This window comes from Neoarius graeffei, chromosome 9, assembly GCF_027579695.1.
Source record: "Neoarius graeffei isolate fNeoGra1 chromosome 9, fNeoGra1.pri, whole genome shotgun sequence".
In the NCBI taxonomy this organism is placed as follows: Eukaryota; Metazoa; Chordata; class Actinopteri; order Siluriformes; family Ariidae; genus Neoarius; species Neoarius graeffei.
Genome location: NC_083577.1, coordinates 15,797,582 through 15,869,670, shown reverse-complemented (window position 1 = coordinate 15,869,670; position 72,089 = coordinate 15,797,582). Strand labels below are relative to the sequence as shown.

Genomic DNA, 72,089 nt, shown 5'->3' with positions numbered 1-72,089 from the left:
TAAAGAAACATTAAACATGAAACATGTATACTTCATTTCCTACGCATAACAAAACAAGAAAAGAGAAGAAATGAAGGAAGGAAAGAAGTATTAGTGTTTGGGTTGGTAAACCTAATCTTCTAGAAAGTTATTGGGTTGGTGAATGTGACTGGGCATGTCAATGTACGCTTATGGTGAGTGAGGCGTACAAGCTAGGTGGACAGGATGGGCCCAACTATCGTCACCTCCTTTTGGAGTGAGGACTGTTCAAAAGGCTTGATTTGATTGTTATGGAAATCGATATGAGAGCGTTTGATTGGGCCTGGATGTCCTAATGTGATACGTGACGGGGGACAGTTTTCCTATGATCGAAAGGTCCTGACCAGTGTGGTAGGAACTTTTTGAGACTTCTACTGGCTTGGTGAAGTTGAAATATAGGACTTTGTCGCCTATTTGATATTTGTGATGGGAGGCTTTTCGGTCGTAGTAGGCCTTTTGTCTTTTTACGCTCGCTTCTATTTATCTGTTGAGGGGTCTGACCTCTTTTGTAATAGTTCTTTAATCTCAGCCAACTGGGCTTTCAAAGAGTCCAGCTCTGAGCGGAACTCACCAGGTTGGTCTGAGTCACTGTGTCGGTCATCTCTACCCCTACGTTTAGAGTTACGGTCGGAATGCTCCTGCCGTCTCTGGCCAGAGTGGGGATGACAGTCTTGCTGCCAACCGCCTTGTTCCCTACGACCCTTTTCATGTGATGGGAGGTTGCCATAGTCACTGTGGACTTGCCTTCGGTCCCTCCTGGCCTTACCTTGCCGATTTCTCCGCTCACGCTGGTGATGGCTCGGCAAGGGGTGGTTCGGACCGGGATTTCTCCAGGGGGGTCCCCCTTTTGGAGCTTCGCCTCCTTCTAAGGCTAGCAGGGGCCCGTCTGCACTCTGGAGACTAAGGGCTCTGGGTTCACCATCGTTTCCGTTTGCGGTTTTGACAATGGTCTCCCAGGTCATTTGGGCTAGTTGCCTAATTTCCCTCATCGAGTGGAAACCCTGTCAACACGTCAGTGCGACTTGAGTCCGCACGCTTGGGTGGAGGTTATGTAAGAAGAGGGATTTGAAACCTCTATCTTCTTCCAAGCCTTGTGCGTTACTACCCTGGAAATAGGCAGTACGTAGCCGTCTATAATATTCATGAGGCGCCTCAGACCGTTTTTGTTTGATTTGTATAGCACACAATGTCATGGAGGTTTCATCCGTGTATGGTGCAAATTCTTCCCTCATGTAATTGCGAAGTTTCGAGTAACTATCGTGAACGTTTGGGGGTAGCATCTCTAAAAAGGCATGAACGCTGCTACTGGAGGTCTTCCAGATCAGTTTAAGTTTCCCTCGCGTTGTGGCTTTCGGTAGGTCCATCAGGCATCAGTCAATTTCTCGCAAATAATCATTCACATTTGTTCTTTTATTCTGAGGATCGAATCGCTCAACATCGTTGGCAAGTAGGTCAATTTGCCGTAAGTGAAGAGTTTGGTGCACGCCCTTGTGTGACCTTCTTGGCTCTCCTGAGTACTCACTATCTAAGCTACTCTGGTGTTGCTCCCGTTTCGCACTAGATTCATAGCCTCATTCATCCGAAGATGGATCAAGGATACTGTAGCACACTGACCTGGGTGTGCTAGGGTCCTGGGCTCGGGATGAGCACAGTACGGCTCCACCCTGGCTAAACGATAAAGTCGTGTAGCGAGTTGATGGAGTTTGGCGGGGTGTCTGGTCCTCGACCAGGTAATCTACAGTGTCTGGTTCGGACGCCTCTTCCCGCTCTGAGCTTCGGCGCATTGTTGGGGGTCTTTCACGCCCCTCGTGCTCTTCTTGGGGGGGTCTGCTCCTCGGGATCCCTCTTGGCAGCCTTTTTGGCTTTCTCTAGCCTTTTGGCGTGATCATCAAGGGAGGTTTTCAAGAGCTCACGCTCCCTATGTAAATCATTATTATCGGCTGCCAGCTCGGCGTTGCTGGTGGTCAGCCTTTCAACCTCTCCGTGGAGGCGTCTGATTTCTGAATCAGTTTCTTGGAAGTGTAACAGGAATAGCTTGCCTAGTGCCTCTTGGACACTAAAAGTTGTTCCTTTTGGATCTCGCATATGTTTGTTCGAGTTATCTATGTTGTTTTGGCATTCACTCTTACTCGTGTTCCTAATGTTTGCCTTTTCGGAGGCAGAGCAGTGAATGAGATCTGCGATGACCTCAAGGAGAGACACGTCTTGAGCCTTGTCTTCAATTTCTGAGACATGAGGGGATGCCATTTTACTTAGGTTGGATATTGGATAATTAATTAATCAATGACTTAATTTATTAATTAATTTTTATTAATTAATATTAACTATGTAATTAATTAATCAGTTGATAAAGTTTGTTTTGTTTGACAATGCTATCTCTTATCCTAAGTTATGAATAGGTTATTAGTATTTTGTGATATGGTTATCACGCTACTGTTAACCGTTTAACACACCTGGGGATATACCTTGGCAACTGCTGAATCAAACTGATAGTTTATTTGTTGTTGCAACAATATTCAAGAAGTCAACACCAATCTTCTCACACGGGGCACCAATTTAATATGTAGGTACAATTGGTAATTAAGTGATCAATCTCATTAAATCCGTCTCATTAAATATTAAATCAGTCTCATTAATTAATCTCATTAATTTTGGTGCTTAATAATAAATTACCAAACAGCTAAATTATGGTATATTCCAAATTATTATGATCACTTACCATATTACATAACTCATATGCACCTTGGAATTCTTTGAGGTTGGGTACTTCAAAAATATCAGAACAACAAATAAACACACAGTTTCAATAATAAATGAATTTATTATAAAGATAAAAATGAATAATGGCAGTTGGAATCATTATATACAAATATGATATGGCGTGTGTGTGTGAGAGAGGCCTTATGACCACGTGTTTCTAAGTACAGCAAGAGAGTTAGCTTTGGTTGCTAATTGAGATGTTTTGGCCACGTGTGGAGACACAGATTAGCCTTGTGTCGCTAGCTAAGACAAAGGAATGCTAGCCAAGATGTGTTTGTGAAGCCTGTGTGTGTGGCTAGAACAAAAGAGTTAGCATGGATTGCTAGCTAAGGTGTGTTTGTGTGTGGCCTGTGGCCTAAGCAAAAGGTTAGCCTAGCTTGCTAACGAGACAAAGGAATTAGCCGTGTGGCTAGCTAAGGCCCAAGAATCCTACCTTGTGGAGTTAAGAACAAAGGAATGTTATCTAAGGTGTGGGGGAGGATGACCACGTGTTGGAGACAAAAGATTAGCTCTGTGTAGCTAACCCACAAGCTTATAGCATTATTAAATCCCCTGAAATCTTGATGAGGTCAAAATATGTGTAAGAATGAAATTAAGAGTGTTAGGAAGGAATAGAAGAAAGCATGCAACCTGTCTATTAAGCAATTGAGAGAACATAGAACAATTATGGAACACAAAATCAGTGTGCACACTTAAACAGTTCCTGAGGGTAAATTCACACTTCTTCATAAAGCTAATTCCTAAGACTAGTTTTATGCCCAAAATTTGCCAGTCTTACTTCAGTATCTCGCCTCTACGCGAGATTATGAGATGTTCCGAGATTTTTGGAGTTTCACCGTTGTGAAGCATGTGAGTCACGTCCGTGAAGGCAGAGGATTTCTTGGTCCGACGCGTGGTCACTCGTGATGAAAAGAAAGTCTCTGATCAGACAATGTGCACAGCTTTTTTAATATTAGAAGGATCCGGTCGCTTCTAACTTTTAAATTAACTGCTTGGCGGCAGTTTGGTACGTACTTGATAATAGACAAACAAACCGGCTGTAGCTCAAGCTGAGTTTAAAATTGCACAATCCTAGAATCAACCGTGGCCAAAGGTGAAAGAAAAGCGCAAAACTCTGATTCTTGAGGAAAAGGAAAGAAAAGACGTCTTTATCTGGTTTTCTGGTGGAGCAAATCTCTTTGTGTCCAGATGGCTTGAAGTCCAGACGAGAGAGAGGGAGACGGAAGCATTGTTCCATTTCTTATGCCTTCCTGGAGGATGTGACGTAGGTGATCCCGCCCAGGCGTGACGTAGATCACCGCGGAAGTTGGCTGATAGGAAATGTAGTTTCTTAAAGGGACTGTGTGTTACCTACACCTGCCATGCACACCATTGTTGTTCAGTGTTCTCCTGATGGTGGACTCCTGAACATTAGCATTAGCCAATGTGAGAGAGGCCTTCAGTTGCTTAGAAGTTACCCTGGGGTCCTTTGTGACCTCGCCGATTATTACACGCCTTGCTCTTGGAGTGATCTTTGTTGGTTGACCACTCCTGGGGAGGGTAACAATGGTCTTGAATTTCCTCCATTGGTACGCAATCTGTCTCACTGTGTATTGGTGGAGTCCAAACTCTTTAGAGATGGTTTTGTAACCTTTTCCAGCCTGTTGAGCATCAACAACGCTTTTTCTGAGGTCCTCAGAACTCTCCTTTGTTCATGCCATGATACACTTCCACAAACATGTGTTGTGAAGATCAGACTTTGATAGATCCCTGTTCTTTAAATAAAACAGGGTGCCCACTCACACCTGATTGTCATCCCACTGATTTGAAAACACATGACTCTAATTTCACCTTCAAATTAATTGCTAATCCTAGAGGTTCACATACTTTTGCCACTCACAGATATGTAATATTAGATCATTTTCCTCATTAAATAAATGACCAAGTATACTATTTTTGTCTAATTTGTTTAACTGGGTTCTCTTTATATACAGTGGTGCTTGAAAGTTTGTGAACCCTTTAGAATTTTCCATATTTCTGCATAAATATGACCTAAAACATCATCAGATTTTCACACAAGTCCTAAAAGTAGATAAAGAGAACCCAGTTAAACAAATGAGACAAAAATATTACACTTGCTCATTTATTTATTGAGGAAAATGATCCAATATTACATATCTGTGAGTGGCAAAAGTATGTGAACCTCTAGGATTAGCAGTTAATATGAAGGTGAAATTAGAGTCAGGTGTTTTCAATCAATGGGACAACAATCAGGTGTGAGTGGGCACCCTGTTTTATTTAAAGAACAGGGATCTATCAAAGTCTGATCTTCACAACACATGTTTGTGGAAGTGTATCATGGCATGAACAAAGGAGATTTCTGAGGACCTCAGAAAAAGCGTTGTTGATGCTCATCAGGCTGGAAAAGGTTACAAAACCATCTCTAAAGAGTTTGGACTCCACCAATCCACAGTCAGACAGATTGTGTACAAATGGAGGAAATTCAAGACCATTGTTACCCTCCCCAGGAGTGGTCGACCAACAAAGATTACTCCAAGAGCAAGGCGTGTAATAGTCAGCGAGGTCACAAATGACCCCAGGGTAACTTCTAAGCAACTGAAGGCCTCTCTCACATTGGCTAATGTTAATGTTCATGAGTCCACTGTCAGGAGAGCACTGAACAGCAATGGTGTGCATGGCAGGGTTGCAAGGAGAAAGCCAATGCTCTCCAAAAAGAACATTGCTGCTTGTCTGCAGTTTGCTAAAGATCATGTGGACAAGCCAGAAGGCTATTGGAAAAATGTTTTGTGGATGGATGAGACCAAAATAGAACTTTTTCGTTTAAATGAGAAGCGTTATGTTTGGAGAAAGGAAAACACTGCATTCCAGCATAAGAACCTTATCCCATCTGTGAAACATGGTGGTGGTAGTATCATAGTTTGGGCCTGTTTTGCTGCATCTGGGCCAGGACGGCTTACCATCATTGATGGAACAATGAACTCTGAATTATACCAGCAAATTCTAAAGGAAAATATCAGGACATCTGTCCATGAACTTAATCTCAAGAGAAGGTGGGTCATGCAGCAAGACAATGACCCAAAGCACACAAGTTGTTCTACCAAAGAATGGTTAAAGAAGAATAAAGCTAATGTTTTGGAATGGCCAAGTCAAAGTCCTGACCTTAATCCAATAGAAATGTTATGGAAGGACCTGAAGTGAGCAGTTCATGTGAGGAAACCCACCAACATCCCAGAGTTGAAGCTGTTCTGTACAGAGGAATGGGCTAAAATTCCTCCAAGCCAGTGTGCAGGACTGATCAACAGTTACCAGAAACGTTTAGTTGCAGTTATTGCTGCACAAGGGGGTCACACCAGATACTGAAAGCAAAGGTTCACATACTTTTGCCACTCACAGATATGTAATATTGGATCATTTTCCTCAATAAATAAATGACCAAGTATAATATTTTTGTCTCATTTGTTTAACTGGGTTCTCTTTATCTATTTTTAGGACTTGTGTGAAAATCTGATGACGTTTTAGTTCATATTTATGCAGAAATCTAGAAAATTCTAAAGGGTTCACAAACTTTCAAGCACCACTGTATTTAGATTAGGGATAAAATTAGCTCATGTTTTAAGTTGTTCAAATTCTGTAAAGCTGCTTTGCGACAATGTTTATTGTTAAAAGCGCTATACAAATAAACTTGACTTAACTTCATCTACTTTTAGGACTTATGTGAAAATCTGATGTTGTTTTAGGTCATATTTATGCAGAAATATAGAAAATTCTAAAGGGTTCACAAACTTTCAAGCACCACTGTATGTGCAGTAAGCAGTTTGGCATTATCTTGCTGAAAGAAGGAAAGTCTTCCTTGAAAAATATTTTGTCTGGATGGCAGCATATTGCTCTAAAACATTTATATATCATTCAGCATTAATGATGCCTTCCCAGATGTACAAGCTTCCCATGTCATACGCACTAATGCACCCTCAAACCATCACAGATGTTGGCTTTTGAACTTTGCACTGTTAAAAAGCAGGATGGTCTCTCTTCTCTTTCGCCTGGAGGACATGGTGTCCATGATTTCTAAAAAGAATTTCTACTTTTGATTCATCAGACCTCGGAACAATTTTCCACTTTGCCTCAGTCCATCGTAAAAGAGTTCGGGCCCAGAGAAGGTGGTGGTGTTCCGGGATATTGTTTATATCTGGTTTGAACTTGCATTTGTGGATGCAGTAATTAATTGTTTTCACAGATGATGGTTTTCTGAAGTGTTCCTGAGCCCATCCAATGATTTCCACTACAGACACGTGCAGTGTCGCCTGAGGGCCTGAAGATCACAGGCATCCAATGTCAGTTTTCAGCCTTGTCTCTTGCATATAGAGATTTCTCCAGATTCTCTGAATCTTTTAATGATATTATGTACCATACATGATGTGATCCCCAAATTCTTTGCAATATTACATTGAGGAATATTAATCTTAAATTGGTGCATTGTTTGCAGACGCAGTCTTTCACAGAGCAGAGAACCCCTCCCCATCTTTACTTCTGAGAGACTCTGCCTCTCTGGGATGCTTATTTTATACCCAGTCATGTTACTGGCCTGTTGCTAATTAACCAAATTAGTTTTTTTGAGCATTACACAACTTTTTCAGTCTTTTGTTGCCCCGTCCCAACTTTTCTGAAATGTGTTGCTGACATCAAATTCAAAATGAGCATATATTAAAAAAAAAAAAATTCTCAGTTTCAACATTTGATATATTGTCTTTGTACTATTTTCAATGTTTTGAAAATAGGGTTTCCAAGATTTGCAAATCGTCCTATTCTTTATTTTTCTTTTCTTTTTAATTTATGTTTTACACAGTGTCCCAAATTTATGGAATTGGGGTTGTGTATATAAAATGAAATTACTGAATAGATAATAATCATCCCTACATTGTAATCATGCTTAAAGTAATGCACTCCAGGTGAATAGGGTAATTAAAAAAACAATAGCTATCACATTCAATCTTCACCAGTAAGTGAGATTCTTGAAGCATAATTTATGTTCGCAACCATTATGTATTGTTTGATCAAGGTAATACCTTGAACTCTTACAAATACAGCACATATTGTATGCAATTTGCAGACTAGAAATTGAATTTAAATCCAACAATTATAAATGTTTCCTTTGTAATATGTTTTATTATGAATGACAGTAAACATGTAAAATTTCAGGAATGCAAGTCATCTACAGACAGAGATTAGAAAATATCTATATCAAACAGTCCCCTGATTCTTTTCACCAAGTTTTATGTTTGCACCACTATCAGGCCAAATTTGGAGGTGTGGTTATGCAGGTAACTTTTGAACCGTATGCCTGATTTTCAAATATAATGTACTGTTTGATTCCTTGGCTCAAGCTGTGTTCGGTGCACCATGAACTCAATTTCCACCATATTGGATTTTGTGAAAAAGTTTTAAAATATTTCACATGCCACAAATTTTGTCCAGTTTTCACTAAATTTGCTGTAGGTGATCTTCAGATCAAGTCTCACAAACGTTATCATCATGATTTTTGATTTTCAAAACCATTTGTCCATTACAGCAAATTGAAATCAGCAATGAAGCCACTGAACCAAGTCATATCTCAGCAAGGGTTTGATGTATTGACGCCAAACCGTGCACAGGCTCAGTACCCTAGCCTGGGCCCGCCCATCCTAAGTGTGACGCAACACGAGGGCCTGTTGCGAGCTTACTCTGGCAAGGCAAGCTATCTACAGCTCTTCCAAGCTCCCGAAAAATCTCCAACGGCCCTGGGTAGAGGCGTGTTCAAGGCAGTGATGTAGTAGAACTGCGACCGGAAGCCATAGATTGTTTACAGAATCTATGCCGGAAGCGCTTCATTCACTAGAAACATTACGAACATGGAGCAAGTTCTCATTGAAAACGGAGCAAAGAGCAGCCCTGGAGGTATTTATTGAAAGGAAGGCTGTTTTCGCCTTGCTCCCGACCGGCTTCGGTAAGAGTTTAATCTACCAGTTAGCCCCTTCGCGTCACATACGTCAGAGGAAAGAGTGATGTGATTGGTTTAAGCTTCATCACAGCCTTTTCTGGCTTCGACCAGTAGCAAACTGAGGCATTTCAGGGAGGCGGGTCAACCATGCACTTTGGGAAATGGTTGGGCTTAATATCTTTGCCAGACCAAATGCTCGCAGAGCTTTGAAGTCGCGTTAGCCAGACTATCAGTACCCTGCTCTGAGGACATGAACAAAAACTTGAGTCATTTGACCACTGGGGGGCACTGCAATAAGTAAAAACCCATTTTGCCCAATAACTGTTGCTGTGTTTGCCTTAATAATGTGATTCTTGTATATGGTTGTAACTTGGGAGATCACCGGAGAATGCAGCAACAAGCAAAAACAACTTTTTTACCTCTTCCAAGCTCCCGAAAAATCGGGAGCCAATCAACTTTGAGCATCTCCAACGGCCCTGGGTAGAGGCGTGTTCAAGGCAGTGATGTAGTAGAACTGCGACCGGAAGCCATAGATTGTTTACAGAATCTATGCCTGAAGTGCTTCATTCACTAGAAACATTACGAACATTTAACAAAAGTGATTCTTGTGTCAGGTTGGAGAGGAAAGATCCGCTGTGGCGACCCCTAATTGGGAGCAGCCAAAAGAAGAAGATGATTCTTGTGTCAGGTGATACTTCGGGAGATTCCAAAGATGAGACATGACAAATTGTAATCTTAACTTAAATGACATGGCTGTATTTTTTTTTATGAAGAATTAAGGTAATTTTTCCAGGCCACAAATTATGTCCAATGTTCAGCAAATTTGGTGGAGATAATCTTCGAAAAAAGATTCACCAAATTTATCAAATGGATTTTTCCATTTTCAAAAGTGTTTGTCCATACAGTCCATTGGAATTGGCGGTGAATCCACCAAACAGGATGTGAGGTCATGTCTCAGTTACATCCAATCTTTGGTCAGTTGACATAAAACTTGGTATCAGTGCTTACAGCCATGCCTTTAACATGATTACATCAAGTTGCCATGGTGACTCTGTCCTGCTGGGAGGTTGGCCCCCTCATCGCTGCTTGCAGCTATACTGTCTAATGAGATTCTTTAAGTTTTCCTTTACATGCTATAATTCTTTTGCAAAAGAAATGTGTGAGGCAGCAATTGAGAGGGAATGAGAAAGAAAATGATCATTAAGTATTACAGTTGGGACGTTTTATTAGGTTTTTAGGATGTGTGCGCAGGAGTTTGTGACATTTCCGTCCCACTTCATTTAACACCAGAACAACACACATGACACCAATGTGCTTTGTTGCACTGACTAAGTGCCAACATTTTACCCAGCAGGCCAATCAAAGAAGCCATAGCTTGGTGCAGAAATGACCTCACAAATGAGTTGGTTAATCCATTAAAGAGAGAGGTACACTGTGAAAATGCAAGTGGGGAAATTTTGAAAGGTGTGAGGTGCATACCGGGAAACGTAATGGTGTCCTCTTTCTGATTAGGAGTAGATACCAAGTGTCCACTGGGAAGTGTGAGGCACAGTCTGTGGCTCACAGCAGCTGCTGATAATACAGGAAATTACTTCAAAGGGATTTACACACCTAATGGTCTTTATATCTGTGTGTGCGTGTGTGAGAGAGAGAGTTAGTAGTATTTCTTCCAGTTGAGTGCATGATGTCATTCATGAGGAAGACAGGGTTTACAGAAAGAGGACACCATAAACGATCCACCTCAGACCTTTTGCTGTAGCCTGTGGGTCCCACAGGGAAAGCCTACATTGCCCTGTGCCTATTAACTGCTGCTGTAGTCATAAAGACCATGATGCTCAAACTGAATACACTACAACATGCTTCAAATAATGCATTTTAATATAACGTTTGGTTACAAGCACACAGACTCAGAATATTAGCAGTAGCAGGGTTGTGAACCTGTGCTGTGGAGGATAGCTGATGAGATCATCAACACTATGAGAAATGTCAGGTGAACTCCTTGCCTCATAAAAGGTACTGTAATCCTTTTTGAAATAGCTGTGTGTGGGTGTGGATGTGTGTGTGACAGGGTGATACCAGCACAACACTGAGTTCTGCTGTCTGTCAACGGTGATGACAAAAAAAAAAAACAATTTGCTCAAAGAGTGGGCGTTAGTAGATATGACGCTAGAAGTCTGAGAAACAGACTGATTAATGGCATCATTGGGAGAGGGTCGCTTTTTTTCTGTTCTCTTTTTGTGATGGTAGAATTTCTGTTGGGAGCGGTACGGTGGTGTAGTGGTTAGCACTGTCGCCTCACAGCAAGAAGGTCCAGGCTCGAGCCCCGTGGCTGACGAGGGCCTTTCTGTGTGGAGTTTGCATGTTCTCCCCGTGTCCGCGTGGGTTTCCTCCAGGTGCTCTGGTTTCCCCCACAGTCCAAAGACATGCAGGTTAGGTTAACTGGTGACTCTAAATTGACCGTAGGTGTGAATGTGAGTGTGAATGGTTGTCTGTGTCTATGTGTCAGCCCTGTGATGACCTGGCGACTTGTCCAGGGTGCACCCCGCCTTTCGCCCGTAGTCAGGCTCCAGCTTGCCTGCAACCCTGTAGAACAGGATAAAGCGGCTAGAGATAATGAGATGAGAATTTCTGTGGTTTGTGTGGTTTGAATGTAAAATAGACAGTTAACTAATTGTGTTGTTCTGAGAGTCAGTACCCTAGGTGAAAAAATATAGTCTGATACAGTATATCGAGCAGCATATATATTTTACAATTTTTATTTGAAATACATTGGTGAAAAAAAATCTGATATATAGTACTGTACAAAAGTCTTAGGCACATGTAAAGAAATACTGTAGACCAAAAATGGTTTAAAAATAATGAAATTAAATGTTTAAACATAAAAAAAAATACTATAAACAGCAGTAACCATAAATTAAACAAAGTCAATATTTGGTGTGAGACGACCCTTTGCTTAAAAAAAAGTAGTCTCAGGTACAGTGAGTGCAGTTTTATTACAGGTTTTACTGAGCATCTTGCAGAACCAGCCACAGTTCTACTGGACACTTTGTCACACTTGCTTCTTAATTTTACAGCAAAACCCGGTAGCCTTCATTATGTTTTCTTTTTTAATCTGAAAAATGGTCTCTTATGCAATATGCTTCTCAGATACAAACTCCCCCCGTAGCATTTAATTTTGTGCTGGAAAACGAATGTTTGGAACTCTAAAATGTTTTTGTACTGACTTGATAATGTAGAAGTCATAAAATATAATCTATCACAAAGTTTGTATGAAAAAAATAGGGGGCCTAAGACTTTTGCACAATATTGTATGTTCGTAAATATACTGTAGTATTTTCTGATATATCGCAATATATATATATTTTTTTATTCTAGGATGTTTAAAATAGTATTTTATGAGGTTATCAATAATAATAATAATAATAATAATAATAATATGTTTAACGACTTTAGAGTGGTAAAAACTTTTTTAAGTGACAGATTTTAATTTTATGCATTTTCGATTTTTATACAAAAACTATTCAAAAATTGTGAAGATGTTTCATCTCACCTCATCTCATTATCTCTAGCCGCTTTATCCTGTTCTACAGGGTCGCAGGCAAGCTGGAGCCTATCCCAGCTGACTACGGGTGAAAGGGTGAAGATGTTGTGAAATTGTAAAATGTCGGACACTGCCGGTATTACTGGGCAGGCCTGATAAATATTTTTCACACCCGCATTCCGACAACTTCCGCCTTCTTTGGAGGCTTGTATTCCAGCCAATTGGAAAGTTTCACTGTCATGAGGAATTAGAGCCAATCAGAGAACAGGAGGCGGGATTTGCCAGGAGGTGAAAACGTAGTCCGTTGTTTGTTTACGTCTTGTTCCTAAGCGTGGCGGCGAGTTTGAAATCCGAAAATGAGCACCGAGTTATCTGGCAGTGATTTAGACCTAAAAGTTGAAATATTGAAGAAAAAGTATTTAGAGAGGAGAAATCGGGTATTCATTATATTTTATACAAACAAACAACCCTAAACAGTCTCAGGTCAGGAGCGAATTTAAACGCGTCACATTAGATAAAGCTAGCTGATAAACCTTAACTAAGTTTATGTGATATAAAAGTAATTTTTGGATGTAACTAGTAAACAGCGACAACATTTGTTTGTCTGTTATTCAAGTCAATCTAATGTGTGTTAACGTAAAGTCCATAACCGCTAGCACGATGGAAAAATACTGGGCCCAATATCAAATGTCTCCCCATGATTCTGTAGGGCACTGACGTAGAGAGCAGCTCGGCATTTAGCATTCGGCCCTAGTTTTCTCTTAAATATAGACGTCTATTTATTTATTAGTCATGAGCATTAACAGATTTTCATTTCTTTATAATAAAAACATTTCTGTTGACCAGGTTTCTGCCACCGAAGAGGCCCGAGTGAGTGAAAAAAGTGGAAGTGTACAAAAACCTGCAGAGTGTTGTAAGTGATTCAAATGGCTATTTCTGAGATACAGCAAGTGCACTAGATAGGGTGCGAATTATAGTGGTGTAACTGTAGTGCTCTACAAAGGGAGTTAAAGGAATATAAAATACAAAGTAAATACGTGCATGGGTTAGTAGCTTGTAATATTGAGAGCCCCTAAGAAAAGTTCCAGGCATGTTTGACCATTTATAAGAAAGTTGTGAGTGTTTTTGTATCACTCTACTAATGCCACCAGGAGGCCGCCATGTTGCCTGTTGGAAGGGCAGTGCGTGACGTCATTTGGGCGCAAGGCTGAGTGTATACTTCAGTACTGAAGGAGCAAAGCTAAAGGTCTACTAAGGTGACATTGTCGATTTTTTTTTTTCACTATACATCTGAAATAATGTATTAATGAGCTGCAACCCTGACTTATGGGCAAACCTGAACTCTTTACCTCTAGAATGAGGCTGAAACTGTTATACTACTCATTAGCATGCTCCTGACTTATTCATGAAAAACTTCAAGACTTCCCCAGGCTAGCCTACCGTAATTACTGTAGTAGGCAGTCCAACCCCTGAGGCAACGCAGAAAGAGGGTAAACAAACGCCAGGATTCATGTGAACATTAAAGCAGGATGTACTTGTACGGAAAAAGGCGGAAATATTGCCAGAAACACGCGAGTTGCTGGTATGGTATGGATTTATTTGGTAAAATTCATACATGTAAAAGATGCACGATAAATGGCACCAAGGACAATACAAAGTATAAAATGCAATTATTTCCAAAGTGGTCCTCTTGATGACAGCAAAATACAATAAAATATAAGAGACAATAATAAATTGACAAAATTGTATAAACAATGATGAAAGTCATAAACAAAAAAATATATGCTAACTAATAATCACAGAGTTCAACTAGATTACGGAAATGGCACCAAAATGATTAAAAATTAGTTATATACACACAAAACTGGGTTTAGAATTTACTCCATAAAAACTGTTTCACCTGTTTCTTAAAATTATCACGTGTTTGACTAGATTGCAGTGATCGAGGTCGGCTGTTCCACAAACAAATTCCTGTATACCTAAAAGAACTCCGAATGTTTTCCGTAAAGTTTGACATCACTTACAATACATGGCAAAATTTGACAAAATGGACCATTGTGCCAGTGACCGTTCTTCACCGATTTTCTCGAGTATTTTGAACAGTGACGCATAACGATAACGCAATAACGATGATTATCAGGAAAAACAAGCATTACCATATCAATTAGATACACACAAGTGAACAATATGTATAGATTTTTTTAGTTAATCATTACTGAGGCTTTTCTGACAACACTGAATCAAAGCAAGACACCCAACAAATATCAAGCCACTTAACTGCATCAGCAATTATTACATTTATGCCCAAAGGAACTCAGAATAACATATCACGCTTAATAAAAAGTTAGGGAAGCCATAAAAGTGTTTTCTTACCCTTTGAACTTCTCTTTTGCGGACTACTGACCGTGTTGTTTCATTTGTCTTGTCTGCTTTTTGGCCGAAGATTGAGGGAACCGCATCTGGATTCAGCTCTGGCTTGTACAGTGTTCCTAATGCCGGTGCATCCAAGTTGTTTGAGTGAAACAGTTTTCTTCAGAATGTTCCGAGCACACGAACTGCACGAAGCAGTGTTTGTTTACCCTCTTTCTGTGTTGCTGCGGGTGTTGGACACACTACTATGGTCTTGACAAGGAAATTTTTCATGAATGAGTTGAGAGCATATGCTTCCAGGAATGTGTTAAAAACTCGTGCACTTGCCTCGTCAACAGATTTAGGTAAGTCAGACTTTGTCTAGTGAGGTTACAGTCCGCAGAATGAGGCTGTCACGGTAGCACTACTTGTACCAGGGATATAAATATGAAAAGTTACCTCCCTGCATTCAGTCACATAGAAATACATCAGCTGTTCACTCTTCCCTCGCTGTTTATCAGTGACATCAGTATTATCTTCCCCCTCCTCTTTTTTTTGTTAGAGAAATGGAATTTCAATTTTTTTTTCCATATAAACTTTTAATGAAATAATCTCCAGCCAGGGGCAGCTTCAAGTCTTACTTGCTATGCTATGCGGAGCTTCTGTGTCTTGCGCTCAAATGACATCAGAGCGCTGCTGGAAACGATCGGGGGGATTTTTCTGATTGGTTAAAATATTTGCAATGGCAGCCTCCATGAAATCGTCCATTCTGCATAGAAACTTGACTTTTGGAGATGGATATCTTAGTTGTGTGAGCTCCTTATTTTCAGTTATTGCCATGAATTGTTAGTTTATATCATAATCTATCTTCATAACTATTTTAAAAATGGGTTTTCTTTTAAAGTTAGTGTCCAAGTGTAGGAGCAGCATTGCAGACTCTTTTCAGGCAATAGTAGTGAATACAAGATTTAAAAAAAAAAAAAAATCACCAGATGACATCGTCAGACAAATTTACACATTCATTTCATCGTCATGATTATTTGCATCTCAGATCACTTTAGATGAAGAAGGCAGGTTTTCTGAAGTTTAATAAATGTGCGTCGTTGTAATCTGGTATTTTATTTTAGCCTGGCAGTGAGCTTTGGGGCGCAATGTTTTTCTTTTTTACAGAGTACCGACTCTCCGTTTTAGATATAAATTTGAAGAACTCTTCATGTTAGTCACTGTCGATCTGTCAGGAAGCCTGTATAAAGCACCATTCTGATTAAAAGGCTGCCTTTCTAGTCTTTATTGGTAACATAGTCTTTATTGGTGACACTGAGGCACACCCTGTGTGGGGTCATTTTGGATTGAACCGTTATTTGGCACTACGGCTGCTTTTCTAAACCAACTGAAGTGTTGATGTTCTTTAATCTGAAGGCGCGGCCACAGGCAGAGAGGAAGTGAAAACATCATGCAGGGAGATGAGAAACTACAGCCGAGCACTTGAGGAGCTTTTCCATGCCGTCTCAGATCGATCTGAATGGTAAGAGAGCGGAATGCAACGATGACTGCTGATGATGTAATGGCTTTTCATTCGTTAAGTCATTTCTCATGATTCATGTGTTCATAGAGGCCTCATTACTTGACATGTATTTTGTACAGGAATGTGTTTGCTTGGGCTGAAGACAGTTTTACCTTTGCGCTGACCTTTGGTTAGTAAGAAGGGAAGTAAGATGATTTGAGAAAATTCTCCTCAGTAAGTGGGCAGATGAGGACTTAAATCTTGAAGAAACAACCCGTGTGTGTGTGTACATGAATGAAGCATCAATAAAAATCGGTCTTTTACAGGGCTTGACATTAACGGTAGTCTGACTGTCCAGGACAACCAAATGTTTGGTCCGGACAAGTCAAATCCGCATCTGCTTGTCCGATGGGACGAGTTAAACATTTGTTGAAAATCACCATTTTTTATAGTAATTATTCAAGAGTTACATCAATAAAATTCCAACAAAACCAGTTCAATCCCCTCAGTGATCCAGCTGTGTTGTTGTTTATGAAATTTCAGGGAAGCAGAGTACAGTAGGTGTGTGTGTGTGTGTGTGTGTGTGTAAAAATAACCACGTCATAATATCTAATTAATTATAGATTATTAGACTCTGAGTTCATAGAAATCAGAGAAGCGGTGATCAAATACCTCAATAAAATAAATATCTGTGGTGAATCTTCATTTCATTCTGACATTCATTGTATTTTTCTTTTGTATGGTTCACATTAATCATGACAAATGTAAAATATTTCGGGGGAATTTTATGACATTGCCGAACTAATTTACCGGTAGTTTGTTTTCATTCACAACGTGATTGTCACCCTTATGTCTAGCTTGTTTTCTTTCAGTTTCATTTCTTTAAATTAATTTATACTTTACGTTTTACTGGATTAATCAAGATTTAACTTTATTTCCTCCAGAAGCTTTGAATTTGGGTGAGTCTAAGGCTTAAAACTGCAGAGCAGATAATGGATTATAACATGCACCATAATGGGGTATTTGTATAGTTTTTGTTTATTGTTACAGTTAAAGGAATACTCCAGAGTGAAATGCTTTTTAGGGCTATTTTTGCATGATTGGGAGTGCATACGTTGAGTTGGTAGCACAATCGCGTCAATCGGTTGTGTTTTGAGAGTTTTTTTGTGATTTAAACCAAAAGTGCTAACACGGCAGTGCGAGGGGCATGTCATTTTGCTGATACAAAACGCTGTTTTTAAAACCATTGCCAAGGTCCAAACAACATTACAGTTCAGTGGAAATGAGTACAGGGTTCCTACACACAAACGGAAGTGTCCCTGGCTCTGTAAGTGTACGGACAGATCGTCTAGAAGACTGAATACAAAACATGTACCTTCCTGAAAGTAGTTGTTCTCCAGACACCATCTTCAGGGGACAGTCTGTAAAAGGCGAGTGCAGAGCTAAATCCTCTGGAAATGCACAATTTCGTAGCATCACATGACCTCCCATTCAAAATTCCAACCCGCTTGGACTATAATGTTGTTGCATGCAGTTTCCTTTTAATTTCGAACTAAACACTAGACTGTGTTTCCATAAAATGCTACGAAATTGTGCATTTCCAGAGGATTTAGCTTTGCACTCGACTTTTACGGACTGTCCCCTGAAGATGGTGTCTGGAGAACAACTACTTTCGGGAAGGTACATGTTTTGTATTCAGTCTTCTAGACGATCTGTCCGTACACTTACAGAGCCAGGGACACTTCCGTTTGTGTGTAGGAACCCTGTACTCACTTCCACTGAACTGTAATGTTGTTTGGACCTTGGCAATGGTTTTAAAAACAGCATTTTGTATCGGCGAAATGACATGCCCCTCGCACTGCCGTGTTAGTGCTTTCAGTTTAAATCACAAAAAAACAGCTTTCTCAAAACACAACCGATTGACGTTATTGTGCTACCAACTCAACATATGCACTCCCAATCATGCAAAAATAGCCCTAAAAATTATTTCACTCCAGAGTATTCCTTTAAAGTTTGAGTTTTATTGAAAAATTATAAATCATTAAAGCATAATGATTATCATAACTACACCTGCTTTATGATAAACTTTTTGTTAACTACTTTTCTTTCATTTATAGATGAAAGTCTTCTGGATTTACCCGGAAATCCGGATATTTGACAAAACTTTTAAAAATCTCCGGTTTCCCGAATGGAGAAATTTATTTTTCGGATTTTTCGCATTCCTAGACGCGGTTTAATACTTTGCATCGTCCTTGCATGGGCGCAGTCCTTAAATAGCCTAAACATAGTTCATTGATTAAAGACAGCTGTTCTTTGTTAATGGTGCGCGTGCCGGAGCTCGTTAGGCGCGCGCGCCTTCAGGTGCACGAGCTAAGGCACGCAGGACTGACACCATTCTGCGCAAGCGCAGCGCAAGCGCAGCGCAAGCGCAACACAATCGCACTAGAAAGCATGTTCAAGCTGCCAGTGTAGCTACAGTCTTTTTAGTTGTGAATTACGAGTATTCCCTCGTGTTAATAATTCGCTATGTCAAAACAAACAAAACTTTCCTCCTTCTTTCAACTTGAAGAGAGGTAAGCAATTTATTATATATTTTTTCCATTAAAGTTGCATTTTGTGGCTTCGAAGCTAAGTTTTAGTGCCGTTTCTAGAACGCATCATCAAGAAAACGTAGAAGAAACAGCAATAATGGAAGAGCCGGTTTCTAAGCTACCTAAAACTAGTAATGGTAATTTATTTTTTGTTACATAATGTACTCAGGCTGTCAGTCAGTGTGTGACACACACACACACACTGAAAAATCCTAGCTATGCCCCTGATTTACATGAGAAATTTGGTATTCATTGGTGTGTTTAAATTTAGACAATACGAACTAATGTAAACAATTGGCTTCAACTCGCATAAATATGAATTGGAAATTTTTAGTTCACTTTAGCTTATGCAAACGCACAACTCTACTAAAAGATTGATAAACGAGGCTCAGTGTCCCCAACATTGAAACCTGAAAGCTTTAGAAACTCTAACAGACTTTTACTTTTTAACAGTATTGTTTTGGGATTTTGCTGAGTTTACCTTCAACTGTCTGATATTTTTCAAAGTAATTAACTGTGTAGCCAGCAAAATCACCGCGTTTTCTAAATGCACTCCTGAAAATTACTCATTAACTAGGGGAATTAAATTAGATATTTTTGATGTTAATCATTAATGTACATGAAAGAAAAATGCTTAAAAGTTATAATTTGTTTTAGTGAAAATAAGTACTAAAATGCAGGGTTTTGCACGTTATGTTATAAAAAAATTTTCGGGGGATGTTGGGCCCCTCCCATCTTAGTTTCACTTTCAAAAGTTCAGGATTTTTTTTCTTTGCTCCACTTTCATCTCTATTTCATTGAACTAGTAAATACATACTGAAGGAATAAAAAGGTTATGGTCAGGACAAGTAAAGAAGCTTGCTGTTTGTATGACTGGACGGGTGGATTAAAAGGTTAATGTCGAGCCCTGCTTTACTCAAAGATTGCATCTGCTTGCGTCTTTATTAAGAAGAAAAAAGGGGAAAAGTCAAACTCTGCCCAGGCCTCAGTATGTGATTTGAGGAGCAGCTCAAATTTAGATGGTGCTCATTTACTGAAGTCATCTGGTTTTGAACTGAGCACACTGACTTCGTTAACTTGCTCCTGCTGTCATTTTCTGATACCAGGCTCTTCCGTGATGAGTGCGTTTTGAGCAGTGAAGATGAGCTCAGTGACCAAACAGATGCCCTGGGCCATACCAACATCCTGTGTACTGAGACTGGTGAGATTTCATCACTACATACCATAATATTCAACAGAAGCAATATTTAGAGGTCCAAGCAGCCATACTGGGTAAACCTTATTGTTTTTTTTCTAGCATTTTTCATCTATCCATCCCTCCATTATCTATACCACTTATCTGTCAGAGTCATGGGGAAGCTGGAGCTGATCCCAGCTGATTGCGGGGTGAGAGGCGAGGTTCACCCTGGGCAGGTCACCAGTCTGTTGCAGGGCTAGTTTCTGCAGAGAAGACAACGATTTGGGTGTTGCAGCTACGGATTTGAAGCACAATTACGGTGCTACACGTAGACCTGAAAATGATACGTTATTCAACTGGTTTTGCCCATGTATCAATCAGATCAACATATTTTCGGCGCTCGGACTGTTCCGTGTATTGTACAGTCGAAACTGGACAATCACCATGCCTACTGTACTGTGTAGGTGTGATTTCAGCATATAACATGGGGGGAGGAGCAATGTGTGTGTGGGTCAATCTGACACTAAAACAGACCTTGGTGGGTCCTTCAGACACTTCTCTGTTCAAAATACACATTTCATAAACAAAATGTTCCCAAACAATGTCCAGCCGAGACAGAAGGTCATTTTTAACTGAACCTTAAGTTAACGCTTAATTTTGTCACCATTTTAATAATAATACTTATAAGAATAATAAGAATAATACTTATATAAACCTAACAATGTGTAAGGTAATGCTGTCAGTACTATGTATATTCCACTCCAATGCAGAGTGCGAGTGAGTGTTCAGGCTTATAACCAAAAATGAGACTGAGTTCAAGCTAAACATTAAGACCGAGACTGTGAGCAGCTTAGTCATAGACAAGCAATTCATGATTGCCAAAGGTTCAGTGTGCCTCAATGAGTCATACGACAGAAGTACACTGAAGAAAGCAAAGTCAGCTACATACAACAAATTATCTAAGTAACTTCAACATGTTCAGTTTAATTAAATGTTGTATGGATGGGCATCTTTCAGTATTGACTTTATTAGTTAAGTCCAATATTAGACTGGTGCACAATTCATTAAGTACAACCCTGATTCCAAAAAAGTTGGGACAAAGTACAAATTGTAAATAAAAATGGAATGCAATAATTTACAAATCTCAAAAACTGATATTGTATTCACAATAGAACATAGACAACATATCAAATGTCGAAAGTGAGACATTTTGAAATTTCATGCCAAATATTGGCTCATTTGAAATTTCATGACAGCAACACATCTCAAAAAAGTTGGGACAAGGGCAATAAGAGGCTGGAAAAGTTAAAGGTACAAAAAGGAGCAGCTGGAGGACCAAATTGCAACTCATTAGGTCAATTGGCAATAGGTCATTAACATGACTGGGTATAAAAAGAGCATCTTGGAGTGGCAGCGGCTCTCAGAAGTAAAGATGGGAAGAGGATCACCAATCCCCCTAATTCTGTGCCAACAAATAGTGGAGCAATATCAGAAAGGAGTTCGACAGTGTAAAATTGCAAAGAGTTTGAACATATCATCTACAGTGCATAATATCATCAAAAGATTCAGAGAATCTGGAAGAATCTCTGTGTGTAAGGGTCAAGGCTGGAAAACCATACTGGGTGCCCGTGATCTTCGGGCCCTTAGACGGCACTGCATCACATACAGGCATGCTTCTGTATTGGAAATCACAAAATGGGCCCAGGAATATTTCCAGAGAACATTATCTGTGAACACAATTCACCGTGCCATCCGCCGTTGCCAGCTAAAACTCTATAGTTCAAAGAAGAAGCCGTATGTAAACATGATCCAGAAGCGCAGACGTCTTCTCTGGGCCAAGGCTCATTTAAAATGGGCTGTGGCAAACTGGAAAACTGTTCTGTGGTCAGACGAATCAAAATTTGAAGTTCTTTATGGAAATCAGGGACGCCGTGTCATTCAGACTAAAGAGGAGAAGGACGACCCAAGTTGTTATCAGCGCTCAGTTCAGAAGCCTGCATCTCCGATGGTATGGGGTTGCATTAGTGCATGTGGCATGGGCAGCTTACACATCTGGAAAGACACCATCAATGCTGAAAGGTATATCCAGGTTCGAGAGCAACGTATACTCCCATCCAGACGACGTCTCTTTCAGGGAAGACCTTGCATTTTCCAACATGCCAATGCCAAACCACATACTGCATCAATTACAGCATCATGGCTGCGTAGAAGAAGGGTCCGGGTACTGAACTGGCCAGCCTGCAGTCCAGATCTTTCACCCAGAGAAAACATTTGGCACATCATAAAACGGAAGATACAACAAAAAAGACCTAAGACAGTTGAGCAACTAGAATCCTACATTCGACAAGAATGGGTTAACATTCCTATCCCTAAACTTGAGCAACTTGTCTCCTCAGTCCCCAGACGTTTACAGACTGTTGTAAAGAGAAAAGGGGATGTCTCACAGTGGTAAACATGGCCTTGTCCCAACTTTTTTGAGATGTGTTGTTGTCATGAAATTTTAAATCACCTAATTTTTCTCTTTAAATGATACATTTTCTCAGGTTAAACATTTGATATGTCATCTATGTTCTATTCTGAATAACATATGGAATTTTGAAACTTCCACATCATTGCATTCCATTTTTTTTTTTTACAATTTGTACTTTGTCCCAACTTTTTTGGAATTGGGGTTGTAAATACAGTATTAATTTCGTTGTTATTGAAAGACCAATACATAAATCTTTTGTCTTTAACTCTGGCTTTTGTTGTTGATCATGATGAAACTACTGAAGCACGGTATTGCAGTACAAGCTCAGTTATCTGAACCCCTTTTATCTGAACATCCTCTTAGTTAGCCAAACTTTTCCCCCAGAGAGTTCAGATAATTGAGCTTTGTAGCAGTCCATGCAGGTGGGTGGAGCACAGAAGGACGGCAGGACAGAACTGATCTTACAAAACTCTCTTTTATTTGCACTTTGCAGTTGCAAACACACTCTCAGACACACGCGCGCACACATCAGCCGTCTGGTTGTCGAGAGCGCTCCCTCTGCTCTCACTCTCCTTAAATAGGGCGCGGTCACTGGGAAGACACACAAACACATTAATTAACAACAGGTGTAGTGATTCTGCCACTTAACTTCCCCGACTCCGCCCTCCTGTCACAGACCGATGCTAGACCACGCCCCCGCTGCCACATACCCCCACCGCCCGACTCAGGCCGGGCAGCCGTCCGGCCCGCAGCCGACTTCCCCCCCCCCCGACGGGAGAGGAAGTCCGCCGCGACCATCTGCGCCCCCGGCCTGTGGATCACCTTGAAGTTAAAGGGTTGGAGTGCCAGATACCAACGGGTGATCCGCGCATTGGCATCCTTCATGGAGCCACTGGAGGGGCGCGTGGTCCGAACAGAGGATGAAAGGGCGTCCCAGCAGGTAGTAACGGAGGGCGAGGACCGCCCACTTGATCGCCAGGCACTCCTTCTCGATGGTACTGTAGCGCCCCTCACGCACCGACAGCTTGCGACTAATGTACAAGATGGGGCGATCCTCCCCCTCCACCTGCTGGGACAAAACGGCCCCCAGCCCTCTGTCCAACGCATCCGTCTGCAACATAAAGGGGAGAGAAAAGTCAGGGGAGTGTAAAAGTGGCCCCCCACACAGTGCAGCCTTAACCTTAGAAAAAGCCTGCTGGCATTGCTCCATCCACTGGACCGGATCTGGTGCCCTCTTTTTAGTCAGATCAGTCAGCGGGCTGGTGACGTCCGAATAATTAGGTATAAACCTACGATAATAGCCAGCCAGCCCCAGGAACTGTCTCACTCCCTTTTTGGTCTTGGGCCTCGGGCAGGCCGCAATCGCTGCAGTCTTGTTAATTTGGGGACGCACCTGCCCGTTGCCCAAGTGGAAGCCCAGATACCGTACTTCCACCCGCCCAATCGCACACTTCTTCGGGTTGGCCGTGAGACCCGCCCGCCTCAGCGACCTAAGGACGGCCCTCAGGTGTTGTAGGTGCCGCGGCCAGTCATTACTATAAATAATGATATCGTCTAAGTACGCGGCCGCATAGGTGGCGTGGGGGCGGAGGACCCTGTCCATCAGCCGCTGAAACGTAGCGGGCGCCCCAAACAGCCCAAAAGGAAGTGTGACGAATTGGTAAGCCGAACGGTGTGGAAAAGGCCGTTTTTTCACGGGATAATGGAGTCAAGGGGATCTGCCAATAACCCTTTGTTAAATCCAGTGTCAAGTAAAAACGAGCCGTGCCTAGCCGATCGAGCAACTCATCAATACGAGGCATTGGGTACGCATTGAATTTAGACACCGCGTTGACTTTTCTATAGTCCACACAGAACCGGACCGACCCGTCGGCCTTGGGTACCAAGACCACCGGGCTGCTCCAGTCACTGTGGGACTCCTCGACGATGCCCATTTCGAGCATGGCCTCGAGTTCTTCCCGAACCACCTTTTTCTTGTGTTCAGGTAACCTGTAAGGGCGGCTACGCACTACCACCCCCGGGGGCGTCTCAATGTGGTGCTCTATGAGGTTAGTGCGGCCGGGCAGGGGTGAGAACACGTCCGAAAACTTGGTCTGCAACTGGGCAACCTCCGCGAGTTGGGTCGGGGAGAGGTGGTCTCCACAGGGGACCGGAGAGGGATGTGATGCTAATGTTCCTTTTTGAACCTCCGGCCCCAGCTCCGCCTTCTCCAGAACCACCGACACCAATGCCACGGGGACCTCCTCGTTCCAGAGTTTGAGTAGGTTGAGGTGGTAAATCTGTAGCGCCCCACCCCTGTCCGTTCACTTTACCTCATAGTCGACGTCCCCGACTCGCCGTGTGACCTCAAAGGGTCCTTGCCACTTGGCGACTAATTTAGAGCTCGATGTGGGCAACAGTACGAGTACTTTCTCTCCCGGTGCAAACTCTCTAAGGCGCGTACCCTTGTCGTACAGGCGGGTTTGCCGTTCTTGGGCCTGCCGCAAATTCTCCTGGGTTAGGTGGGTGAGTGTGTGGAGTTTTGCGCGCAGGTCAATAACGTATTGAATTTCATTTTTGCTTGGTGAAGGTCCCTCCTCCCAATTTTCTCGCAGCACGTCTAAAATGCTGCGCGGCTTACACCCATATAATAATTCAAATGGGGAGAACCCCGTGGAGGCTTGGGGGACCTCTCACACTGCAAAGAGCAAGGGTTCGAGCCATTTATCCCAGTTACGCGCGTCCTCACATTTTTTAATTATGTTTTTAAGGGTGCGATTAAACCGTTCCACTAAACCGTCCGTTTGTGGGTGATACACGCTGGTGCGGATCGGCTTAATACCTAATAACCCATACAGTTCGTTCAGTGTTCGTGACATAAACGAGGTGCCTTGATCAGTCAGAATCTCTTTCGGGATTCCAACTCGGGAGATGACGCGGAAGAGTGCCTCCGCAATACTGCGTGCTGAGATATTGCGAAGAGGCACTGCTTCCGGGTATCGCGTTGCATAGTCCACCAGAACTAATATAAAGCGGTACCCTCGTGTTGACCGATCTAATGGCCTGACGAGATCCATCCCAATTCTTTCGAACGGGGTCTCGATTAACGGTAGAGGGCGCAAAGGCGCTTTTGGAATGGCCGCTGGATTTACTAACTGGCATTCGCGGCATGCCGTACACCACCTACGGACATCGCCGCGAATCCCCGGCCAATAGAATCAGGCCATTATTCAGGCTAGTGTTTTATCCTGCCCTAAATGTCCAGCCATGGGATTAAAGTGAGCTGGAGCTTCGGAATTAAAAGCTGCGTGACTCGCTCTTTAGTTTGAGTGTCCTGCGTCACTCGGTATAATCTATCCTTCATAATCACGAAGTAGGGGAAGGACGGGGTGGCGTTCGGCTGGAGCGTTTGACCATCGATTACTCTCACTTGGTCAAACGCATGCCGCAGAGTCTCGTCTCGCGATTGCTGTAATGGGAAATCCGCGAGGGATTCCCCAATAGAGAGAGGAGGAGCCTGCGGCTCCTCATTCTGGCGCGAAGATGACTTAGACGGCTCTGTGACAGCTGCTCCCGCCAAAGCGACACCGGGACCTCCCCCTGTCAAATGGCAGGACCCACTCTGTACTAAGTGTGTCATTAAACCCCAAAATCCCGGCCAATCAGTCCCCAAAATTATAGTGGGTAAGGCGAGGATTAACCGCCGCCTTCACTATAAATTTTTCCCCTCTGAAAATAATGTGGACCGACACTAAAGGGTAGTTGTGAACATCCCCGTGCACACACAACACCTTCACCAATTGTGCTCCCCCCAAAGCCTCGTCTTGCACCAGGTTTTGGTGGATTGAGGTCTGATTACAGCCAGAATCCACCAACGCCTGATATGTATCCCCTTGGATACTCACCGGTATGCGATATGCTCCGGCCTGATCGAGGGCGGCTCCTGGCGCGTTGGGGATCCGAACCACCGCGCCCACCTCCATTATCGAGCACTGCTGTTGGAGGTGGCCCGGTTCCCCGCAGCGCCAGCAAACCGGCCCGGGCTTCCTCTCTGCACTAGTGCTCTGGGGCTCACTCACCTGAGGCGGGGGAGAGACAGACACAGAAGGGAGACACGGAAGGGTGCGGCGGGCCGGCTGAGGTGGCACCGGCCCCCGTCTCCGCGGTGGGGGGAATGGGGCGAGGAGAAGACACAGGAGGAGGGGAGAGAGAGGAGAGAAGAGAAGAGGTCGTCTGCTGTCCTGCTGTTGGGACAGCCGCCAGATGATCCTCCGCCAGCTCGATTGCCTGATCCAGTGACGCCGGGCGGTGGCACTGGACCCACTCTGCGGTTCCCGCTGGTAGACGCGCGATGAATTGTTCCAGTACCACCTGGTCGATGAGTCCCTCGGCGTCGCAGCTGTCAGCCCTCAACCACTGCCAGCAGGTGTCCCGGAGTTGCTGGCCAAACGCGAACGGCCGGCCGACTTCCTCCAAGCGCAGAGCGCGGAAACGCTGATGATGTTGCTCCGGGGTGCGTCCCACCCGCTGGAGGACGGCCCGGTGAAGGTCCGCGTAGGCCGGTCGGCGGGGAGCTGTAGCGCGGCCAGCTGCGCCTCTCCCGTTAGCAGGGGGAGGTGGCGCGCCGCGCGCTGTTCCACCGGCCACCCCGAGGTCTCTGCTACCTGCTCAAAGAGCGTGAAGAATGCCTCGGGGTCGTCCTGCGGGCCCATCTTTGTGAGGGGGGAAGGGCCCGCGGCGGTGGAGATGGTGGACCCCGCCGACGCGAGGAGGTGCCGGAACGCCCGACGATCTTCCTGTTGCGCCAGCACCAGGGCCTCGAACCGTTGTTCTTGCTCCTTTCGGAGGGCGAGCAGCGCCTGGTGCTGGCTCTGTTGGGCCATGGCGAGGGCGTGGATCAGGTCGGCAAAGGTGGAGGACTCCATGGGGATGTTGTCTTCTGTGCTCGGATCCAGAGTTTCGGCACCACTGTAGCAGTCCATGTAGGTGGGTGGAGCACAGAAGGATGGCAGGACAGAACTGATCTTACAAAACTCTTTTATTTGCACTTTGCAGTTGCAAACACACACTCAGACACACGCACACACATCAGCCGTCTGGTTGTCGAGAGCGCTCCCTCTGCTCTCACTCTCTCTCCTTAAATAGGGCGCGGTCACTGGGAAGACACACAAACACATTAATTAACAACAGGTGTAATGATTCTGCCACTTAACTTCCCCGACTCCGCCCTCCTGTCACAGACCGATGCTAGACTACGCCCCCGCTGCCACACTACGCCCCCGCTGCCACAAGCTTATACTGTACAGTAAACTCTGCATTTATTTTCTTCAGTAAGTAGCTCAAAATGGCCTAGATTGCATCTCTGAATTTCCCTGAAATTTGGTTTTTGGGGGCCTTGGTGGCCCCCAAACCCCCAGCCTAATAGGAAGCCCTTTTTCCACCCAGCTTCACCTCACTGTACTCGGAGATGCTACTCTTTTTCATTTGTCAATGTTGGTATCTCTGTTTCTGGTGTACTGCATCTTTGTGCTCTTCTGCAATTGGATTTCTAATGATTTAAAAATCATGACTGCCAGCCATCAGCCAGTAGATTTCAGCAGGCATTTCACATGGTTTACATTAAGCTACTGTAACAAAATGTGAACATTGTGTTAATATGTTGTCTTTTTTTTATGTAACTTTGTAAGAACTGGCCAACGACACTGCTGTTTGCGAAGGGTGCTTGAACCCCACAAATTGCTGCTTGTGGTTATATTGTGGGAAAGTCTGTCTCCTACAGAAGCTATATTTTTGGATTGAAAATGGCAGCATTGCATGAGGGCAGTCCCTTAATTCTGTTCACCAGAAATTGCCACAGCTGCATTTAGCTAGCTTATAAACACTAGCCTCCTCAAACTTGCGGACTAGAAGTGATGGTGTACGATGAAGCTGAATCCTGACTGATGCGGACATCATGCAGTTACGATGATACGAATGTTTAACATCAGGATATGCCCTCTGACCACTTAGCAATTCTGTTCTCATTTATTTCTAGATGTGACGCTGCCCTCGAACATAGTGTGCACTTCCAGTTCATTTGAGACTGAGCCAGTGGTGTTCAGCAGAGCAGAGGGGCTGAGGAGCTCGGCGCCTATTGAACAAGTGTACCACGAGATGATTCAGATTTATAAAAAACTGCAAGTACGTGAACCCAACATTTGGCGTAACACTTCAAGTGATTTGTAACACACTCCACTCATTCAGTGGTACTAAAAGCAGAACTTCAGCTCAGGAAACATTTCTGAACTGCAGCAACACAAGTAACAAGAAATACTGACCTGTACTACACCAGTAAGGAACTCTGTATATTTTCACCAAAAATGACTTTGAAATGTTTTTATTTACGTTTTATTTTTGTCTTGGCCATCTGCAAAGATTGCGTAAGGTTTAACTAACACAATGGTTAAAATCAGTCAGTTTCCCTTGAAACTCGCTAGTCCTCACACAGAATTTAAGTAATTGGACCAAAAGCCGGTTTTCCCATTTGTCCAGTTTGGGTGAGTCTGTCCCAACTGTAGCCTCTGATTCTTGTTCTTGGCTGTCAGGAGTGGAACCCGACTACAGCTGGTAGCTTCTCTGTGGAAACATATAAAAAGGGTTTTTGACACTCATTGAATTGACCAGTACAATGGAAAAGTCCAAGGAGCTCAGTGCAGATTTGAGAAAAAGGATCTTAGATTGACACATTGAAGAATGTCAAGTTTGTTTGTATAGTGCTTTTAACAATAGACATTGTCCCAAAGCAGCTTTACAGAATCTGAATGACCCAAGACAAGAGACAATTTTATCCCTAATCTATCCCCAATGAGCAAGCCCGTGGCGATGGTGGCAAGGAAAAACTCCCCCAGACAACACGAGGAGGAAACCTCAAGAGGAACCAGACCCAAAAGTGAACCCATCCTCACCTGGAAAACAACAGACAACATGACTATAACATTAACAGTTTTAACATGAAGTCAGTTTCGTTTGTTATTACTCTTCATTAATGGAAACTTGAGTGCAAAACTGTTCATGGCAACTGCAGTCCCAAAGTTAGCAAGCCAACTGTAGTCCTCAGCCACAAAAGCATTACTGTAAGTGTCCAGAGTGTCTTCCAAATGTGACTTTCAACTGTCCATATGGGGCCGTCCTCCACAGGAGCGATGTGATGAGACTCCAACCAGACATAGGGCATCAGAATGGATCAGGCAGGTTGGAGGAGCAGAAGAGGTCAGCACCTCAATCCCAGGATTGACATGTAACTCAGAGGGACAGATTCAGGGATGTCTCCTGGAGCTGTTTCTAAACAACTGCAGGTTTTAAGATCAGGAGTTCAAACAACTGTAGGTGAGTATAAGTTATAGAGGCTTTGCACTGTCACGTGACTCCATAGCAACGGAATTACTTTTGGTAAATCAAAAAAAAAAACCTCATGTCTTTGTTGCCTCCTGTCATGATGGCATAGTTACCATTGCTATGGGGTCACATGATGGTGCAAAGCCTCTATTGGGAGGTGAAGCCACTTTGCTGGAAGAAGACCCAAACTGTCCTCTTCAGCTGAGAGGGAATTGGTTCTGATGGTCAGGAATCACCAAGGCCATGAACTGGAACGGTACTGCTATGAACCGGAAGCTGTTGGAATACTGTTTATTAGTCAAGTGAGTTTTATATCACCATGGATTGAGAGGCTGCTGTTCAAGAAAGAAGCTCCTGCTCCAAAATCAAGACCTTCAAGTTCGACTAAACTTTGCAGCTGACCACACGGATAAAGGAAAAGCCTTCTGGAGGAAAGTTTTATGGTCGGATAAGATGAGGATGTTAAGGATGGTGGTGGTAGCATTATGCTGTGGGGCTGTTTGGCTGCCAATGGAACTGTTGAATTGCACGAAGTGGATGGAAAAATGAACCACCACAGAATTCTTCAGCTTAACTTCAAATGATCAGAAACTTGGATACAAGTGAGTGTTCCAACAGGACAGTGATCCCAAACGCACATCAGAGCTGGTTGTGGATAAAGCAGGTTAACTTTAAGCTGACCTCAACCCTATCGAAAATATGTGGACTGTGTTTAAAAGTCAGGTCTGTGCCATGAAACGCTAATTTAACTGAACTCAACTAATTCTGCCAAGAAGAGTGAACAAATATTCAACCAGAATTCTAACAGAAGCTTGCTGAAGCTGATCAAAAATGCTGGGTCAAGGTGAAACTTGCTAAGGGACATTTAACCAAATACTATGCGTGCTGTATGTATAAACTTGTGCACCAAATTCTTGTGTACTACACTTACTTTTTACTACATTTGTGATTTTCTCTGTAAACAGACAAAATAGTACAAAATAATGACTTATTCGCTGTAAAATATCAAAGTTTCAGTTAATTGATGGAATCTTCTGAACTTTTTTACTCTATCATGATGTACCTTTCTACTAGTGCATTGTAATACTCACCTTTATATTTTTATTACAATCATGCTTGTTTTTCTCAGTGTGTGTGTCCCCCGTCCCCAGGTGCAAGCGGCTGAGCTGTGTAAGGCTGAACATGCGCTCCAGCAGAGAGAGAAGTTTCTCCTGAAGCACCAGAGCACTGTAAACAGACTTCTCCATGTGGAGGAAGATGTATTAGATTGTATTAATGCCATGCAGCAGTTTAAACCTAATTTTACACACACAGTAGGACTGAGAAATGCCATGCTACAGTGTCAATATTATCCCCCGCTGGCTGAAAGCCCCGAAGGGGAATTATGTCGTGGCGATTTTCGTCCGTCCCGGGAAGGGTGCTCACCTTCTGAAATCAACTCCTCTCACAATTTTTGGAGGAATTTCATGGCAAGATTCTTTGTTATATGTCAGTACTACACAGATTGTAATTTCGTTAAATTCGGTCACATTTTACCAGAGTTACAGCCCTTGATTAACAATTATACTTTGACAATTTCATGAGTGTGTTTTTTCCTTCTGAACCTCTCAGTTGTTGAAGGAATTTTACGAAACTTGGCAAAAGCATTGTTATATGTCGGTAGTACGCATATTATTATTTTGTTCAATTCGGTCGCATTTTACCAGAGTTGTGGCCCTTGATTACCAACCTTGTACTTTGACAATTTCATGAAGGTGTGCTTGCCTTCTGATATCAACTCCTCTCTCAATTTTTGGAGGAATTTCTTGAAACTTGGCAGAAGACCTTGTTATATGACGGTAATACGCATATTGCGATTTAATTTCGTTTGTGAAAATTTTTACCAGAGTTTTGACCCTTGATTAAATATCTTGTACTTTGACAATTTCATGAGGGTGTATATTCTTCTGAAATCAACTCCTCTCACAATTTGTGGAGAAAGTGCACCAAACTTGGCAAAAGGCTTTGTTATATGACAGTTATACGCATATTGACACTTCATTTAATTTGGGAAAATTTCACCAGAGTTACGCCCTTGATTATTAACAAATTTGTACTTTGGCAATTTCATAAAGGTGTGCTTGCTTTCTGAAATCAACTTCCCTCACAATTTTTATTATCCCCTGCTGGCTGAAAGGCCTGAAGGGGGATTATGTCGTGGCAATGTCTGTCCATCTGTCTGTCCCAGGAAGGCTACTCACCTTCTGAAATCAACTCCTCTCACAATTTTTGGAGGAATTTCACGAAACTTGACAGGATTCTTTGTTATATGTTGGTAATACGCATATTCCAATTTTGTTCAGTTCACTCGCATTTTACCAGAGTTATGGCATAGTTGCTAGCGGGGGATATTGTGCTCTCGGAGCACTCTTGTGATAAATGATATCAATACACTTTTAATGAGATCACATTTGTTCATGTATTATATCTTTGTCCGATAGTGCAGCGCTGCTGAGTTCTGGATTGTGATTGGTCAGTAGGTGTTGATTAATTCTCTATAACAGCAGCTCTGACAGTCATGTTTTTTGCACAGCAACACCAGCAGGAGATGGAGAGTCTCAGGGCTGCACTCAGAGAAAAGACCAAAGAGAACAAAAGGATTAAATCTAGTTTGGATTCCATCAAGGAACTAAATAACACAATGAAAAAACAGGTGGGGATTTAAAGTTAAACTGATGTTTCAGCTTTTTATATCAAACTTTTACACAGGAAACTAATGTCCTTCATCTTCAGGGTGTGATACAGAAGGAAAAGAGTGTCATTTATATTAATCCTATTTGCATTGGTGTGTGTGTGTGTCTTCTTGTGTAGCTGAATGAAGTATGTGAGCAGAACACGAAGCTGGAGAGGCAATCACGGAAAGTTCAAGCTCGACTAGAAAACCTACAGGTGAAAAATTAGTTTACTGGTCTGTTCTTGTGTTGATGAAATGTGCAAATGTTTCAGTTTCCTAAATAAAAGTCTGTAGAAAATATTCCAGTGGTCTTGTGCTCCTTAAGAGATATAAAAATAATTTCTGCATTTTTTTTCCAATCGTGCTTGTATTGTGTGTTTTTATCTTTGATAGAGGAAGTACGAGTACTCAGTAAAGCACCGAGGATGGGAAAACATGCTGAAGTCACGTGATCTCAAACCCTTCAATCAGGACAAACCTCCACCTCCCCACAAAGCTTGCAAGGTAAATCAAACAGCTGAATTGAGGGGTCAACCATGATTTTAACACTGAAGATGTTTGGATGGTTACTTTTGTTTGGATGATTACATTATATACACATTAAGGCTGTTGGGGTTAGTCTGAATAATCAGTATAGTCGATTATGAAAAATGATGTACATAGGTGTTAAAATTTGACTCCTCATTTATTTAACCAATAATAGAAAGGTAAACGCACACAGGTGTTTGTGTAAAATGTAGTACCATGGTGAAGCCACAAGGGGCAGCAGCACCAGACTTCATGCTAAAACTATAATGCATTTCCTGGTTATACAGTTGTACAACCCTAATTCCAAAAAAGTTGGGACGGTGTATAAAACAGAATGTGAAGATTTGCAAATCATGGAAACCCTATATTTCATTGAGAATAGTACAAAGACAACATATCAAATGTTGAAACTGAGAAATTTTATTGTTTTTGGAAAAATACATGCTCATTTTGAATTTGATGTCAGCAACACATTTCAGAAAAGTTGGGACAGGGGCAACAAAAGACTGAAAAAGTTGTCATGCTAAAAAAAAAACTAATTAGGTTAATTGGCAACAGGTCAGTAACATGATTGGGTATAAAAAGAGCATCTCGGAAGTAAAGATGGGGAGGGGTTCACCGCTCTGTGAAAGACTGCATGGGCAAACAGTGCAACAATTTAAGAATAACGTTCCTCAATGTAAAACTGCAAAGAACTTAGGGATTGCATCATCTATGGTACATAATATCATGAAAAGATTCAGAGAATCTGGAGAAATCTCTGTATGCAAGAGACAAGGCTAAAAAATAACATTGGATGCCTGTGATAATCTTCAGGCCCTCAGGAGACACTGCATTAAAAGCAGACACGTGTCTGTGCTGGAAATCACTGTATGGGCTCAGGAACACTTCAGAAAACCATCATCTGTGAAAACAGTTCATTACTGCATTCAGAAATACAAGTTAAAACCAGATATGAACAATATCCAGAAACACTGCCACCTTCTCTGGGCCTGAACTCTTTTATGATGGACTGAGGCGAAGTGGAAAACTGTCCTGAAGTCTGAAGAATCAGAAGTAGAAATTCTTTTTAGAAATCATGACCACCACGTCCTCCAGGCTAAAGATGAGGGGGACCATCCGGCTTATCAGTGCACAGTTCAAAAGCCAGCATCTGTGATGGTATGAGGGGGCATTAGTGCACATGACATGGGTAGAATGTACATCTGGGAAGGCCTCATTAATGCTGAATAATATATACACGTTTCAGAGCAATATGCTGCCATCCAGATAAAATCTTTTTCAGGGAAGTCCTTCCTTCTTTCAGCAAGACAATGCCAAACCACTTTCTGCACATATTAAAACTGCATGGCTCTGTAGTAAAAGAGTCTGGGTGCTAAACTGGCCTGCCTGCAGTCCAGACCTGTCTCCCATTTAAAACATTTGGCGTATTACAAAGTGCAGAATACGACAGAGGAGACCCAGAACTGTTGAGCAACTGAAATTGTAGATCAAGCAAGAATGGGACAGCATTTCTCTTTCAAAACTACAGCAATTGGTCTCCTCAGTTCCCAAACGTTTACAGAGTGTTGTTAAAAGCAGAGGCGATGCAACACTAACATGCCCCTGTCCCAACTTTTCTGAAATGTGTTGCTGATATCGAATTCAAATTGAGCATTTAAAAAAAAAAAAACAGTAAAAATTCTCAGTTTCAACATTTGATATGTTGCCTTTGTGCTATTTTCAATGAAATATAGGGTTTCCATGATTTGCAAATTATTGCATTCTGTTTTTATTTACAGTTTACACAGTGTCCCAACATTTTTGGAATTGGGGTTGTACTTTGTGACTATATAGGACAATAGACTGTAAAAATAATAGACAAAACCTCTGTGACATCACTCATAGGATTTCTGAAAAGTGGGTTTGAAGCTCAAATAAGGAGGCTTCAGGTGTCGCCATCTTGGTAGCACCTGACTCTGCCTAAATCCTGGCCAGTCCATAAATGGAGAAAGGGACGGGGATAGTGAAGCCTGGCCGCTGGAATAGTATGGCTGGAATATACCTGTTAACCTTGAAACTAGCAAGCTAGCCTACTAGCTAAACTAAAAGAAGCCGCTTCATAAGATACAGACCATAACCTCAATGGCTGGTTTACAAAAAAAAAAAATCATCACCGGGCATATAAATGTCCTATAATGAATTTGATCAAGGGGTACCGTCTCTTCAATCTTAATAATTTTTAATAAAAAACATTAGCGATAATATTTCCTCCAAATATCTTTTTCCCTGATAACGGTAGTTATCTAAGCTATCTTGGTAAATAGCTAGCTTACTAGTGCTTTTGCTAGCTCAGCGTGGCTAAGGTCGATTGCAGCTACTGTTACAGTGGTGCTTGAAAGTTTGTGAACCCTTTAGAATTTTCTATATTTCTGCATAAATGTGACCTCATCAGATTTTCACACAAGTCCTAAAAGTAGATAGAGAACCCAGTTAAACAAATGAGACAAAAATATTATACTTGGTCATTTTATTTATTGAGGAAAATGATCCAATATTACATATCTGTGAGTGGCAAAAGTATGTGAAGCTTTGCTTTCAGTATCTGGTGTGACCCCCTTGTGCAGCAATAACTGCAACTAAATGTTTCCGGTAACTGTTGATCAATCCTGCACACTGGCTTGGAGGAATTTTAGCCCATTCCTCCATACAGAACAGCTTCAGCTCTGGGATGTTGGTGGGTTTCCCCACATGAACTGCTCGCTTCAGATCCTTCCACAACATTTCGATTGGATTAAGGTCAGGACTTGGCGATTCCAAAACATTAAAGGGCATATTCTGGACCAATTATTTTATTTTATTTTTTAAATGTATATGAAAGTATGTCCCTTTACACACTCATCCAGAAGGGTAATTTTGCACAAGGCCATCTGTCTACAGCAGAAAAAAATTAAATAACAAACCGTGTCTGGAAAAATCCCAAGGGAGTCTGGAGCCAGATTCGTGACATTATCTGCAGAAGCGCGAGCAGGCTGCGTGAGCTTTGCACGGTTTAACTGTGTAGACCAAGCCTGTGTAGACCAAGCGCCCCCATTTCTCTCTCATTGTCCGGTCTTTTGGAAAACAATGAGGAGTAACCTCGTCAAGATTGGTGTTGCTACACCCTCCTATGATACATCTGTTAACCATTTTAATAATTACGTGATAACGTTGAAGAAATTTGCAGAAAACCACCAGGTCGTTTTCTCATAAACCAGTGCTGACGTAGGATTCAGAGGGAGGCGTCCCGCAGATGACGTCACGAAAATCAATGTTTGCTGGGAAATTCGAATGCCAAGTTTTTTCAGAGGTGGACCAATTTGCCTCAGATGGTTTGATTTCAACTGAATATTTCTGGTATTGCGCAAGGTAAAAAAAATTGCAGAGAATGCAGAATGTTATGGATATTTGACCAAAGTTTAATATAAAATAGGAGAATTACATTCCATGTCCCAACAGCTATCCGCTGTGTTCGGGGATCAGGTCGTTGAGGCCCCTGCCTTCGACTGCCGCCCAATCCACACTGCACCGGCCCCCTACGGCTACCTCTGTGGGTGGTGAACCCACAGGAGGTCGGGCCCACATCACCACTTCGGGCTGAGCCCGCCCGGGCCCCATGGGCAAAGGCCCGGCCACCGGGCGCTCGCATACGAGCCCCAACCCCCGGCCCGGCTCCAGGGTGGGGCCCCAGCTGCGCCATACCGGGCGACATCACGGTCCTTGTTCTTTTAATATCCGTAAGGGGTTTGGTGAACTGCTCTTGGTCTGGACTGTCACCTAGGACCTGTCTGCCTTGGGAGACCCTAACGGGTGTAATGCCCCCGACAACATAGCTCCTAGGATCATTCAAGCACACAAACCCTCCACCACAATAAGGTGGCAGTTCTAGGACAATAAGGTGGCAGTAAGTCAGACCTGTTCTCAGTGCATGTTGGACTCTGGCAGGGCTGCCCTTTGTCACCGGTTCTGTTCATAATTTTTATGGACAGAATTTCTAGGCACAGCCAGGGGCCAGAAGGAATCCTGTTTGGGAACCACAGGATTTCATTTCTGCTTTTTGCAGATGATGTCCTGTTGGCTTCTTCAAACCAGGACCTTCAGCATGCATTGGGGCAGTTTGCAGTCGAGTGTGAAGTGGCTGGGATGAGAATCAGCACCTCCAAGTCCGAGGCCATGGTTCTCGACCGGAAAAGGGTGGCTTGCCCTCTCCAGGTTGGTGGGGAAGTCCTGCCTCAAGTGGAGTTTAAGTATCTCGAGATCTTGTTCACAAGTGAGGGAAGGATGGAGCGTGAGATCAACAGGCGGATCGGTGCAGCCTCCGCAGTGATGCGGTCGCTTTACCGGTCCATCGTGGTGAAGAAGGAGCTGAGCCAAAAGGCAAAGCTCTCGATTTACCAGTCAATCTACATTCCGACTCTCACCTATGGTCATGAGCTTTGGGTAATGACCGAAAGAACAAGATCGCGGATACAAGCGGCTGAAATGAGTTTCCTTCGTAGGGTGGCTGGGCGCTCCCTTAGGGTGAGAAGCACAGTCACTCGCGAGGAGCTCGGAGTAGAACCGCTACTCCTCCACATCGAGAGGAATCAGCTGAGGTGGCTCGGGCATCTCTTTCGGATGCCTCCTGGACGCCTCCCTGGGGAGGTGTTCCAGGCATGTCCCCCCGGGAGGAGGCCCCGGGGAAGACCCAGGACACGTTGGAGGGACTATGTCTCTCGGCTGGCCTGGGAACTCCTCGGTGTTCTTCCTGAGGAGCTGGCTAAGGTGTCTGGGGAGAGGGAAGTTTGAGCTTCCATGCTCAGACTGCTGCCTCCGTGACCCGGTCCTGGATAAGCGGATGAAGACGAGACGAGAATTACATTGATCTTGCTCCTGAATTTACCCGTGATATGCACTTTAACTTTATTCTTCTTTAACCATTCTTTGGTAGAATGACTTGTGTACTTGGCGTCGTTGTCTTGCTGCATTACCCACCTCCTCTTGAGATTCAGTTCATGGACAGATGTCCTGACATTTTCCTTTAGAATTCGCTGGTATAATTCAGAATTCATTGTTCCATCAATGATGGCAAGCCGTCCTGGCCCAGATGCAGCAAAACAGGCCCAAACCATGATACTACCACCACCATGTTTCACAGATGGGATAAGGTTCTTGTGCTGGAATGCAGTGTTTTCCTTTCTCCAAACATAACACTTCTCATTTAAAGCAAAAAGTTCTATTTTAGTCTTATCCGTCCACAAAACATTTTTCCAATAGCCTTCTGGCTTGTCCACGTGATCTTTAGCAAACTGCAGACGAGCAGCAATGTTCTTTTTGGAGAGCAGTGGCTTTCTCCTTGCAACCTTGCCATGCATACCGTTTGTTGTTCAGTGTTTTCCTGATGGTGGACTCATGAATATTAACATTAGCCAATGTGAGAGGCCTTCAGTTGCTTAGAAGTTATGCTGGGGTCCTTTGTGACCTCGCTGACTATTATAGACCATGTTCATGGAGTGATCTTTGGTCGACCACTCCTCGGGAGGGTAACAATGGTCTTGAATTTCTTCCATTTGTAGACAATCTGTCTGATTGGATTGGTGGAGTCCAAACTCTTTTAGAGATGGTTTTGTAAAAGCATCAACAACGCGCTTTCTGAGGTCCTCAGAAATCATCTTTGTTCATGCCATGATACACTTCCACAAACATGTTGTGGAGATCAGCCTTTGATAGATCCCTGTTCTTTAAATAAAACAGGGTGCCCACTCACACCTGATTGTCATCCCATTGATTGAAAACATTTGACTCTAATTTCACCTTTAAACTAACTGCCAATCCTAGAGGTTCACATACTTTTTGCCACTCAGATATGTAATATTGGATCATTTTTCTTAAATAAATGACCAAATGATATATATTTTTGTCTCATTTGTTTAACCGGGTTCTTTTTATCTACTTTTAGGACTTGTGTGAAAATCTGATGTTTTAGGTCCTATTTATGCAGAAATATAGAAAATTCTAAAGGGTTTGCAAACTTTCAAGCACCACTGTAGATGGTCAGTCTATGATGGTCACATAGCACAGTGTATTTAATATGAGACAATTGACATAACCCACGATTTAGTTAAGTGATGTACCTCTTGGTGAACGATTGACGTAGCAATAGTCAATCTTTATGCTGAATGGATACTTCTCTAACAAAAACTCCAAAATGTCAGTGGTGTGTTTTTTTTTTTTTGTTTTGTTTTGTTTTTTTTTTAAAGTTGCTCAAGCTATCAAATTGTCAGTCTGAGCCTAATTTACTGAAGGGGAGACCCCGATAAATATTGCCAGTGACTACATCAAAAATATTGAAAGGGAAGTACAATCTCATAAAGCAAATTAAAATAACAGGTGTAGTAGTGTGTAAAAGTTGTGATTGCATGGAACAGCCCTGAGACGAAAATAGGCAAGGCTCCATAAATTATTTACATAAATCCTGCAGTGTTATATGGCTTGAATTCTGAGGTAATGCCAGCTCATGGCTAACAAGATGACACAAACTCAGCTGTCACTCAGACCGGCCCCACCCCAATTATGCATAAATATGCTCAATATAATTTAAACTGTTTAATTATATAAAAATTCACTCCCATACAGTTGTCATGAAGGGGGAAACTAGCTATAGAGACCGAAATCATTTTTTGTACCAGGCTGTAAACGTTTGTTTTCGCTGTAAAGTTGGACATTTTAACATGGGGGTCTGTAGGAATTGACTAATTTTTGGAGTCAGCCTCAAGTGGCCATTCGAGGAACTGCACTTCCGCACTGGCTTCACTTTTCAGGAGTAGAGGTTGCCGCTTGTATAGATACAGTTATAGAAGCAAGTTATTTATAATCATGCTATCTGTTATCACCTAGATGAGGATGGGTTCCCTTTTGAGTCTGGTTCCTCTCAAGGTTTCTTCCTCATGTTGTCCAAGGAAGTTTTTCCTCACCACAGGCTTGCTCATTAGGTCTAAATAAATTTATTAGGGATAAAATTAGCTCAGGGCGGCATGGTGGTGTAGTGGTTAGCGCTATCGCCTCACAGCATGAAGGTCCGGGTTCGAGCCCCATGGCCGGCGAGGGCCTTTCTGTGTGGAGTTTGCATGTTCTCCCCGTGTCCGCGTGGGTTTCCTCCGGGTGCTCCGGTTTCCCCCACAGTCCAAAGACATGCAGGTTAGGTTAACTGGTGACTCTAAATTGACCGTAGGTGTGAATGTGAGTGTGAATGGTTGTCTGTGTCTATGTGTCAGCCCTGTGATGACCTGGCGACTTGTCCAGGGTGCACCCCGCCTTTCGCCCGTCGTCAGCTGGGATGGCCTCCAGCTTGCCTGCAACCCTGTAGAACAGGATGAAGCGGCTAGAGATAATGGGATGAGATAAAATTAGCTCATATATATGTTTTAAGTTTTTATTTTTCTTTAAAGCTGCTTTGCGACAATGTCTGTTAAAAGTACAATACAAATTAACTTGACAGTAGCAGTGCTGACACTCCTGCACCACACAATACACAGTATAAATCTGTGTTCAAACCCAACACTCCTGAGGCAGTTTAAAGATAAAAACAGATTGATATCACTGAAACGTTTAGGCTTCTTGGTTAGATAACAATGCTGGGAAAAATTATTGATTGACAATTCTTTTGCTTTTAGAGCACTTCCAGTTCTACAGCAGTGAGGCTGCTCTCGTATATGATGGACTGGATCGTGGATGGCCCGCCTCTTTCCTCTGAAGACGTGAAAACAGAGAGAGAGTTTGACCCATATGGGGTTCCACATCCCTCCCTGCATGAACGCTGTGCCAAGGTCTGTGCACACGCCCACACACACACACACGTGCGCACACAGGTTTAAGCAGGCCCTTCATGTTGTTCTTTTTAATGGTTTCTAAACTTGAAAACTTGAGCTTTTTTTTAAAAAAAAAAGGGTGCAGAATGTAAAGTCAAACAGCACAAGCTTTTATTTCAAATAGTGTCGATGTAAATCATATCACTTATTCTAAACAATGTTTATCTTATCTGCTTTTTATCCACCCCATAACACTCACACCACAGATCAGCACAAGCACCTCCTACAGTATAGTTTTTTCATTAAAAACTATACAGTAAATTTGCTCCCCCCCCCCCCAGATTCTTCCTATTTTGCTCGAGCAGTTTGAGCAAGCCGAGGCATTTCTTCATTCACCGCTCCTGCGCTTCATCTACTGCACCCTCACACAGCTGGAGCACAGCACACAGGTACTTCACATGTTTGTGCATGAAACAGGGCTCTGAACAAATGAGAAGAAAAAATTAATTCACCCAGCAGATAGAAAACAGGAGAAAACAGTCTTGTTACTGAACAAAAACAAAATGAAGGAATAACTTAATAATTAGTGCTCACACTAAACTTCACCATTTTCATAGTCACTTGTTGGTTACAAAAACTAGTTGGCTAACATGAGCACTGTTTATCCTCCTCAACTACAGAACTTCACACATTGCTTCGTGCAGTAAATCCAAGATAAGATTGCTCCAAGATAAATTAGTGTATGTCAGATTTTACTAATTGTGATTAGTATAAATATGCAGGTGATTTTCCTATAATCACACTTGTTGATTGGTCGAGAAATTTGGACTATTTCTCAATGATCACCTCATGTGACTTGGCAAAATGGCAGCCAGTCACTGTAAGTGAGGAATTACAAATTATGAAAGAAATTGCTGTTCCTAAAAGTACTAAAGATGCTATAAAGTTTGGTCTAAAATTATTCAAAAGTCAGGTGGAATTGTGATTTATTTTATTTATTTCAAAACAAAGTATTTTATGTGACTTGGTATAGATAAATAACAAGTCTGGCTGCGTTATTACATTTGCATGGCCCTTTTGAAGATTGAAATAAATTATTATTTTTTTTTTAAATAGGGTTTATTTATTTATTTTGGATAATCACCTGTGTATTTATACTAAAACAATTATCCGCCTCAGGCTCAGTGAATAATAAGAGAGACTTTGTCTCGGGTATTATTCACTTCGCCTTCAGCAAATGATTGTTCATTATTATTTCAAATGGTTAATTCTGTTCTTTTAACACACACTCCTGCAGCCTCATGTGTTTCTTTTCAAACAAAGAAAAGTGTATAAGTGACATTTACATGTCCTACATTAACACGACACATTTGACCAGGCTGGTTTGAGCTGACAGGAAGCCGATGCTAACTCAAATAGCCAGTCTTTGCCACCGTGATGAGTAGAAAAGCATCTCCAAATGCATTGGAGCAGGTGACATTTTTCTGTTCCTCATCAGTCATGTTTTAGTGATCCTGTGCCTGCTGTAGCCTCAGACTCCTGTGCTTGGCTGACAGGTGTGATACCTGATGTGGTCTTCTGCTGTTGTAGTTTTGAGATGCTTTTCTGCTCATTGCGGTTGTAAAGAGTGGTTGTTTGCCAGCTTGTACCAGTCAGGTTAGTCTCCTCTGAGACGCTTTTGCCCACAGAACTGCTGAACCTCTAATGGACATTCTGCACTGTTTAGACAGTTTCTGGTCTTTCAGTTCAGATTTCTTTCTGCACTTTGAAGTTGAGATAATGCTAACACTTGCAGTTAAGGGGACAAGGTGCCACTGAGACTCACTTTTAAGAGCAGTAAGAAACATTAACACTCATGTTTAAGGGAAGTTATCAAAGCTACCGCTCCCAAGGTACAAATGCTAGTGTTAATGTTGTAAGAAAAGCATTAAAGCGCACACAGGTTTGATGGGCTCGTGTGTGTGCGTGCGCGCGCGCGTTTTGCATGTTTTCCAGCACCTCCCTTTGACCTCAACATTGAGGAGATTAGGAGAGGAAGTGAACCGAAAATCTCCCCCACTTTTCAGGAGCTCCTGCCCTCACACTCGCTTTTTATCCTCCATCATTGTCCTCAAAACACTCAGTCAGGGTGAGTAACATTTATTTTACAGCCCTCAATCAATCTTCTGCCCACATCAGGTGGGTGGTGTGTTGTGTGTTCAGTAGGTGTGACTCCATGCTGCTCACAGCAGATGGCGATGTTGACGTTTGGAGAAAAGTTTGCAGTGCAGCCTACACATACTTTCTCCTCTCTCTGTGTGTTTAAACACAAATCAAGAATGTCTTCTCAGCTCTGGGAATGACATTTAACAAAACATTCTTTAATAAATTTCTCATTCAGCTCAATTCTTTAATGAAACCTCAGTTCAGTAGGTTTACACTTTAGCTCCAGAGGGATTTTAAATTTCTTAATTTGAAATAAATGTTCAGAAGATCAGGATTTCTGCCCAACCCAGAGACTGTTATGTTCATCTGACTCAGGTATGAATGTGCTGCAGTGGTGAAGCTTTTTTTTTTTTTTTGCATCCACAGGATGGTTCGAGGCTCCATCTGGGTCAAAATCAGCCTTCTGTCTTCTCTGTTTTCTTTATTCTTAAGATGTTACGACAGCACGGCTTGGCCTCCTGGTTTATGAATGCAGAATGTCAGATATACAGCAGGGATGAAACACTCATATTGACCACTGTATTGCTGTAAAGCGGGTCATTAGAAGTGCTCATCTGAAGCAGATGGAGAGATTTCAGTAATGTGTGAGGAGAAGACGTCAATGTGTTCGCTGTACGTTACTTGGTTAGAGCTCTCTGTACAACACGCTTTACAATGGGTCTACGTGAACAGGCCTCGTTTCATTACTGTTTATTTGGTGAGGTTCAGTGAAACAGGTAATGGGAGTCAATGGCTCGATTCCGCTATCCCAACATTTTAGCTGTATTCAGCAGGTGGCGCTGTGATCAGTCCTCCACTTCCGGGTCATTCCCAGCCAAAACAATATTTTGACGAGTTTTCGCGGCATTTTATGTAACTTTTGCAAACGATTGCCATTATCGGATCAGATGCTTATTTCGCTGAAATAAGATATCTTCTCTCATCTCATTATCTCTAGCCGCTTTATCCTTCTACAGGGTCGCAGGCAAGCTGGAGCCTATCCCAGCTGACTACGGGCGAAAGGCGGGGTACACCCTGGACAAGTCGCCAGGTCATCACAGGGCTGACACATAGACACAGACAACCATTCACACTCACATTCACACCTACGGTCAATTTAGAGTCACCAGTTAACCTAACCTGCATGTCTTTGGACTGTGGGGGAAACCGGAGCACCCGGAGGAAACCCACGCGGACACGGGGAGAACATGCAAACTCCACACAGAAAGGCCCTCGCCGGCCCCGGGGCTCGAACCCAGGACCTTCTTGCTGTGAGGCGACAGCGCTAACCACTACACCACCGTGCCGCCCCTGAAATAAGATATAATTAATACATTTTATTGATTTTTAACTGGAATAGACTCTTATAAAATGTTGTCAAACATACAAATACGCAAATTATCGCCCATGCCACATCCGTTATTGTGCTTAAGTTAGGGCTTGTGGTCTGGGTAACCGCGTCTACTTCACACAGCCTGTAAGATATATTTGTGCTTATCATGCTTATTGATGGGCCAGTTATTGTGAAATCATAATGATGTTTGATTTTTTTTTTATATTAATCACATACTTGAATAATCAAACAAATATTTCCTCAAAAGAATGCATACAGAGCAAAAGAATGCATACATTTAAATTTTGATGAGTGCTGATTCTATATTGGTGTATAGTTCATATGTTTGGGGATAAGAATTCTGGTAACAGAAATTAACACACATGGCTAAATTGGCTGTTGAACTCATTAATATAACAATAATATGGTTTTTGTGGGCGTTATAGTTATTTGAGGCTTGGCCTGAATGATTTGAAAAAAGTAAATGGCCATGAATATAGATGGGTTTATAGTATTTTGGTTTTGGACCCAGTTGCCACCAAGCAGATATTTTTCTTGTCATGTTTAAATGTTGAGCAAGGTTTTCTTTATAATGTTTGGACTATTCACAGTCAAACAACTTTACCAAATAATTTTGTCACTCTATGGCATGTACATGTAGTTTTGAAGGAATATAGCAATTGTTATTATTGATGATCAAATTTTGTTGGAGAGTCAAAGTTTGTTAAGCTGACTGTTCCACATTGTCAATCAAAATCCATTTTCCTTTTGATTTATAAAATGTATATACATGTATGTAGACGATTACACAGAAATGATGAATAAATATGCATCTTTTTATTAAATAAGATGTATGAAAATTCAAACACATTTAACATGTTTAAGCAATAACATGAACATTGGCTTTTACATTTGTAAATAGAAAACAATATAAATATGTCACAGTCACCCTGTTAAGCTAACAGTAAAATTAAATATCATTAGCAACCTCAGCATATAAATAACTTGTACCATCAAACAGAATGCTGTAGTTTGTAGTTTCATTCACTTAAATACCATGAATACTTAAGTAAGTTTATCTTGCATCATATCATTATCAACACGTACTGGTCAATATACCTTCTCAAAAAAAATTACATCACAATTTCAAGGTCATTCACGTATCACAAATAACAGTATTGTGACTATATTAACATGCATCCCATGTTTTCATTCTTGTTAAGAAATTATACATGTCACCTGTATAAATGTGCACTGGGGTAAAATACATGTATTTCACAAAATTTATGACCCCCTGTCAACATGGTCAACTTATACACATGCTACATGTAAATGTAAAACTGTAGACTATTTTCATCACGAAAAACATTTACTTGATGGCTCCGTATCTTTAAAATTTACAAGATGTTATTAAACTTAAAACAAACCACAATAAACCCTGAATAAACACCTTTACTTTTGTTGGTTTGGGCTGTGCGGCGTCCACCGTTGTTGACATTGTTGAATGACCCAGTGACGCGCGCACCACCTGTTGAATACTCCACACATATCATAGCGGAACCGAAGTATTGCATAGGGATGAGATTGTGGTGTAAATCCCATATGCCAGTAATATCATACATGAGGTTAAACAGTGTGTTTTAAAAGTTTTTATTTATTTATTTATTTATTTTTAAATTTTACAGCTGCAAAATGTATCAAAGAACACTAAGTAAATACTGTCAGTATGATCTTTAGCACTTTAGCATCCAATTGGTGAGGTGCTCCATGTAGAGTACTGATGAGACCTGCAATGTCATTGTCGTATCATCCATCCATATCTCTGGGTTTCTTCTGGATCTTTGGGAAGTTTGGAGAAGATTTTTGGTAGGATAACTGGGCTATCAGTGTATGATTTTAGTGTATGATTGTTTAATGACTTTTACATACAGACATCTGAGAATCAATATTTTTGCTCTTTTTCTGATCTACAGCGGACATCTTGGCGCAGGCCCTAGATGTTTTGCACGGCATTGTGGGAGAGGATGAGGGACGTGGCCTCTTCCTGAAGTACAAGGCCTTGATGGCCATTTTAGCTCTGCTGAGGACAGGAAGTCCGGGATTGCTTGCTCCTTCACTGGATATCCTGCTTCAGATGAGTGCCGAGTCCCGTGAGTTTCACAACACAAAAACCTTTCAATGGAATTTAATAAAAATATAAGGGATTGTGCTTGTCCTCTCTTGTGGCTTATCCAATCACTATGCATTTATGTAAATTATTAAGCTAAAGAAGTGAATTGTACCAGAGACTAGCTACAGGGCTGAAGACAGGACAGTGTTTTATAGAGTTAACATTTGGCAGGGCAAGCCAAATATTGAAAGATGAATAGAGGGAGAAGAATGTGTGTGTTGTCCCTTAGTCTAAAGTTATCACTTTAGTTTCCCTTCTGAGTTTAATTACATTTTTATTTCTCACACAGAAGCTAGTGAGGTGTCACATGAGTTTATATACACGTGCAGCTACAGTGTGATTAGCGTGATTAAGCCCACATGGCTACACAGTTGATAATCATTAACACGTCCATTGGCCCAGCTCTTTTCTGCTCCATTAAATTCTCGTGCGTCAGACAAGGCTAATAAACTTCTCCCAAACGCACAACGTGGACCTTCAGGTCGAAAAACCTGATTTTAGATACAAAGTTCAGGCTTTGGAGGTCTTTTGTATTGCACGTTTTCATTTGTATTTCCTGCTCTTGAAACACACCTGATTCAACTCATCAGCTCATTAACACACCTTTCATGAGATTAAAGCAGGGTTTAGAGTGTTGGCACACTACAGCCGCTTTAGTTCATGTCCTGTGAGTTTTCTGCTCTGATGTACACAAGTCTTGTCCCCTCCCAATCCCTGTGTGTGAAATGTTAAGTTCTTATTCTCCCTAATGTTTGTAGAAAGACCACCTTTTAAAAAGACATGTGGGTATGCAGCAGGAGTGGCACTTTTCACACACTTACCTGTGGTTCTTCTCTCAATAATGGAAAGCAACATCCACTGGAGGACAAGTCGAAGCCAAATCATTCCTAGGGTCCATCAGGTTTCCATGGTGACCAGTAAAATGTTCACTGTGTGTTCCTGTGCAGCACTGTAGAGATGGTTAGCTTCTCTTTAAAAGTGCAGAAGAGTATTTCATTAATCGAGAAGATCCAGAAATTGGTATGCAGAACAGGTAGTGTGTTTTATTATGAAGTCAGAAACTTCTTGAGCAGGTGCTAGCCAGGTGCTAATGTGTTTGCTTATAAGAGTAACTTGCTATTGAGAAACCATCCCCTGCATACACTTTACAGGCAGAATAATACTCTCAACACAGGACAATGATTACAGTGGTGCTTGAAAGTTTGTGAACCGTTTAGAATTTGTTTCTGCATAAATATGCCCTAAAGCAGCAACAGATTTTCACACAAGTCTTAAAAGTAGATAAAGAGAACCCAGTTAAACAAATGAGACAAAAATATTATACTTGGTCATTTATTTATTGAGGAAAATGATCCAATATTACATATCTGTGAGTGGCAAAAGTATGTGAACCTTTGCTTTCAGTATCTGGTGTGACCCCCTTGTGCAGCAATAACTGCAACTAAACGTTTCTGGTAACTGTTGATCAGTCCTGCACACTGGCTTGGAGGAATTTTAGCCCATTCCTCTGTACAGAACAGCTTCAGCTCTGGGATGTTGGTGGGTTTCCATACATGAACTGCTCGCTTCAGGTCCTTTCACAACATTTCGATTGGATTAAGGTCAGGACTTTGACTTGGCCATTCCAAAACATTAACAGGGATGTGATTTTTCCGCGAATTCGCGGAATTCCTCTTTTTTCACCTCAAAATTTGAAAAAAAAAATTTTTTCCAATTTTTCGCTCAAAAATCCGCATTCATATCCTATTCGTTCTGACTTTCAGTAATTCCGTCATTGAGATGAAACGAAGTACGTGATTGGCCCATCGCTCTGTAACAACCAATGAACGCGCTTGTTAGATAGCTGTACGTAAGCTCGCTTCAAACAAAGAGTTGAAAGATGGCAGCCTCCGTGATCGAGTGTAAAGATGCACCTGATCATCAGTTTGGTGTGTGTGTTTTTAAAGTAAATAAACATGGGGAAGAAGAAAAAAAACAACCCAGCTCATTTCTTTCCCCATAATAAACCTGTGAGTGGTGATGGTGTCACTGCACGTGCGACAGTTGGGTATGTTTTCGCGGGGTGACGAAGGTCGCCGTGGCAACGGGGCCTTGCGCCATCTGTTGCTTCCTGGATGCGCATGCGCACACTATGAAAGCTGTGGTGAAAAGGTTAGCATCGGAGGCTAAACCTTCTGAGGAGAAAAGAAGGGGCGGTTTTTATTTCAGTTTTAGTTACGTCCGAAGAAACAGCAGTTTAAATCACAGCTCTAGTTTACAAATCAAAATGGTTACTCAGTGAAAACAAAACAAAAGCTAGAGAGAGGGGGAATGGTGGGAGTTTAACCCGGGAAAGTGAGTCTGTGAGGCGGCAGTGATGCTTGACCCCTCCCGCCTCCTCTCACTTTACCTCAGAGTCTCTGCCAACTTCATCACAGATTATTTCACCTTTTTCACTCAAAGTTAGTTTTAATTTTCGCTCAAAACTTTTCCCACAGCGTGGATGTAAGGTAATTATACACAATTTTGATTTGTTTATTCAATATTAAAATGTTAGTGCAAATAATACATACTTGCCAACTTTTCAAAATTCTCATGAGGGAGAAAAGTGCATGAAAGACATTTTCAATTGGCCGAGGGTCTGATGCGCGGTTGAAATGATAAAAACAGTGGATCCCAATTAATTGCAAACACATTTTTTGTGGATGTTGTTTAGTGAAAAAGTGATTTTTATTCTTGCATATGAAAATCCTCAAGTGAGTGAACACTGTACAGTTCTGAGTCAACTTCACAGAAAACATTTTTTTTTTTGTCCGGACGTGTTTTGTTTACATTTTGAGATTTCTAAAACCTTTTTATGGTCTCATATGATAAAACATTATCAGTTCTACCTAGCATTTCAAAATTTGACTACTTTGGTTCATAAATGTGTATTTTGTAGCAAATTTTAGGGTCGAAAATGAGCAAAAATGACTGTCCCACTGAAAAGAGACTTTTTTTCAGACATGATTCTTAATGTTAGACAAAGGTGGAATTGAAACTTTTTCACGTTCAACAACAAGACTGTGGAAGCCACAATGGACATATGATGTCACAAATTGAAAATGCCATTAAGAAAAGATATTTTTTCGATGTTTTGTTAATTTTTGTACCTGTCCCAGAGGTTTGTGTCAGTTCTGTTACCGTGATTAATCACATAACAAAAATAAATGCTCCCAAAAGCTATTATTGAAATTATTTGTTGCCAAGGATCTACATATTCTCACCTTTTATACGGATGGCAGAATGAACTGAATCTGAGAATATTTACTTAAAAATTTCAGTTTTGGTAAGTAGTCTATGCATGACTAATTTTTTTTTGTGTGTCAATCCTGTTACCCTGTCTTAACGGGGTGTGCAGTAACATAATCAAATATTAGAAGTTGCCATACATAAGAAGCAAATCGGGAGACTACCAGGAGCAATAGAGTTTAAATAATGGTGGATGAATTCTTATGTTGCATCATGTTTGTTTGAAAAGGCACATTTAGGTATGTTCAACTTCTACAGTAATTGAAAGTATAAATTTTGTTTTTCCTTATACAATTTTCTATTTATTCTAATGCAGATGATTTAATTTAGAATGACATTTTTAGGTTTCATGTTCTGGCTTTTTGTCAGTTAAGAATCATTGAATTTACTATAGGGGCTCAGAGTTGCATGTTGACCATTAAATTGGCTTGAATTTGTTAATCATGACAAGTTTTTTCTTGTGTGTTTGCTTGCCATTTTAGTACAATTTTTAAGTCAGAAAACCCCAGAACCCAGGAGCTTCGGGGGGCTTCGCCCCCCCTTGTCCCCCCACCAGGGCGCTGCCCTGGACCAGCTGGGGGCCTATGGCCCCCAGACCCCCGGCTAAAATTTTCAGATAATTTTACCAGCCCCAAATCACATCCCTGCATTAACTTTTTATTCTTCTTTAACCATTCTTTGGTAGAATGACTTGTGTGCTTAGGGACGTTATCTTGCTGCATGGCCCACCTTCTTTTGAGATTCAGTTCATGGACAGATGTCCTGACATTTTCCTTTAGAATTCGCTGGTATAATTCAGAATTCATTGTTCCATCAATGATGGTAAGCCGTCCTGGCTCAGATGCAGCAAAACAGGCCCAAACTATAATACTACCACCACCATGTTTCACAGATGGGATAAGGTTCTTATGCTGGAATGCAGTGTTTTCCTTTCTCCAAACATAACGCTTCTCATTTAAACCAAAAAGTTCTATTTTGGTTTCATCCATCCACAAAACATTTTTCCAATAGCCTTCTGGCTTTTCCATGTGATCTTTTAGCAAACTGCAGACAAGTAGCAATGTACTTTTTGGAGAGCAGTGGTTTTCTCCTTGGAACCCTGCCATGCACACCATTGTTGTTCAGTGTTCTCCTGATGGTGGACTCCTGAACATTAACATTAGCCAATGTGAGAAAGGCCTTCAGTTGCTTAGAAGTTACTCTGGGGTCCTTTGTGACCTCACTGACTATTACACGCCTTGCTCTTGGAGTGATCTTTGTTAGTTGACCACTCCTGAGGAGGGTAACAATGGTCTTGAATTTCCTCCATTTGTACACAATCTATCTCACTGTATATTGGTGGAGTCTAAACTCTTTAGAGATGGTTTTGTAACCTTTTCCAGCCTAATGAGCATCAACAACGCTTTTTCTGAGGTCCTCAGGAATCTCCTTAGTTCGTGCCATGATGCACTTCCACAAACATGTGTTGTGAAGATCAGCCTTTGATAGATCCCTGTTCTTTAAATAAAACAGGGTGCCCACTCACACCTGATTGTCATCCCATTGGTTGAAAACACCTGACTCTAATTTCACCTTCAAATTAACTGCTAATCCTAGAGGTTCTCATACTTTTCACACTCACAGATATGTAGTATTGGCTCATTTTCCTCGATAAATAACTGACCAAGTATAATAATTTAGTCTCGTTTGTTTAACTGGGTTCTCTTTATCTACTTTTAGGACTTGTGTGAAACTCTGATGATGTTTTAGGTCATATTTATGCAGAAATATAGACAATTCTAAAGGGTTCACAAACTTTCAAGCACCACTGTATATCATCTTGGCTAGGCTTAGTAATGATATCTGTTTTTCTGTTCATATTCATCAAAACATATCGCTTTCTGTCATTTGATCCCTCTCTTTATTCACTTTCTGGCTTTCCGTGATTACACACTCATGTTCTGCCTGACTTGCTATGATTGCTGCTAATCAGCCAAAATCTCGTTATGAGGGACGCCTGTTTCCTTTTAGTGACACTAAGCAGAGCTGCTGAATGGCAGAATCCTCAGGGGTGCCACTTTATGAGCTGCCAGCGATTTATGGAGGGATAATTAGCAGCCTGTGTGAAAGCACTCAGGTCAGAGAGCAAGGGGAGTTCACACCTGAAGGTCACTTCCAGCATCCTGCATATCAGCGTAAGCCCTGTTCTACGTCCTCCTCCCGTTTTCACTAATGTGCTCCATGTGTTGGTGCCAAAAAAAAAAAGTCAGATGGTCAAAATCTTCTGTGATGGACGCCTTTGAAGTTCCCTCAGCTTTGTCTAATAGGAGACAGCACTACCTGTGAAGATGAGAGACAGCAGATGTGGAGTGTGTGTGTGTGTGTGTGTGAGAGAGAGCACATTCTGTGTGCCATATTTTTCTTGAAAAGCTTTCCACTAGAAAAACTGAATATCCGGCCTTTAGATCAAGACATTCCTTTATACATAGATTTTAATAAACGTCTTTTTGCTCTGAGAATTTTTCTTTAGAGTTGTGTGTGTGTGTTGGAGAGATTGAGTGGGAGGCAGATGTGCCAAGATAAAAGGGCCAAGCTGACCGTTTGTACTAAATCGTGGAGTCAAAGGTCACCAGACCTCCGTTAATGTGAGGCAGATGATGAAAGCCCAGAGAAAGGGTGAAACGACATGTCTGATGTTCTTCACATGCTATTTAAAGCCACTTTAGTGACCGTGATGAAAGCAGACATGTTTGTCTAAAGTTAATTTCATGAAAATTTAGGCTTGACGTCCAGAACAAGTCTCTTGCTGTTGATGTCATTGCATGCTTGGCCACTAACTGAGGAAGAAGTAGTGACACTGATAATGTGGCTCAGTGCATCAGTGCCAAGTGGTCTGGTTCCTTCCATCTTCAAATCTGCTCAAGGGTCTTTTAAAAAGTCAAGACTCAAACCTCATTATTATGGTTAATTACAGAACCATCTTATTTTCTCCAGCTCTTGCACAGCTGTTTTCATATCTTTTAACCTACTCAATACTGAGCAGTATGGTTATGATGCCAGTCGCTCTATGGATACCTGCTTGGAACCTTCCACTGCCTTTGAATCACCACATCTCCATTTCCACTTTTGCCCACTTGCAGGTTTGGAAATGATAATCTGACTTAGCTATGATTTGGGGGGGCCATGAGTAGTTTTGGTTGCTGACATTCACACCGTCTTAATAAAACCATGTTTTGTTTTTGCAGTTCATGAACCTGAGCTTAGTGTCTGTAATAAAAAAAAATTGTATTTCTGACCTTTTTGTACGCATCTCTGAGAAAATATTTCCAGTTCACAATTCGATTCAAGATTTCAGGTTCAGGATTCAAATTTCCCACCATAATTAAAAAATATATATATATTAAATGGAGAATTTTCTTACCAGCCCGAACCCCCCCCCCCCCCCCCCCCCCCCCCCCCCCCACACACACACACACACACACACGTTCCTAGAATCTGCCTATTCCTGATCAACTTAAATATTCCTTTTGATCAATTAAAAAAAGACTTTCACTTTCTTAACAATAATATTTACCAACATTTACCTATGACTTATTTTTGCCTTTCTTTTCATCCACCCCCCCCAGGTCATCTTCCTGGCTTCCTGGAAGTGTGTAGCACAGATCAGTTCTTCCGCTGTGCTGCTGTACTTCTCCGAAACCCACGGCTGGACCTTGCTGTCGCAGAGAAGCTCAGCATTCTCCTCCAGAAGCTCTCCTGCATCAGGTCTGAGCTGAATTCCTTCCGTTATCAGTAGAAGGATTGATGGATTCCAGTAGACATAAAACCCAAACTATAAAATGCCAGCTGTATTCTAGCAAGGCAACATGAAGAAATTCTAATAAAGGATGAAACCAAAAGTTCCAAGTTCATCTTCCTGCACAGGTTTTTATTTTCTTGCCTCAGAGTTATATTCTGTTTGTCCTCATTTTGCTGACAGGAAAACATCTCAAGCATTACATCCAGGATCAGTCTTTGTTAGGACAGACTTTACACTTAAAGATGCTACAGGTCGAATCTTCTTAAAGTGAAGTAACAAAATGGTCAAAACTCAGCAGTAATACGTTTATTTCATGGTTTTTGTTCACAGCTTTGAAGAAGCTCTGCCCACAATCGTTAGGACATACTTCTGAGATTCTTTTAAAAATAATTCTTCTCAAAATCTTTTTTTTTTCTATTTCGAGAAACCAGCAATCACAGTTTCTATCCCTAGTTAGTAGCTTATAATGGAGGAATTTCCTTAAGTGTTTAGGATGGATATTATACTGAAAATGGCATAAAAACCCAATAATGCTGAATATAAATTAAGATTAATGATTAAATGATTGTAATTCCAACAAACTTTTATAGCTTTTAAGGTTGACCCTATTCCCCTGTGTTGCTTGAAGTCTACCCCAAGGCTCTGTCTCCTTCTGTACCACGAGTGAGGCTTTACTTCAGGGCTCCTCATCCACACTTTCACGAAAACCAGAGGTTGAAGCCGTGTTTGAGCCGAGTCACGTCGCTTCATCTGCATAATAATGGTGTAGCGTAGTACAGATCAGCTTTCGAGTTACATCATGTCTTATTTCCTGAGCGTTGTACTTGAAAGGAAAACACCTCATTAGTTTCGCCATCTAAATGAGCTCGTTAATCCTCATTAGGAGAGATCGGGTGAGGGTAGGGAACGTCTGGAGGAAAGAGAAACCGTTGACTTGCCAGATGTTCAGGTGAAATGTGAATTGAAACATAATAGAAATGCTCTGCTCATGTGTAAATGTGGTTGTAGTTCTATGGAGATAGCATTTGTACAGAATAAAACAGTGTTCTGTGCTGTTATTTTAAAATAATCAGTGACGGGAGTGGTGTGATGAGATGGTGTTACTGTTCCCACCCTGAAGTTGATTTTGCACTAATTTTGCTGCTGTTTTGCGTTTTATTCCTTTTAAACCACAGCAGTTTGCCAACGATTATAATTTTATATTTTTTTCAGGAACACATGATGCTTTTTAATCTTTAGTATTGAAGAGTACTGGTTACAACACTTAAATATGATCGATATTGATAGTATAAGCTTTAATTATAATAATGCACACACGTGCAGCTGTCTGATTATCTAGCATAAGCTTAAGTCTAAAAGCACATCAAGTTTAATTGCACATGGGCAATGAATATGGCGCTCAGGATGTGACGTAAATTCACTGATGGCCAGGTACTGGAAGGTAAGGTAATGTAAACTTGTTAGCCTGGAATATAGTCAGATGAAAGAGTATTCAAGTCAGTGTGGCGAGCGGAGAAACCAGATATCTGTAGGAACCTCAGAAAAAGGGATTATCTGCATCTGATAAATGATTTCATCAGCGACTCATCAGATGATTCTAATGATGATGAAATCTGTGGTGCTTTGCAAGTGCAAAATCGGGAAGGCAGGAAAAAGGGTTTGGCCGCTATCTGGTGCTGATGTGGAAAGTGTGCCAAGCAGAAAACTGATATTGAATGTGTTTATTGTAAAGAGTGTGAACTTTTGTGTGATGTAATACAGGCACAGTCATTTAATTGTTTAATGGATAAACCCGGTTTTGAAACGTATGTCACAGACAAGTCTGCATTGGAAATGAACTCTATACAGACCTCGATAGCCTGTATGTAGCCTGATGTGAGCGAGAAAGCACCAGATGGCGTGTGTGTGTTTTTAATTTATTTATTTATAGATAGATAGATATAGATAGCTATAGTTGGGACAAAGTACAAATTGTAAATAAAAACGGAATGCAATAATTTACAAATCTCAAAAACTGATATTGTATTCACAATAGAACATAGACAACATATCAAATGTCGAAAGTGAGACATTTTGAAATTTCATGCCAAATATTGGCTCATTTGAAATTTCATGACAGCAACACATCTCAAAAAAGTTGGGACAGGGGCAATAAGAGGCTGGAAAAGTTAAAGGTACAAAAAAGGAACAGCTGGAGGACCAAATTGCAACTCTTTAGGTCAATTGGCAAAAGGTCATTAACATGACTGGGTATAAAAAGAGCATCTTGGAGTGGCAGCGGCTCTCAGAAGTAAAGATGGGAAGAGGATCACCAATCCCCCTAATTCTGCGCCGACAAATAGTGGAGCAATATCAGAAAGGAGTTCGACAGTGTAAAATTGCAAAGAGTTTGAACATATCATCATCTACAGTGCATAATATCATCAAAAGATTCAGAGAATCTGGAAGAATCTCTGTGTGTAAGGGTCAAGGCCGGAAAACCATACTGGGTGCCCGTGATCTTTGGGCCCTTAGATGGCACTGCATCACATACAGGCATGCTTCTGTATTGGAAATCACAAAATGGGCTCAGGAATATTTCCAGAGAACATTATCTGTGAACACAATTCACCGTGCCATCCGCCGTTGCCAGCTAAAACTCTATAGTTCAAAGAAGCTGTATCTAAACATGATCCAGAAGCGCAGACGTTTTCTCTGGGCCAAGGCTCATTTAAAATAGACTGTGGCAAAGTGGAAAACTGTTCTGTGGTCAGACGAATCAACATTTGAAGTTCTTTATGGAAAATCAGGGGCGCCATGTCATTCAGACTAAAGAGGAGAAGGACGACCCAAGTTGTTATCAGCGCTCAGTTCAGAAGCCTGCATCTCTGATGGTATGGGGTTGCATTAGTGCGTGTGGCATGGGCAGCTTACACATCTGGAAAGACACCATCAATGCTGAAAGGTACAGTATATCCGGGTTCTAGAGCAACATATGCTCCCATCCAGATGACGTCTCTTTCAGGGAAGACCTTGCATTTTCCAACATGACAATGCCAAACCACATACTGCATCAATTACAGCATCATGGCTTCGTAGAAGAAAGGTCTGGGTACTGAACTGGCCAGCCTGCAGTCCAGACCTTTTCACCCATAGAAAACATTTGGCGCATCATAAAATGGAAGATACGACAAAAAAGACCTAAGACAGTTGAGCAACTAGAAACCTACATTAGACAAGAATGGGTTAACATTCCTATCCCTAAACTTGAGCAACTTGTCTCCTCAGTCCCCAGACGTTTACAGACTGTTGTAAAGAGAAAAGGGGATGTCTCACAGTGGTAAACATGGCCTTGTCCCAACTTTTTTTAGATGTGGTGTTGTCATGAAATTTAAAATCACCTAATTTTTCTCTTTAAATGATACATTTTCTCAGTTTAAACATTTGATATGTCATCTATGTTCTATTCTGAATAAAATATGGAATTTTGAAACTTCCACATCATTGCATTCCATTTTTATTTACAATTTGTACTTTGTCCCAACTTTTTTGGAATCGTGTGTGTGTGTGTGTGTGTGTGTGTGTGTGTAAAAAAATATATATAAAATACACAAAAACAACCCCAATTCCAAAAAAGTTGAGACACCTGTAAAACAAATACAGAATATGACGATTTGCAAATCATGGAAGCCCTATATTTCATTGAAAATAGTACAAAGACAACATTATCAAATGTTAAAATTGAGAAATTTTATTTTCTTTAAAATATATGCTCATTTTGAATTTGATGTCAGCAACACATTTCAAAAAAGTTCGGACAGGGGTATGTTTACTACTGTCGCTTTTAACAACACTCTGTAAATGTTTGGGAACTGAGGAGACCAATATTGCTGTAGTTCTGAAAGAAAAATGTTGTCCCATTCTTGCCTGATATACAATTTCAGTTGCTCAACAGTTCGGGGTCTCCTTTGTCATATTTTGCTCTTCATAATGCACCGAATGTTTTAAATAAGAGAGAGGTCTGGACTACAGGCAGGCCAGTTTAGCACCTGGACTCTTTTACTACGGAGCCATGCAGTTTTAATATGTGCAGAAAGCAGTTTGGCATTGTCTTGCTGAAAGAAGGAAGGCCTTTCCTGAAAAAGATTTTGTCTGGATGGCAGCTTATTGCTCTGAAATGTGTTTATATCATTAAGTATTAATGATTCCTTTCCAGATGTATAAGCTACCCATGTCATGTGCACTAATGCACCCTCATACCCTCACAGATGCTGGCTTTTGAACTGCACACTGATAGCAAGCCGGATGGTCCCTCTACTCTTTAGCTTGGAGGATGTGGTGTCCATGATTTCTAAACAGAATTTCTACTTTTGATTCCTCAGACCTTGGGACAATTTTCCACTTCACTTCAGTCCATCATAAAGAGCTCGGGCCCAGAGAAGGTGGCGGTGTTTCTGGATATTGTTTATATCTGGTTTTAACTTGCATTTGTGGATGCAGTAATGAACTGTTTTCACACACAATGGTTTTCTGAAGTGCTCCTGAGCCCATACAGTGATTTCCACTACAGACACGTGTCTGCTTTTAATGCAGTGTCTCCTGAGGGGCTGAAGATCACAGGCATCCAGTGTCCGTTTTCAGCCTTGTCTCTTGCATACAGAGATTTCTCCAGATTCTCTGAATCTTTTCATGATATGTACCATAGATGATGTGATCCCCAAATTATTTGCAATTTTGCATTGAGGAATGTTATTCTTAAATTGTTGCACTGTTTGCCCATGCAGTCTTTCACAGAGCAGTGAGCCCCTCCCCATCTTTACTTCTGATCGACTCCGCCTTTCTGGGATACTCTTTTTATACCCAATCATGTTACTGACCTGTTGCCAATTAACCAAATTCGGGGGGGTTAGCATTACACAACGTTTTTTAGTCTTTTGTTGCCCTGTCCCAACTTTTTTGAAATGTGTTGCTGACATCAAATTCAAAATGAAGAAATATTTTTCAAAAAACAATAAAAACTTCTGTTTCAACATTTGATATGTTGTCTTTGTACTATTTTCAATGAAATATAGGGTTTCCATGATTCGCAAATCTTCACATTCTGTTTTTACTTATGTTTTACATGGTATCCCATCTTTTTTGGAATTGGGGTTTTGTGTGTGTGTGGGTTTTTATTTATTTATTTATTTATTACACACACACCACACCCCAATTCCAAAAAAGCTGGGACAAAGTACAATTGTAAATAAAAACAGAATGCAATGATGTGGAAGTTTCAAAATTCCATATTTTATTCAGAATAGAACATAGATGACATATCAAATGTTTAAACTGAGAAAATTTACCATTTAAAGAGAGAAATTAGGTGATTTTTAAATTTCATGACAACACATCTCAAAAAAGTTGGGACGAGGCCATGTTTACCACTGTGAGACATCCCCTTTTCTCTTTACAACGGTCTGTAGACATCTGGGGACTGAGGAGACAAGTTGCTCAAGTTTAGGGATAGGAATGTTGACCCATTCTTGTCTAATGTAGGATTCTAGTTGCTCAACTGTCTTAGGTCTTTTTTTGTCGTATCTTCCGTTTTATGATGCGCCAAATGTTTTCTATGGGTGAAAGATCTGGACTGCAGGCTGGCCAGTTCAGTACCCGGACCCTTCTTCTACGCAGCCATGATGCTGTAATTGATGCAGTATGTGGTTTGGCATTGTCATGTTGGAAAATGCAAGGTCTTCCCTGAAAGAGATGTCGTCTGGATGGGAGTATATGTTGCTCTAGAACCTGGATATACCTTTCAGCATTGATGGTGTCTTTCCAGATGTGTAAGCTGCCCATGCCACACGCACTAATGCAACCCCATACCATCAGAGATGCAGGCTTCTGAACTGAGCGCTGATAACAATTGGGTCGTCCTTCTCCTCTTTAGTCTGAATGACACGGCGTCCCTGATTTCCATAAAGAACTTCAAATGTTGATTCGTCTGACCACAGAACAGTTTTCCACTTTGCCACAGTCCATTTTAAATGAGCCTTGGCCCAGAGAAGACGTCTGTGCTTCTGGATCATGTTTAGATACGGCTTCTTCTTTGAACTATAGAGTTTTAGCTGGCAACGGCGGATGGTACGGTGAATTTTGTTCACAGATAATGATCTCTGGAAATATTCCTGAGCCCATTTTGTGATTTCCAATACAGAAGCATGCCTGTATGTGATGCAGTGCCGTCTAAGGGCCCGAAGATCACGGGCACCCAGTATGGTTTTCCGGCCTTGACCCTTGCACACCGAGATTCTTCCAGATTCTCTGAATCTTTTGATGATGTGCACTGTAGATGATGATAAGTTCAATCTCTCTGCAATTTTACACTGTCGAACTCCTTTCTGATATTGCTCCACTATTTGTTGGCGCAGAATTAAGGGGATTGGTGATCCTCTTCCCATCTTTACTTCTGAGAGCTGCTGCCACTCCAAGATGCTCTTTTTATACCCAGTCATGTTAATGACCTATTGCCAGTTGACCTAATGAGTTGCAATTTGGGCCTCCAGCTGTTCCTTTTTTGTACCTTTAACTTTTCCAGCCTCTTGTTGGCCCTGTCCCAACTTTTTCTGAGATGTGTTGCTGTCATGAAATTTCAAATGAGCCAATATTTGGCATGAAATTTCAAAATGTCTCACTTTCGACATTTGATATGTTGTCTATTCTATTGTGAATACAATATCATTTTTTGAGATTTGTAAATTATTGCATTCCGTTTTTATTTACAATTTGTACTTTGTCCCAACTTTTTTGGAATCGGGGTTGTATATCTGGCTACGTCGTGGTTTCGGCAACACTTTTAATATGTCCCTGATCTAGGTGGAGTAGAGAAGCACAGCAAGTGAGAGATGATGTTCACACGCACTTATTTTGGATTATGCTCGTGTTGCTTTTCAGCTTTAATGCAGGGCTCTACAGTGCGCACATTTCACTCGCATTTGCGAGCAAATTTTTCGGCATGTGAATGATGAAAAAAACCCGCGCATTCGTGCGAGGGCTTCTTGCGACCGACAATTTAGGAAAGCACTGAGCACAGACGCGACAAGTTTAACATTCTAAAATGTATCAAACGTTAAACTGCAAAGTATATAAATCCAGCGCTGGATAGCCTACCTAATATAGTGTAACGAGTAATGGCCTGTATTGTTGTGTGTGTGTGCCTACTATCACAATAAATATCCCCCGTAACATTTCCCGTTTTCTACTCATCTTTCTGTGATTGCCCCTCTTTCCCACGGTTGTATGTTGTGGGTGTGGCATTAGGTGGGAAAAGTGCTTTTTAGGGATTCATCAGATCATTCAACTGAGAGATAACTGAGAGCTGGTTCGGACCGAGCTGAGAAATATATTCGCTATGCAGAGAATAACGGCGTTTTTTAAAAGCAATGATGGTGGAAACAAGAATAAAAGAACGGACGAGGAAGAAAGTGTAGTGAAGAAAGTTAGAACGACGGGAGAAGGTGCAGGAAAATTATATAATGAGATGGAAAGCACACACCCCAGTGCAAACATTTAGATGGGAACATACAACACAGCAGAAAAACAAAGAATATATATATACAACTGGGCGTGTTGAGTTGCAGATGTTAGTTGCACATTAGTTATAGAAACTCAGTTCAGCTACAAAACTCAGGATATTGCACTGTATTTGGTATTGCATTGTATTGGGTATGGATGTAAAAGTGTAGAAATATAAAATATACAAAAGCTATAAAAACTAAAAAGTTGCTCTGTGAGGTTGCACTGTAATAAGTATTGCACTGTATCAGCTAAGTGTGAGAATATTGTCCTTTTAGGTCCTTGTTGGTGCATTGTTGCACCTGCCAGAAGTGGCATCAGTCAGTGCATGTAATTAGCCTTTTTCACATTACGTCACTTGCAGAAGAACCTCACATCCGTTTTCAGCCTTTTGAATGAAGGAAGAGGCGGCATGCTAATCTGCTGGCTAACAAGTAGCAACCATAGAAAGTCAGTAAACTTCCTTTCCAAAACAAGGCAGATAGGTGACTGGAATGATCGCTAACAATACGTAATGATAAACAACAATGCGCAATATTATCAATCTTACCTGTGAATGACACAGTTTTGTTAACATATGTTGCCGCCGTATACCTCTTCCATTCAAAAGGCTGAAAACGGATACGAGTTCCCCTGCAAGTGACGTAATGTGAAAAAGGCTAATTGTTCAAGGTGGTTATGGCCTGTGGGGGAAAAAACTGTTTTTGAGTCGGTTGGTCCTTGCTTTGATGCACCTGTAACGCCTGCCTGAGGGCAGCAAGTCAAAGAACTCCGAGCCAGGGTGGGAGCTGTCCTTGATGATGATGTTAGCTCTGCTGAGCTCTGCTCTCTGTTTAGCTACTGTTTGTTCATTCATTCAGTTGTTCGTTATTCATTTGTTTGTTCATTCATTCATTCGTTCATTCATTCATTCTCAATTGAATTTTGCGTTTTATTTGTTGGTGTGTCTAAGGTTTGCGCTGCAATAAACCTTTAAAATGAAAACCTACTTGTGCTTGTGCCCCCCCCCCCCCCCCTTTTTTTTTTTTTCCCTGTGCTCCTAAAATTTTTAACTTAGGAGCACGTGTGCTCCTGAAAAAACAAGTTAGTGTAGAGCCCTGCTTTAATGTCTGTTGTAGTCGCGCATGCACACACAGTTGTGTTCTGGTCTGGGAGATCTTTGCTCTCTCCCTCCTTTTCTATCCTCGACCATTAGCAACACACGCGTGCGCACACAAAAAATCAACAGGTGCATTGACTTTTGCCACTCACCTTCCCTGGCCCTGCCCTCCATTCATGAACTGACACTAGGCCACGCCCCCGCTGCCACACAGAGTAACCTCAAAATGTAAACTCCTGTCCTGTGGTGGAAATCTTACTGTTACAAAACACTGAAACTGGAGGCTCCTTCCATAATTGTTAAATAAACAACTTTTCAGATAACACTATATTAGCGACTGCATTCTGTCCATTTATAAAATCAGTTTATTTGGTTTAGATTATGCCACATGTCATAAGCTGTTAATAGAGGAACGATTAATGTATTTTGTGTCGAAAGCATATGAACATGTGATTTGCTTCTGACCAATCAGAATCCATCTCCACTACAAATATTGTGTTTTTGTTTTGTTTTTTTTGTAGAAAGAACCGGCGTCTGTTTGAAGCATCCTCATTACACCTGCTTCTACAGGAAACTCGGCGCTCAGCCAATCCATCTCGAGCCTTCCTCAACATCAACTTGAGCTCCATCCTGTTTAATCTGGGCGTGGCCTCACGTTCCTGACACGCCTAACATCTGGACAGGAACAAATACAGTCCTAAAAACCATGGTTATCTGTATTCAGTCATGCTATTCTTTGTATTGTGATTTTTATTGTTTAGTAGTCAGTTCATCATAATACAGTACTTTGTAACTGAATACCTAAATTATTCTGTCTTATTTGATTTTATTGTGGTAATTTATTAGAATTTTGGGAGAAAAAAAAACTTTATTAAATATCTCTCACCCCCCCCCCCCCCCCCCCCCCCCCCACACACACACACACACAACAGCTCATCTGTGTTTATTTCTGTGTTTTGATGAACACTGTCTCCGTGTTCTCAGTTACCTCTCTGAGATTGATCCCCCCCCCCCAAAAAAAAAAGGATGTTGGTACTAATCCCATGATTCGGTTATTCTTGCGCTGATTTAGAATGATTGTTTCATTTGCCAAGGCACAAGACAATGTGGCATATGTTTATACATTTGGTCTGCATTTGTAAATCTGTGGTTTTGAGAGAACTTCCTTGTGCATTTTAATTGACTTGTTTGTGACTGAATAAAATTTGTTACCAACTTGATTTCTTGCTAGATAGTTCAAAATGTAAATATTTATTTCGTCAGTTCTGTTATCGTTTCTCAAATAAAGATTTTTAAGTTACTCCAAACTGAGCGCAGCTGCTGTTCATGTAATTCAGAGACAGGAATTTATTTTACTGTGTAGTCATGCGTTCATCAAGTCACTTGTTAATTTCTGGGTTTGGGTTTTATTCATGCAAAGTTAACCCCTTGAATATGGGTGTACTAATTCTCAAGCAGTTCTCAGACCAAATGCGAATTACATCTGTTTGGTGAAAGTCAGTTTTCTTAATTATCCACATCATTATCCACAATCATGCAGACAAAACACTGAAGAACCTATGTTTTGCACCTCATTAGGAGTACTGTAGAGCAAGGCATGCCCACAGGGGCAGGACCTGCATGTTCTACAGAGCATTTAATTGGATGAAAAGATGAGTACGTACATAAATCATCAAAAAATAGCTATCAGTTTTCCTCACGATGAACTGTAAAATTAAGATGAGATGATCTCCAACAGGTTTTTTTTTTAATTCATTTTATCATATTGGTAATAACACTGATAGTTCTGAAATGGCAGTTCTGATTTCACTTTAAAATTCTTACTTGACAGGATCTGTGTTATTATTGGAGTGAGACGAGTCCGAAACTAGTATTATGGGGGGAAAAGACATGGGGCGATTTTGCAGGTCACTCCATGTGTTCCGTCATGACATCACACAGATTTGACTCCCATGTTAATGATGTGTTCAGGTGCACAACCTGTTCTCATTGTACAATAAGGAGCTGCCATTGCTGTTATTTTTCTGTAGCTCCCTGTAATCAGCCAGTGCAAACCCAAGTGCACTGAGGCAGTGCGTTTGTGTGCCTGTGTGCAGGCTGCTGGTTTCTGCAACATGTCATATAACAGATATCTACTCCAGAGAGAAAGTAGTAAGTGTTGATCTGGCTGGTGAAGAAAGTGGCAATGAGCTCATGATCTGGATCAGGAAAGTAAAAAGCTAATAGGATGTGCTGATGTACTTGCTCAAATATGCACTGCTGATAAGTAAACAAAAGATTCTTGGCACTGAGATATAATTCCTCTACGTGTTCCTCCATGACCTAATAGGATACTACTATGAATGGATAACATCCAAACTAACCAGTACTTCTATGAAGTGGTTCATGCTCTACTTAGTTACTTAGAAGATAGTTATGTAGATTTCCCTGTATGGATTTTTAGTAGAATGACCTTTGTTTGCAATTACATCTGCAAGTCTGATGGGATGTCTCTGTTGACTTTGGACATCTGGATCCTATGTTTGCCTATTCTTGGCAAAATTGCTCACATTGTCAGATTGGATAGAGACCAATGGAAAACTGCTATTTTCAAGTCTTGCCACAGATTCTTAAGCGAATTAAGGTCTGGGCTGTTCTAACACATCCACACTGGATTAGGTTTTCTTCTATGATTGTCCTGTATTTAGCTCCATCCATCTCCTCCTCAACTCTAAACAGTTCCTTGGTCCCTGATAATAAAAAGCATCCCCATAACATAATACTACCACCATCATGCTTCACAATAGGTGTTGCAGTCGCAGCATTGGGTTTCAGCTAAATGTTGTGTTATACCAATAACAAAAAATTGAATTTCTGTCTCATCAGACCAGAAAACCTTGGTGAAAGGTCTCCTCTACTGGTTGTGCTGTATTGTTTTCACTTCTGAATAAAAGACTCATGAGATGCTTGAAGTTTGGGATATTTTTAATACCCAAACCCTGATTGATACTTTTCCAGAACATTGTTTTGTTAGTTGCTTGGTCTTCTAGCTATGCTTTGGGAATAAACAATTCCAAGTGCACTTCTTCCACAGTTACTTGTTAAAAGGATATTTCATACTTAGAGGTTTAATTTTCATTATCCAGGAAGTGAACAGTGATGGAGAATTTGACTTCAAAATGTTATAGGAAGTCCACATTGTGTTACACTAAATCCTTTTTGGAAACAACTGGTCAGATAAACACTGATAATTTGATTTTGCAGATGTGAATATCGTGTGTGAAGGCCTTCAGTGTTCCAAGATGAGCTGCTAGCGCTGAGAGAAAAAACTGATATACACACACACACACACTCTCTCTGAACTCATAGCTGAAGCATCCAAGCACACACATCTGTCTGTGTTCATGAAGCTGAAGTTATTCCTAATGGCTTTTTAAGAAGCTTAGTTTTTGTGTGCTGATCTTGTTAAATTAATGCTTTTGAATACAGATTATGGGGGGAAGTCATATTTCAAAGTCTGTTCCATTATTTTCAAAGAAATCCAGCAATAAGTGCCTGTTAAAATATAACTGTGTTTAATGTTGAGATTACAGTGAATTTACTGTGCATATTTCTTTTATTTGTTCCATTTCCATATTTCCATAACTCACATGTACTGTTTATTTACTGATCTAACACTCCCACATCACCACGTTACACTGTTTATTCACTTAATGTTTGTGTATGTTATGTGGTGTAGTGGGTCATGTTGCTGCCTCACAGCTCCACTACACGTGCCCATGTGTAGCTCCTCCAGGTTCTCTGGTTTCCTCCTACACATCGGTAGGTGGATTGGCTCCAAGTATACCTGTGTGTGCATGCACACGTCCTGATGTCCCATTCCACCAAATGTTTCCAGGATAGTCTCTGGATCCATCATGACCCTGACTAGGATAAAGCGCTTACTGAAGATGAGTTAATTTATTCTATTTATATTACCTGCACTTTATCTATCTACTGCACTTGCACTGTGATAGAATTTAGTTGGTTTTTAGAACAGAATTTTGTTGCCTTGTACTTTGTGTCATGTAGCTATGATCTTGTATATAAATGTCCAGCGCAGGATGAGTGAGCTTTAGTCAATTTTTACTGGAAGTTAGCTAAAAGCCTCACTCACAACTTGCTGTACATGCTGCTACAGATGGTCTATGGTAAAAAATTTGGCAAAACCATGCTTGAGACTTGCGCGACACTTGCGTGTTCAGCGCCATAGAAGGTCGCAGAATGCCCATGGAGACTTTTGGTCCTGCACATGCAAATTCTGTGGGTCTTGCAACAAATCAAGAACGCATACACTACATACAGGACCCATACTCCTTTTGTACGCCTGAACCAAGTCAGCAGCACGGCTAGTAGGGGCTTTTTGTGATGACAGAAAGACGCATGAGTGATGTACCTCAGAAGTACTACACAAGTATTCCACACTTGCTATTTGTGCAGCCCGCAAGACAGAAGTACATCTCACCTTCTACCCCTATGTGCAGCGTGCGCGCAGCGCACGTGACATGAGGGGCAAGACTCTGGGGGATATATATATATATATATATATATATATATATATATATATATATATATATACATACATACACACACACACACACAGGGGTGGAACCAAGGAACCGATCATGTAGCATTGTATAAGGGAAGACCACCTCATTTACTGTTTTTACTTGAGTACATGTTAATTTACCATGCAAATATCAAATAATAAAACATGAGTACAAGGGAATAACGCATTTTATTATACTGTAAAAAATCCCAACTAAATACCCCAACAGTTTGAGCACTGAAACGCATGGAGTCTTCTGATTCCGAGCTACTGTCCTGCTCCTCCTGAGTGGTGGGACAGGGTGTCAGAATGTCCTCATCACTGAGCACAGCCCAGTGCCCTGACAGCAATGATGGGATTGTGATGTCCTCACTTCTGGGCGTCGTTAGCTGAAACATACATGAAAATCAGCATATGTAATAGTAATTACATAAGCATATGTATGTTTAAAGCATGTGTATTTACCTGTGGAAATACCTCGGGCGGGGTGCTGTGCCCTCTGCCGGCTTGAAGGCATACTTCTCCCGGTCCGTGCAGGGCTTGCCGGTGCTGCTACCATCATCAAATTCTTCCTCCTCCTCCCCCTCTGCTGTTTCAGGCTGGGTTACTTCACTTTTGCTCGCTTTTTCTTGGGTCCCATTTTCTAAACTTTAAATTGAAAATTTTTCCCACAAAATATCCAATATTCTTCAGTCGAAAGACAGATGCAGAATGCTGCAGACACGCTGGTTTTATACTCACTCCTGGCTTGTGTCACACGCAAGTTATAAGGGATGGTAACATGCTAATGACATGCATCACACATGCTTCACAAGTGCGGCCCGTACTCGTAGCACGGGAAATTGGTAAAATGCAAGTCTCACACACTCCACACTCACTGATCACGTGTCAGACATACGCTTTCCATGGGCTAATGGTGCAATTTTTCCCACGCCTCAAGGAAGTCAGGCGTGCAACCTGTACTTGAGAAGTACTTCGCCCGTACTCCTACCCCAAACTTTCTGCCGGGTTCACCACGACTCTGCGGCATGGCTGCAAGCTACCAAACCCCGCGACCCGTGCGTGTCCAAAACACGGCGGGTTGTGAGTGAGGCTTAAAGGTCATCAGCAAGGGTCAGAGGTGGAACGTAGACTATCAACTTTATTTTCTAGAAGAACGACCCAAAAAGGAGGGCGGCACAGTGGTGTAGTGGTTAGCGCTGTCGCCTCACAGCAAGAAAGTCCGGGTTCGAGCCCCGTGGCCGGCGAGGGCCCTTCTGTGCAGAGTTTGCATGTTCTCCCCGTGTCTGCATGGGTTTCCTCCGGGTGCTCTGGTTTCCCCCACAGTCCAAAGACATGCAGGTTAGGTTAACTGGTGACTCTAAATAGACCGTAGGTGTGAGTGTGAATGGTTGTCTGTATCTATGTGTCAGCCCTGTGATGACCTGGCGACTTGTCCAGGGTGTACCCTGCCTTTCGCCCGTAGTCAGCTGGGATAGGCTCCAGCTTGCCTGCGACCCTGTAGAACAGGATAAAGCGGATAGAGATAATGAGATGAGATGAACGACCCAAAAAGCGAATTCAATCTTCCTGGTGTGTAATTTGCACCCTAAAATTGAATAAAATGGTTAAAATATACTGGTTTGTACAAGTTCCGAAGGTTTGTTTACATCTCACTTACGTGCACCTTTACCGCCAGGGGGCAGTCGTCATGATGTCATTCAAGGCAAACAGACTGGGAGCAGTTCTGTGTTTACTTGTGAACTGAGCACACGTATACAGACTTTGGTCGTGAGAGGTTGTGCAAAATGTCTGAAAGCGATAGCGATTTTGAAGTAGGAACTCTCCAAATTGAATATCGAGAGGTGAAACCATATATGTATGAACCTATGGCCATTGCGAAGCCATAGTGGATATAGGTAACGATTACCTGACAGTGCGCTGGTAGGCCACATTAGCCTGTCATCTGTGGTATTTCCCGGTGTCAATATCTCGGGCCTGACATCTCATCTCGTCTATCAATGATTTTTTTTTTTTCAACTACCGAGCATTTAAACTTGTCCAGGGTGTACCCTGCCTTTCGCCCATAGTCGGCTGGGATAGGCTCCAGCTTGCCTGCGACCCTGTAGAACAGGATAAAGCGGCTAGAGATAATGAGATGAGATGTTTATCTCCAATCTTTTCCTTTTTGCTTGAGCGTTGCTGGTCTGTTTCTTCTTTGACTGCTTGAATTTGTGCTCAAATTTTGTTGGAACAGCATCAGGGTTGAGCCTTTTCTCTCTGACACGGACACCTAAACTCTCCAACAGATGGGGATTCTTCAAAAATGAATCGTTGTCGAAGTGATCGGAGCACAGAGTGGCATATTTACCCAGCTACCAACCCTCTGGCTTCACGCGCACAATCCACCCTCTCCGCCTCTTCCGAAAAAAGCCAACCCTCTCGCTTCACGCGCACAATCCACTCTCTCCGCCTCTTCCGAAAAAAGCCAACCCTCTCGCTTCACGCGCACAATCCACTCTCTCCGCCTCTTCCGAAAAAAGCCAACCCTCTCGCTTCACGCGCACAATCCACACTCTCCGCCTCTTCCGAAAAAAGCCAACCCTCTCGCTTCACGCGCACAATCCACTCTCGCCGCCTCTTCTCTCAGAAAAAGGTAAAAACTTCTTTCTGAACTGGTCCCATTGTTACAGTTCACTGCACAACAATAAGGCATGGTTTTTCTTTGGAAATTCCCGAACGCACATCTGCACTCAAGCTGAACGGCAATGCAAGTAAAAGGAAGTTGACTCAACTCAAGCGGTTTGTCTTGAATGATGTCACGCGGCGAGTGGTCACGAAAATCGACACGATCCACGCTAACTTATTTTAATTATTACCCATTAACAATACTTCTTGGGACCAGAAGAAAATTACAGAGGGTTTAACATATAAAAAGTTTCAAATGTGCATAAATTGAAAACCGTTGCCTATGACCTTTAAAGCTAGTTAACTAAAGTATAAATAAATGCAGCTCTTTTCATCACTGTTCTGTGCAAAGGACAGTGGATACCTGAATGCTACTGCAAAGATGTGGAGCTCTCCGAATTAACCATTAACCAGAGATTAATTTTGTTCATAAGGTCTTGTTCTCACTTATACTATAGCAGCTATAAACCATCATTCCTTCTCCAACATCTGTGTTTTTTAATCTCTCCAAGTTAATAAAAGAAAAAAAAATCATGCAGCTTGTCATGTTACTGAGAAACTGCTCTGACTTTTCAGGAAATTTACTGGCACTGGATACTCCTTCCATAAATGTTCCATACATGTGTGTTTGCAGAAAGTTCTTTTTTTAATAATAAAATTGTTTATTCATTTATTATAACATTGTGTGAAGAGTCCACTGTACAAGTCCCTGCGAACGGGCTGTTACTATAGAAACAATAACGTGTTAGAATGAGTGCACTACTGCCAGAGTTGCTGTTACAGAAAATGAATCAGCACCTTCTGCCCAATCAATCACAATCCAGAATTCAACAACATTTATGTTCCTCACCCTGGTAGAGTTACTCTGTTAAAACGTCCCGTCCATGTTGTCCACATGGTATGTTGATGTTTTAAAGGATAGCACATGTTCCCTGTGTGCTCTGTTCTTCAACTACATGGTGTATATATGGAACGATGGATTTGGTGATCTTGTATAACAAGCTTAATTTTACATTTCTGGCCAGGTATAATCAACATAAAACATTGTTTTAACAACTGGCCAAAACTCAGAAACTATGTCTTGGCATATTTCTGAACACTTAACAAGCTGAAGTAATGAAGATAAATAAATCAGGCCGTGACAAGCACTTAGGCTCTTCAGACAGGCTTATTATTACAGCATTTGGGTAAAAGCCGCTTGTGGACAGACATAACACAGGAGCCGAGAACACAGAAGGAGAACACATTTTATTCTGTGATTATGTGGACCAAATGTGCGCCTATATTAAAAATAAATTAGATTAACATGCATCTTGCTGCTTTATATAAGAAGAAATGGTTTAAAAACACAATGTGTTTGGAATACGTGTATGGAATGAAAACTGTTGATGTCAAGGATCTTCAAGTATAACAGAAGTTGAGCTAATAATCCCTGTACTAATTTCATGCTCATTTATTCTGCTGTTAATTACCCTACTACTATAAGCTATAGCTAGAACATGACAATTTAATGGATGGATGAACACTCAATCAAGATCCATGTTGCAGAAAAATCTCAGTTCGTATATTACAGTGCTGAATGTGAACTGCATCAGTTGCTAATTTTTTACTGATCTCACTCCTTCCATTTTTCAATAAACTGCTCAGATTCCAGTTAGAGTGTTTTATTTTATTAAATTCATTTTTTATGGGGGGGGGGCAATTAAAAAAAAAAAGTCTTTCCGGCACCATGCAATCAGGTGGTGCCAATTGCTGTTTCCATAGCCCTCAGCCTCTCGCCTATACAGCTAGGGTTACAGTGGGGAGGGTGGGGGTCTAGTCCTTTGGTAACCGTGAGAATTTGACTCCCCACTCACATCCGTAGTGCAGCATGCCTTGCCAGATGGCAGTAAGTACCAGAAGAGATCATCCAAAATATTTCAAAACCTCTGTGTCTTTGTAACTAGTTACTGTCAGTATGCGTATGCAGGCATTTACGGATGCAATAGCAGGGGAGAGCGGGTGCGTCACAAACTGAACCAAATCGGGAAACTAGAATTGTAGTCAGGGATGGGCAGAGGTCAGTTGATCGGCGAACAGGACAACAGAGAAGACAAGGTCGAAACTAGCGTAAACAGGTATTTCAACGTGAAGTCAGGCAGAAGTCAAAATGGCTCGGTAAAGTCAGGTCCAGGGACACAGAACGATACTTCGCACTGAATGCATATGTGAGCTGTGTGTATATACAGTCTGGGTGATTGCAGGTAGATTGGCAAGAGGTGATGTAATTAGAATTCTGGTGATGGGGGCACTGTGGCTCTTGGGAAGTGTAGTCTGGAGCAACCATGTTTGGAGGCTGCTCTGAACTTGGGCTTTGAGCATCATTACTGACAGAACACCCCCCTGAGGAGCTCCCTCTGGTGGACCTCTCTTTCTTGGTGCAGGCTTCTCAGGGTGCTCACTATGAAATTCTTGTGTAAGGAGAACATCCAAGCTGTCCTTTTGCAACAGAGAAGGTTGACTCTGCCTCTTTCTCTGCGTTGTGTGATTTACAGAGATGCCACAACCTTGTGGAAAGAAAACTTATCAAAAGAGCCATGTGAATATGCTCTAATGAGCTCTTTTTAATAAAAAAAAAGAAAAAAAAAAAGATTCCACAACCATTGAGCAGATATAGTCTGAATAGTCTGTTCACTGGCTTGATCAGTCTACCCTGCCTAGTGCAC

At 41.6% G+C, this 72,089-nt stretch overlaps 1 protein-coding gene across 5 annotated transcripts; it reads left to right on the top strand.

The window, feature by feature from the left end:
• Positions 1 to 12,583: 12,583 nt before the first annotated feature.
• On the top strand, positions 12,584 to 63,050 carry LOC132891474 (coiled-coil domain-containing protein 138-like). Of its 5 annotated transcripts, XM_060929058.1 has the most exons (16): positions 12,584 to 12,730; positions 13,140 to 13,206; positions 16,062 to 16,167; positions 19,844 to 19,938; positions 28,398 to 28,543; positions 30,889 to 31,025; position 31,154; positions 32,310 to 32,429; positions 32,588 to 32,665; positions 32,844 to 32,954; positions 40,649 to 40,801; positions 41,125 to 41,232; positions 42,779 to 42,911; positions 46,274 to 46,450; positions 53,346 to 53,484; positions 62,672 to 63,050. In XM_060929058.1, exons 1-16 carry the CDS (start codon positions 12,650 to 12,652, stop codon positions 62,811 to 62,813), a joined length of 1,794 nt encoding a protein of 597 aa, XP_060785041.1. In that variant the 5' UTR covers positions 12,584 to 12,649; the 3' UTR covers positions 62,814 to 63,050. The 5 variants fall into 5 exon arrangements, with proteins under 5 accessions (XP_060785041.1, XP_060785036.1, XP_060785037.1 ...); XM_060929053.1 differs by lacking the exon at position 31,154 and having other exon boundaries at positions 30,889 to 30,966; XM_060929054.1 differs by lacking the exons at positions 30,889 to 31,025; position 31,154.
• Positions 63,051 to 72,089: the final 9,039 nt, after the last annotated feature.

Excerpts from the sequence above, each read along its gene's own strand:
- LOC132891474 (XM_060929058.1), top strand. The coding sequence starts at position 12,650 with ATGAGCACCGAGTTATCTGGCAGTGATTTAGACCTAAAAGTTGAAATA. Across the intron at positions 12,731-13,139 it reads ATTTAGAGAGGAGAAATCGG|GTTTCTGCCACCGAAGAGGC; the intron begins GTATTCATTATA and ends TCTGTTGACCAG. Across the intron at positions 16,168-19,843 it reads GTCTCAGATCGATCTGAATG|GCTCTTCCGTGATGAGTGCG; the intron begins GTAAGAGAGCGG and ends TTCTGATACCAG.